General features: G+C 42.1%; 1 protein-coding gene across 5 annotated transcripts; it reads left to right on the top strand.

The window, feature by feature from the left end:
* Nucleotides 1–29472: 29472 nt before the first annotated feature.
* On the top strand, nucleotides 29473–67664 carry SLC35G2 (solute carrier family 35 member G2). 5 transcript variants are annotated; one of them, XM_033212563.1, is made up of 2 exons: nucleotides 29473–30095; nucleotides 66222–67660. In XM_033212563.1, exon 2 carries the CDS (start codon nucleotides 66240–66242, stop codon nucleotides 67476–67478), a length of 1239 nt encoding a protein of 412 aa, XP_033068454.1. In that variant the 5' UTR covers nucleotides 29473–30095; nucleotides 66222–66239; the 3' UTR covers nucleotides 67479–67660. The 5 variants fall into 5 exon arrangements, with proteins under 5 accessions (XP_033068454.1, XP_033068456.1, XP_033068455.1 ...); XM_033212565.1 differs by having other exon boundaries at nucleotides 29481–29681; nucleotides 66222–67664; XM_033212564.1 differs by having other exon boundaries at nucleotides 29481–29830; nucleotides 66222–67664.
* Nucleotides 67665–67927: the final 263 nt, after the last annotated feature.

Below are 67927 nucleotides of genomic sequence, written 5' to 3'. Positions count from 1 at the left end.
CTCCAAAGATCCAGTCATTTAGAGGCGGAAAGGCTGAAGAGGGGAAGCATCAGCTGGAAGTTCTTGCCAAGAATGAGGAACCAAGAGAGCATGGGAATCGGAAACCTGGAAATTTTGGAAACACTCCTAAGGGTTATTAGAATCAACCTTCTGGCTCAGTGCGGTGGCTCATGCCTGTAATCCCAGCACTTCAGGAGGCTGAGGTGGGCATATCATGAGGTCAAGAAATCGAGACCATGGTAAAACCCCATCTCTAGGTCTCTATCTCTGTGGAGATAGCACAGACTGTGTGCCCACCTGCCACAGGAAACCCCCTATAAAATCTACCTCCTGTGTCTCTTCATAAATGGGCTCTGTGGCTGGGAGCAGTGGCTCACATCTGTAGTCTCAGCACTTTGGGAGGCCAAGCCGGGTGGATCATGAGGTCGGGAGTTCAAGACCAGCCTGGTCAAGATGGTGAAACCCCATTTCTACTAAAATAAATAAATAAATAAAAAAGCCAGACGTGTTGACAGCTGCCTGTAATCCCAGTTACTTGGAAGGCTAAGGCAGAGAATTGCTTGAACCTGGGAGGCAGAGGTTGCAGTGAGCCAAGATCGTGCCACTGCACTCCAGCCTGGGTGATGGAGCAAGACTGTCTCCAAAAAAATAAAATAAATAAAGAGAAAGAAAAAAGAAATGGGCTGTGTTTCCTGTATAAGACATCTCAAATACAACTGGTATAGAATAGAATGAGCTCTTAAAACAGCTCTACATGGTTTTGCTTACAGTAGGTTGAAACAATTCCACCAAAATGATATATAAATGGAATGAGGAATTAAAGAGCAGTGCCATTTTCTGGATTATTTTCCTGAGTCAGTTCTAATATTGCCTACTCTGCAATATATTTTCCTCTTCCCCTCCCCTATCACTAAACACTGTCATTCCTACCAACGAAATATCCCTGGGACCTCTGCATTCATTCCCAGGGCCTCTGCTTTGGTTCAAGCAGGTTGGCCCGCCCACAGTTCCCCAGTGTCTCTGATCATCTCCTCACAGCTGTCAGGGCAAAGGTTCTAAACACAAACCAGCGCATCTTACTTTCCAGCTTAAAATCTCTCAGGGGTTCTCACTGCTTCCAAAGTAAAAGCTACGTTTCCTCACTTGATGCCAGAGTCCTGCTGACACTTGGCCCTGCTCCCTCTCCAGCCTCATCTTGTCCTCATACTCCCATCACATACAATTACCCATAGAGCCTCAAAAGGTCCCTTATGTTTTCTGCCTCTCAATTTTGGCTCTTGCTATTTCTCTGTACCTGGAATCCACTTTTCCCCCTTGTGAAACTCCCCTCAGCAAACTCCTACTCATCCTTCAAGACCCTATCCAAGTGATTCCAGATCAATGAAGACTCCTCTGTCTACCCTGCAAGGGAATAGCACGGGGCAGAATGACTACATGCCAGTTCCTTGTAGGCTGAGTACCAAAAAGAGATGGGGCTCTGGCCGTGGGTAGGGATCAAAGGAATAGATCAGAAGTTGCAAACTCAGAACTTGTCCAGTCCTTATTCTGTCTCCAGAAGTGTTTTCTTTGTCAGGCATGAGTTTCAATTTTTTAATTTTGAGCAGCTGTTCTTCAGATCTCAATTTATGTTACATGGTTGGTCCTGGAAGGCCTCTGGGTAAATGGGTGAAGGGGTTGTGGGAGGGGAACTGTTAAGAAGGGATATATAGGGCCATACGTGGTGGCTCATGCCTGTAATCCCAGCACTTTAGGAGCCCGAGGTGGGCGGATTATGAGATCAGGAGTTCGAGACCAGCCTGACTAACATGGTGAAACCCCGTCTCTACTGAAAATACAAAAAATTAGCCTGGCGTGGTGGTGTGTGCCTATAATCCCAGCTACTTGGGAGGCTGAGGCAGGAGAATTGCTTGAACACAGAAGGCGGAGGCTGCAGTGAGCTGAGATCATGACACTGCACTCCAGCCTGGGCAACAGAGCGAGACTCCGTCTCAAAAAAAAAAACAGAAGGGCTATATAAGTATTTGCTATTTTCGGTTTTTGGTCAGTAACATCCCTCCGATACACAAGGAAGAGTGTGGTGCTCTACTACTTGGTATGTGTATGGCTCCAACCATAAGACTTCTTATAAGTTCAGTTAGAGGCACCCATGAGAGTAGCCGTGCTCAAAGCTAATGGTACAAACAGAGCCTCCTCAACAAGATCTGCCCCTTGCTGCCTGGGTATGTAGCTGGAAGGGCTAGGGCTGAGTGCTCACAAACTGGCAATCAGTGGTTCAAGCCTGGCCACCATCAAGCCCTGTTCTACCTCTCTGTCATCTTTGCGTCACAAGCTGAAATTGGAGTGCCATGTTTACTTAATTGAGAAAGAAAGAAGGCAATTTGATTTTCATCCTGCTGGTAGAGTCCTGTATCTTTTACTGTATCCCAATAAGTCAGAACCAAGGTAGAAGCTTGCAAAAAGCTTCCCAGGGAGCTCAAATACTCTCATGCTGCTTCCCCCTCCCCTCATTGCTTGGCCCCTTCCGTTCTTTGTATGTGCTTCTGTCATAGCACGTGGCACACTAGTATATCAAATGTTTTCCATTCCAAAACGCTATAGATTGTAAGACATCTTTTAATCTATTAATTTACTAATAGAGAATTTAATAATAGATATTTGTGTCAGGGGAATTCAAAAGATTAAATGAACTCATCTATTCATGCATCTGACTTTGGAAGCTTTAAAATGTTTTTTAAAAAGCATCTTTAAATTGAGGAACTAAGTCAATGATTTTTTACACCGTTTCTCTTCAACAGAATGTGAACTTGGTAAAGTCAGGGACAGCATATTTTTGTCCCTCTTCTCCCCAACTCCCCACCTCCAGGCCATGCCTGTTGATATCCTGAATGAATGTTTCATTTGGAAATTTTTCTAGAGGCTCCCTTGGTTACTATGGTAACCCAAAATTTGTTTCAAAGCCCTGTGTACCAAGGGAAGCCCTGCTGAGGATGGCTGCCTGCTGACCTGGACTCTGAACCAGGCTGCATATGCTGACCTCCCTTCCTGGGCAAACAGAAAAATGATGGAAAAAACCACTTTCGATAAAAACTGCAGAGATGGCAGCTTTGCTAATATAAAAAATTTTTAAAAAATAATTCTGTTGACATTTTTCGAACTTTTTTACCAATGCAAAAAAAAAAAAAATCTGACCTCTCAAAGTCTTTTCTCTGTGACCCCCTAGACAATTTGAACAAAGGACCCTTAGTGGAGAGTTGGAAAATCTGTTCTTATGGTTCAGTAATTTGTTGAACTTCTGTTGAATCCATTTATTCTCTGAAAATATAAAGATTCCAGCTAAGAAAGACTGCATATAAATACAATAATAGCACCATTTCCCAGGTGCCTATTCATGCTCCAGGTACTTCACATAGACTTCCTTGACAAACACTGGTATATCATTTACTGTGTACTAAGCCCCTTTCTATATTCCTTACACATATTAATTAATTTGATTCTTATAACAAGCTTATGAAGCAGCTTATATTGTTATTAACATTTTAGAGATCAGAAAATTGAGGCATAGAATTGAGGCATAGAGGTTAAGTAACTTGCTCAAGGTCACATAGCTAGTAAGCTCTAGAGACCAAATTAAATCCCAGGGTGCCTGGCTCCAGAATCTGTGCTCCTCACCAAGTTGCTACACTGCCTCTTTCAATCTTTTCAATAATCCAATAAAATAGTGACATCTATTTCATTGAATTGTACCAATTGAACAGATTTGATACCCAAGCTCAGTCAGGTAACATGTCTCCATAGCTTCTCTGCATTTGACCATATTCTGCCCTGGGAAAATTCTGGAAACACTCCCAAGGGTTATTAGAATCAACCTTCTGGCTGGGCGTGGTGGCTCACACCTGTAATCTCAGCACTTTGGGAGGCTGAGGTGGGCAGATCACGAGGTCAAGAAATTGAGACCATCCTGGCCAACATGGTAAAACCCCATCTCTATTAAAAATACAAAAATTGGCCGGGCACGGTGGCTCAAGCCTGTAATCCCAGCACTTTGGGAGGCCGAGACGGGTGGATCACGAGGTCAGGACATCGAGACCATCCTGGCTAACACGGTGAAACCCCGTCTCTACTAAAAATACAAAAAACTAGCTGGGCGAAGTGGCGGGCACCTGTAGTCCCAGCTACCCGGGAGGCTGAGGCAGGAGAATGGCGTGAACCTGGGAGGCGGAGCTTGCAGTGAGCTGAGATCTGGCCACTGCACTCCAGCCCGGGCGACAGAGCAAGACTCCGCCTCCAAAAAAAAAAAAAAAAAACAAAAATTAGCTAGGCACGGTGGCGCACGCCTATAGTCCCAGCTACTCAGGAGGCTGAGTCAGGAGAATCACTTGAACCTGGGAGGTGGAGGTTGCAGTGAGCTGAGATCACACCACTGGACTCCAGCGTAGCAACAGAGCAAGACTCTGTATCAAAACCAAAAGAAAAAAAGAAAAGAAAAAAAATCAACCTTCCATCTCCCACTTCCCCAAACACATACATTCATAGGAAATGCATAATGTTTCTCTCAAAGTTATTTTTAGGAGTCTAGGCACCCCAAATGCACAGAGACAAATTATTTTGAAGTGATGCTCTAAGGCATGCACTGGCAGGAATTGAATATGCAAACATAATGAGTTCAATTAATTAGAAGAGAGTGTTTCTTTTAAGACCACAAAATAACTGCTGTTTGAAGTGTGAGCTCATAATCAGGAATCCTGTAACTTAAATGCCTAAAGTGTTTGAACTGTATTAGCCTAAGAAAATGCTCTTGGGATATGGAAGAGCATTGTCTTCCACAGACCTGTCAGCTGGGAGAAGATATAATACCCTAAGGCTGGTTCCATTCCCCCAGGTGAAATTTTGAGTCGCTTCAACATACAATAGTAGGGTAACCAGCCATCCTGATTGGCCTGGGACTATCCAGGTTTTAGCACAGAAAGTCCCTCATACCAATGAAACCCCTTAGTCCTGGAAAAATTGGGATGGTTAGTCACCCTCAATTAAGAACCAGTTATGGTCCGGCAAGGTGGTTCATGCCTGTGATCCCAGCACTTTGGGAGGCTGAAGAGAGTGGATCACCTGAAGTCAGGAGTTCGAGACCAGGCTGGCCAACCTGGTGAAACCCTGTCTCTACTAAAAATACAAAAAATCAGTCTGGCATGGTGGTGCACACCTGTAATCCCAGCTACTCGGGAAGCTGAGGCAGGAGAATCACTTGAACCCAGGAGGCGGAGGTTGCAGTGAGCCGAGATCGTGTCACTGCACTCCAGCCTGGGCAACAGAGTGAGACTCAGTCTCAAAACAAACAAGCAAAGAAACAAACAAAACAGTTATGAGTGACAATTTCTGGTAGAAATTCCCTTTTGGCTGGAGAAGAGGAACTGAGGGTAGTGAGAGGTAAAGTTCATGCCAGGCAGAGAGATCAGCTTGAGCAAAGGCCCAGAGGTGTGAAATGTTAGGGGGGTTTTGGGAAGTTGCAAGCCTCCCTCATGGCTCTAGTTTAGAGTTGAGGAGGAATGCAGAGCAGAAAGTGAGGGGAAAGGGAGGTGACTGGCCAGATATTAAACTAATGGAATTTGAAATTCCTGGGTAGAGCTTTATGAGCCTGGTTCAATATTAAGGAGCTGTCACCAGGACCAAGAGCACTTTTCTGGTGATGATGGTCTTTTTGAGTCTTGGTTAAATTAAAAACAAAAGAAAACACAACAAAATGGGCTTGGGGCCAGGAGCAGTGGCTCATGCTTATAATCCTAGCACTTTGGGAGGCCAAGGCAGGCATGTCGCTTGAGCTCAGGAGTTCGAGACCAGCCTGAGCAACATAGGAAACCCTGTCTCTACAAAAAACACAAAAATTAGCCAGGTCTGGTGGTGCATTCCTGTAGTACCAGTTACTTGGGAGGCTGAGGCAAGAGAACCACTTTAACCTGGGAAGCAGAGGTTGCAGTGAGCTGAAGTCACACTGCTGCACTCCAGTCTGGGTGACAGAGTGAGACCCTGTCTCAAAAAAAGAAAACAAAAAAAGTAAAACAACAAAAAAAGGGCTTGGCTTATAGAACCTTAAATCAGTGGTCATCAAACATTTTGACTTACATATTCCCTAAAATAATTTGAAAATTATGTATCTCCTTATATATTTTTAAGTTGACATTTAACATTTTTATCATAAATTTAATCATTGCAAACTATATAGCTTCTGACACTTTAAAAACATAGACATTTAAAAATAAGTCATTATATAACTTTAAAATAAATCCAGTGGAATCTAAATAATAAAGCAATTTAATATTTGATATCCTCCCCATCAACATTATTATTATTATTACTATTTATTTATTTATTTTTTGGAGACAGAGTCTCACTCTGTGGCCCAGGCTGGAGTGCAATGGTGTGATCTTGGGTCACTGCAACCTCTGCCTCCTGGGTTCCAGTGATTCTCCTGCCTCAGCCTACCCAGTAGCTGGGATTACCAGGTGCCCACCACCATGCCGGCTATTTTTTGCATTTTTAGTAGAGATGGGGTGTTGCAGGAAGTCAGGGACCCCAAACAGAGGGACTAGCTGGAGCCATGGCAGAGAAATATGAATTGTGAAGATTTCATGGACATTTATCACTTCCCTAATAATACTCTTATAATTTCTTATGCCTGTCTTACTTTAATCTCTTAATCCTGCTTTCTTTGTAAGCTGAGGATGTACGTCACCTCAGGACCCTGTGATGATTGTGTTAACTGTACAAATTGATTGTAAAACTTGTGTATTTGAACAATATGAAATCAGTGCACCTTGAAAAAGAACAGAATAACAGCGATTTTCAGGGAAACAAGGGAAGACAACCATAAGGTCTGACTGCCTGCAGGGTTGGGCAGAATAGAGCCATATTTTTCTTCTTGCAGAGAGCCTCTAAATGGACGTGCAAGTAGGAGAGATATCACTAAACTCTTTTCCTAGCAAGGAATATAATTTTAAGACCCTAGGAAAAGAATTGCATTCCTGGGGAGAGGTCTATAAATGGCGCCACTCTGGGAGTGTCTGTTGTCCTTGTCCTGTTTCCTCAGAAGCATGTGATCTTTGTTCTCTTTTTGCCCTTTGAAGCATGTGATCTTTGTGACCTACTCCCTGTTCATACACTCCCTCCCCTTTTGAAGTCCTTAATAAAAATCTGCTGGTTTTGTGGCTCAGGTGGGCATCACGGACCTACTTATACGTGATGTCTCCCCCAGTGGCCCAGCTGTAAAATTCCTCTCTTTGTACCCCCTCTCTTTATTTCTCAGACTGGCTGATGCTTAGGGAAGGTAGAAAGAACCTATGTTCAAATATTGGGGGTGTGTTCCCCCGATAATAGTGTTTCACCATGTTGGCCAGGTTGGTCTGAAACTCCTGACCTCAGGTGATCCACCCATCTTGGCCTCCCAAAGTGCTGGGATTACAGGCATGAGCCACCATGCCCAGCCAACACTCTTTTTTTTTTTTTTTTTTTTTTTGAGACTGAGTCTTGCTCTGTCACCCAGGCTGAAGTGCAGTGGCAAAATCTTGGCTCACTGTAACTTCCACCTCCTGGGTTCAAGTGATTCTCCTGCCTCAGCCTCCCAAGTAGCTGGGATTACAGGCATATGCCACCATGCCTGGCTAATTTTTATATTTTTAGTAGAGATGGGATTTCACCATGTTGGCCAGGCTGGTCTTGAACTCCTGACCTCAGGTGATCAGTCCACTTGGGCCACCCAAAGTGCTGGGATTACAGGTGTGATCCATCACGCCTCCCAAAATGCTGGTGACAGAGTGAGACTCTGTCTCAAAAACAAAACAAGGCCGGGCGCGGTGGCTCAAGCCTGTAATCCCAGTACTTTGGGAGGCTGAGGCAGGCGGATCACGAGGTCAGGGGATCGAGACCATCCTGGCTAACCCGGTGAATACCCATCTCCACTAAAAAATACAAAAAACTAGCTGGGCGAGGTGGTGGGCGCCTGTAGTCCCAGCTGCTCGGGAGGCTGAGGCAGGAGAATGGCGTGAACCTGGGAGGCGGAGCTTGCAGTGAGCTGAGATCCAGCCACTGCACTCCAGCCTGGGCGACAGAGTGAGACTCTGTCTCAAAAACAAAACAAAACAAAACAAAACATGAACAACCTCTTTTTCAGCAGAAAATTTTACATTCGTCTTTTTTTCTCCTTGAACTTATATTTCCATTCCACTTTCTCCACAGATTTTTTTTTTTGAGACAGAATTTCATGCCTATTGCCCAGGCTGAATTGCAATGGCACAATCTCGGCTTACTGCAACCTCCACCTCCCAGGTTCAAGCGATTCTCCTGCCTCAGCCTCCCAAGTAGCTGGGATTACAGGTGCCTACCACCATGCCCAGCTAATTTTTGTATAGTAGAGATGGGGTTTCACCACATTGGCCAGGCCGGTCTTGAACTCCTGACCTCGTGATCTGCCCACCTTGGCCTCCCAAAGTGCTAGGATTACAGGCATGAGCCATTGCACCCAGCCCACAGAATTTTTTTATACTTGAAAGTCTTTTATTGATCACACCATCATACTTCTTGGCAACAAAAATTATGCATGTAAATTAAAATGGAATTAATTAGAAATAAGTTTATTAATGAGATGGAAGGCTATTTTAAAAAAATGTTTCATGAATGCATGGGTGAAAATTCTTTATTGCTGAAATGAGATTGCATTTAGAATCATTCATATTTCTTTTTTGTTTATGTTTGTATATATATACGCATTATATATGACTCTGAGAAATCTTTATATAAATAAGATGATGGGAATAGAAGAATGGAAGACATTTTGTTATAACCAAATGTCACTCAAGCTTCAAACTCCTCCTAAGTTATATGCCAAAAAAGGATATATAATAAAAAATTATTTTTGTTGAACTATCAGCTGACAACTTGATTAGATCCTCCTTTGATTTTGTTGAAATTAAAGAATAGGAAACACTAGGCTTACAAATAATCTTGTTATCCAATGATTCACTTTCTCAACACTAAGATCAAAATATCAAACCTCCCCCAACACACATGGATGCATGCATGCACACGCATGCACACACACACACTACACACACCACAGACACACACCACCCACACACCCTTTCACTCTTTCTTGGTGCACTAGAGTGAGATACAGGATGGCTGGGAGCTGTGTGCTTTCTTTAGTACAGTGGGGGAAGGATAACTGTAAAAATGGTATATAGGAAATGAGAACCTGAGAGAAAAATCAGTACCAAATATTTAGAAAAAAAGAAACAAGGAAGTTGAGGCTCTGAAATTTGATTTTCTTTTCTTCTATTCTTTCTTTCTCTATTTTTTTTGAGATGGAGCCTCGCTCTGTTGCCAGGGTGGAGTGCAGTGGCGCGATCTCGGCTCACTGCAGCCTCTGCCTCCCGAGTTTAAGCAATTCTCCTGCCTCAGCCTCCCCAGTAGCTGGGACTACAGGCATACACCACTATGCCGGGCTGATTTTTGTATTTTTAGTAGAGATGGGGTTTCATCACGTTGGCCTAGAACTTCTGACCTCAAATGATCTGTCTGCCTTGTCCTCCCAAAATCCTGGGATTATAGGCATGAGTGGCTGCATCTGGCCTGAAGTTTGGTTTTCTTAGAACTATCTTGCACTTGAATCCTTTGGAAAGTCTTCACATGCTTCTAAGGCTACACACATTCCTCAGGTGGAGGATCATTGTATTAGAAGATATTATTGCTGTCCTGTGTGGGAGCAAGAGTGGGAATGTCTACCTCTCAGGTCCAGAATAAACTTTCTAAACAAGAATTTTCTAAGAAAAGGAAATCCCCTTCTTGTATCTTGCCATATTGGCCTTGCCTTAACCTTGAAATGCTTGTCTTGGGGGTATTCCTTCTGCATCTTGAGTTTTTCTCTCTGTACATGATCCTTTTTCAGGTTCGTTTCTTAGCCTTGGGTCCTTCCTTGGTGGTGTCCTCATAGATGAAAAATACTAGGGGATGTCTTTTCTGTCTCTATCCTGATTCACAGGGATTGACCCCAGGAAAAGATTCTAAGAGAGTCATTATCTTTGGTGGAGGAGGGAGGATATGAGAATGGATCCGTAAGTCTGATCCAGTAAGTCTTCAAGCTGGGTTCATGACACAAATTTCCCCAATTCTGACTATCCACACGCCTCTAAATGCTCCCTCCACACCAACTCTCCCAGAAACCTGGAAATGTTTTAAATAGCAGAGAATCTATTTGGCAGAAGCGTGGAAAAATGTATTGAAAGAGTCAAGACTAAAAGCAGTGAGATCATTTAGGATGACTTTGGGACCACCTAAAAGACCTTAATGGTCTGTGCAAGAGATTATGATGGCCTAAATTCAGGCAGGAGCAGTGGGGATGGAAGGAATGTGTTAACTTGGGAGATGTTAAAGAAGTGGAAAGAACTTACTCAACTTAATGACTGATTGGATGAAGGTAATGACAGAGGGTATGGTTTAGGATGAGTTCCATTTTTCTTATATGGGCAACTAGATAAATTGTAGTACAGGTATGGTTTGGATCTGTGTCTCCATCCAAACCTCATGTTGAATTGTAATCCCCAGTATTGAAGGTGGAAGGTGATTGGATCACGGGGGTAGTTTCTCATGGTTTAACATCATCCCCCTTGGTGCTGTCATGGCAATAGTGAGTTGTCATGAGATCTGGTTGTTTAAAAGTGTCTTGCTCCTGCTCCAGCCATGTAAGAGAAGCCTGCATCCCCTTCGCCTTCTGCCATGATTGTTAAGTTTCCTGAGGCCTTCCCAGAAGCCAAGGAGGTGGCCAGCATCATGTCTCCTGTACAGCCTGCAGAACTGTGAGCCAATTAAACATCTTTTCTTTATAAATTACCCAGTCTTAGGTATTCCTTTATAGTAGTGTGAGAAGGGACTAATACAAGTACCATTCACCCATTAGCACAAAGAAAAAATGAATTTGAGGAGAAGATGGCAAGTTCAATTTTTGCATGATTAATTTGAGGGAGCTGCTGGATAGACAGGAATACTTATAAAGTAGGTGGTTCAATACATGGGTCTGGAGCCCAGGAAAGGGCTCTGAGTTAAAGATACAAATTTAGGAATCAGTAGTGTATAGGTGCAAATTCAAACCATGAGAGAGGATTAAATTACCCAGAGAGAGGGTATAGAAAGGGATGAGAAGAGTGCTAAGTGCAGAATGCTTAGAAAAACAAACATAAGTCTGGGTAAAGAAGAGACATCAGCCAAAGAGGTGTTTAAAACAGAAGAGAGGGAGGAGAGCTTCCAGGAACACATACATTGTCCTAGAGTCATATGTCTCAAAATATGAGTGGATTTTTCTTTCTTTTTCTTTCTCTCTCTCTCTCTTTTTTTTTTCTCTCTTTTTCTGAGACGGAGTCTCACTCTGTCCCCCAGGCTGGAGTGCAGTGGCATGATCTTGGCTCACTGCAACCTCCGCCTCCTGGGTTCAAGTGATTCTCCTGCCTCAGCCTCCCAAGTAGCTGGGATTAGAGGTGCCCGCCACCACGGCCAGCTAATTTTTGTATTTTTAGTAGAGATGGGGTTTCACCATGTTGGCCAGGTTGATCTGGAACTCCTGACCTTAGGTGATCCACCCACCTTAGCCTCCCAAAGTGTTGGGATACAGGCATGAGCCACCACGCCTGGCCTCTTTTTTTTTTTTGAGATGGAGTTTCTCTCTGTCACCTAGGCTGAAGTGCAATGGTGCAATCTCAGCTCACTGCAACCTCCGCCTCCTGGGTTCAAGTGATTCTCCTGCCTCAGCCTCCTAAGTAGCTGGGATTACAGGTGTGTGCCACCATGCCCGGCTAAGTTTTGTATTTTTAGTAGAGACGGGGATTCACCATGTTGGTCAGGTTGATTTCAAACTCCTGACCTCGTGATCTGCCCGCCTCAGACTCCCAAAGTGCTGGGATTACAAGCATGAGTCACCACGCCCAGCCAAGTGGATCTTTCCTAGACAAATGCAAATAAAATTAAAACTTTATTCAATCCTATTGCCCCATTAGTGATTCCCCCTTTTCTTTCTTTCGTCTACATGCTAAACTTCTTGAAAGAATTGTTTTCTGTTTCTGTCTCCAATTCCTCATCTCCAACTCTTCTCTTAGAATCCAGCCGTGTAGTTTCTGCCTTTTCCATTCTACTGATCTTGACCTCTCGAGGATCTTCAGAATATATTATCAATGGCTTTTTCTCATCCCAGACTTTTGGAGATGATGCAAAGAAGCACAAGTAGGAGTGTAGGGAAATGAGAAAAAAAAGAGAAGGGAGATAATAAATGGTGTATTTTCAAGTCAGTTACCACTGTGGGTAACTGGAACTTAATTCTGCTGGGGAACTCTCAGAGTCAGTGTATAGCATAGGCTCAGAGTTATTCTAAGGGGTGAGGAATCTGGTGTACCAACTCTAGTCAGTCCTTGATTGAGGGTTACTGCACTGGGGTGAGGATGAGGAAGCATTAATTCCCCTATACTTCTGGCTTGACAGTGCTGAGGCAGAATAGGATCCAGCAACTAAAGGTCCTAAGACATTAGGAGTCAGGAGTCCTGCCCTATGCAATAAGACCTGAGAAGATATGGACAGGACACTAAATGGGTCTGCCACATCCCTTCTTGGTCTCCCCAACATATTTTACTCTGCCATACACTCTTTTTTGAAGTATTCTCTTTCTTTGATTCCTGTCCTGGTACCCTAACCTGGTTCCTATTCCCATCTTTGCCCTCTCTTCACCTTGAATAGTTACTTTTTTCTTTCTTCTACCTCTTGAACAGGAGCAAACTGGAAGATAGAACTCCAGTTGTCAGTCTTCTGTTCTTTGTTTCTTTATAGGCTCACTTGATTATTTTTTTAAATTCACTACCTCAACTCTTGCTTTTATGCAGATTACTCCCAGTGTGTTGTATATAATTATGTTCAATGACTTAGCTGTTGAGATCAAGATTTATTTGAAGGTCTTCAGAAAAAAAAAAAAAAAAGACTTTGGCTATCTTTTATAACTCAACAGACTGAAAAATCTATAAATGTCTGCTGGGAGTCATTCAAGAATCACACTTCCAGCTGACAGTGTGAGAAGCAGGCTCAATAAATGACTCAGCTTGCAATCAATAGAGCATTATGCTTCAAGGAAATGGGAAAGTCTCATACCAATTTAGAATTTGTCACTAAATTTAGTCTGACTCTTTGTCCAGAAAGAAGTGCAGCTCTCTACTGTCAAAAGCTGAGCTCTTGGGATTTTTTTGCCTATTTCCTGGGCAGAGCCATAATTAACAATGTTTGCTCTCAAGAAAAGCAGCATGACGCATGTCCTTAAATCAAGCCTGTGTGAGTGAGTGAGTGTGCGTGTGTCTGTGTGTGTGTGTGTGTGGGTGGGTGGGTGTGGGTGTGAGAGGGAGGGAGAGAGAGAGAGAGAGAGAGAGACAAGGAGATGATCATGTGGTGATCAGGGAAAGGTAGAGTGAAGGAATTGGAGCCTAAGGGAAGAATAAAGGGCCGGCTTCTGGCTCCATCCATCTCACTGGCTTCTAGGAAGTAGCGTGGAAAGGAGGGCATTTTAGATTTTTAGACTGTGCTCAATCTTTTTTCATGATCATTTACAAATTTCTTTGGGCCTCTGTCTGATACATAAGAGGGGAACACTGAAAATTTTACTGGAAGCTCTGGGCACATAGGAGGGGCTTGGTAAGAAACCCAAGAATTCTGATTCCTGATTTTTTACTGTGGCCAATTTTAAGCATTTTGGGGGTTTTGTTTGTTTTCTTTCTAGATCTTGAAGATCTATTTGTCCCCAAGGTTCTGAAATTTCACGAAGCTATGCTCTGGTGTGGGCAGACTTTAGAGTGCTATACTGGCACTCCATAGGCCCTTTCAATCTGCAAACTCTAGGATATTGTCCTGAATTATTTTGAGGATTATTTCCTTCCCTCTTTTTTCTCTTCGCTTTTTCTAGACTCTGTATTTGGATGTTGGACTTCCTGACAGGTCTTCTAATTTTCTTACCTTTTCTGTCCTTTATTTCATCATTTTGTCCTTTTGTCCTATGTTATAGGAGACTCTCTTTCAACCCATTTACTGTGTATTTGTTTTTTAAATTTTTACTGTCTAACTTTAAATTTTCAAGGCTTTCTTCATGTTCTCTGGGTATTCCTTTTCGTAAACACACCATTTTCCTCTTTCATTGATATAATATTCATCTCTCTGAAGATTTTTGGTGATTTATTTTCTGTTTTCTTTCTTTCTTTTTTTTTTTTAGAGACAGGGTCTTGCTCTGTCACCCAGGCTAGAGTACAGTGGCATGATCATAGCTCACTGTAACCCTGAACTACTGGGCTCAAGTAATCTCCTCAGCCTCTGAAGTACCTGGGATTACAGGTATGCACTACCACACTTGGCTAATTTAAAAAAATAAAAATAAAAAATAAACTTTTTGTAGAGATAGAGTCTTGCTATGCTGCCTATGCTGGTCTCAAACTCTTGGCTGCATTCAACACACCTGCCTTGGCCTTCCAAAGTGGTGGGATCACAGACATGAACCACTGTGCCTGGACTAATTCATTCTTTCTATTTGTCATCTTAATTTAGGTGTCCTGAGACAAAACTTTGGATGGTCCACCCTACTTAGGGCACTCTTCTAGGAAACACAGGTAGTGAGGGAAAGGTGTGAGTCCCTGGAGGTGCCCCTGAAGAAGGGAATTCTGTGAACCTAGAAAATGTGGTCTTTCCCCCAGACCAAAAAGAGTGGGGATTCCTGCAGTTCAGTCCATATTGCCTCCTGGGGTATCTGCTGAGGTTCGCTGGAGATTCTGTAGGGGGGGGTCAGGACTGACAAAGATTATTTGCTTGGTCAAACTTTAGCCAAGCTCCTAACACTTCTCTTAGGCCCATTTGTACACTACTTTGTAATATCCAATTTTAGCAAAGAACCTGTTAAGTTGGTTTACCAAGACCCTCCCGCACTTGATATGTGATCACCCTCAAGATCTGACTAGGTTCTACATCCTCCACCATCCGCTAGGTGATGTCTGATCACCCTGGCCTATCTTCAGCAAGAATCTTGTTAGGTTGGTTTAGCCAGAATATCCCCCTTGTCCCTGATGTTTACTCTTTTTATTTATTTATTTATTTAGATTTCCTTCCTTCCTTCCTTCCTTCCTTCCTTTCTTTCTTTTTTTTTTTTTGATGGAGTCTTGCTCTGTCGCCCAGGTTGGAGTGCAGTGTCGTGATCTCGGCTCACTGCAACCTCCACCTCCCGGGTTCAGATGATTCTGCTGCCTAAGTCTCCCAAGCAGCTGGGATTACAGGTGCACACCACCACACTCAGCTAATTTTTATATTTTTAGTAGAGACAGGGTTTTTCCATATCTCTGAGGAACTTGTAGGTCCGGAGGGGTTAATTGGTTTGCTCAAGGTCACACAGCTACTGAGCAGCAGAGCTAACAATAGAACTCAAACCTTCCATCCCTCCTCAGGAGCCTGTGCCTAACACCACCTGCTGTGTGGGCAGGCTGCCAGCCTTCATGTCCGCATCTCCTTAAAGATCATTAACGTGGTTCATAAACCACCTTACCGCTGAAGAATATTTCACTCTAATTTTATCACATTTGTTATTATTACATATAACATTAAATACCCACAGTGAGCAGTCACATCTTTTATTTAATTAATTAATTAATTTATTTATTTATTTTTGAGACAGAGTCTTGCTCTGTTTCACAGGCTGGAGTGCAGCGTCGCGATCTTGGCTCACTGCAAGCTCCGCCTCCCGGGTTCACGCCATTCTCCTGCCTCAGCCTCCCGAGTAGCTGGGACTAGAGGCTCCCACCACCACGCCCGGCTAATTTTTTGTATTTTTTGTAGAGACGGGGTTTCACCATGTTAGCCAGGATGGTCTCTTATTTCCTGACTTCGTGATCCGGCCGCCTAGGCCTCCCAAAGTGCTGGGATTACAGGCATGAGCCACTGTGCCCGGCCCCAAGCAGTCACATCTTGAGTTTTAAAATGAAAGACTCTTTCTGGATTAATGGACAGAGAAGTTACTCTGCATTTAGGAAATTTGGTGGCAGGCTGATTGTTCTTCACCATTAGGCCCCCAATACTTCCAGTGGGCTTAGCTCTGATGATTCCTCAGGGCAGATTCCCTCCCCACTGCCTTGCCTTTTGTTTGTATTTTCACAGTTAAATCTGAGCAGAGGACTCCTAGGTAGTAGATTTTAGTGTATCAGGTGCAACTACTGGATATTATTTAAACATTTTTTTTTTTCTAGAGCACAGATCAGGAGTCAGAAAGGATCTTGATGCGGAAGTACTGACCACAAGAAAGAGTTGCCAAGATTAAGTTGTTTCTGTTTTGCATTTATTTTTTATTTTAAATTTTTTTTAGTATTCTGTCCAATAAATGCTTGTTGAGCAGTAAGTCAAATCAGATTTGGTAGATATCGGAGGTGGTGAATATTTGCTGTTCTGAGCCACTCAACACAAATTTCCTCTTTTCTTGGAACTGGTATCTAATATTTATTCCCAGGGTCCAAGTACCTCAGGGAAATCTGATGCTACTCCTCTTCTGCTTTAGAAATGGGATATTGATATGGGATATGAAGCTATCTTAAGCTAATAAACACCACCCTTATAACCACAGTGATTGGACAGGGAAGAGAAAGTCCAACCAGACTCAACTCTGGACTTCGGTTCATCACTGGGAGTGGAGAAGTGCTCATCTTCCTTTCATGTGAACAAAGAAGCCTGTGGATCCAGGAGCCTTTGATAATCATCTTAGAACGACAGTGAGAGAAGCCTGCCAAGAATGAAACCAACAATGAAGAAGTAGAATTGAGAAACAGAGACAAACTGGGTCTTGATCTTGTCATTTTAGGAGCTAAATAAAGCCTGGCCTGGAGCTCTGGACTGTTCAATTACATGAACACTTATATTCCCCTATTGCTCAAAACAGCCTGTTTTACTTAATTTAAAAGAATATATCAAGGTCAGGCTCATGCCTGTAATCCCTTTGGGAGGCCGAGGTGGGCAGATCACGTGAAGTCAGGAGTTCAAGACCGCCCTGACCAACATGGCAAAACATACAAAATACAAAAAATACAAAAAATTACCCCGATGTGGTGGCAGATGCTGTAATCCCAGCTACTCAGGAGGCTGAGTCAGGAGAATCGCTTGAACCTGGGAGGCGGAGGTTGCAGTGAGCCAAGATAATGCCACTGCACTCCAGCCTGTGTGACAGAACATGACTCTGTCTAAAAAAAAAAAAAGTATGTATTCTTCTCTTTTCCATTTCCGTGTATGTGACCTTCTCTATAGTCAGACAAAAGTATCTACCAACCACTGGGGATGGGAGTGGAGATTAGTACTCCTAAAAAAATAGAATTAATTTAGGAAAAAGAAGAGTCAAAGTTCAGCTTTTTACTTGGGTGCAGAAAGGATAAAAGGGGGAGATAGTGGAGTAAGTATCCAGACCCTTGTATCACAATTTTAACCTTCAGGCGGAAATTCCATGAACGCTATTAAATTGACTGTGAAGAAAGCTGAAAGTAGAGGGTCTTGGATTCCACTCCCTGTTTGGAAATACGACAGGAGAAAGCCTCACAGGGTGGCTCTGCACCAATACAGGATGGCTAAAGCAGAGTGAAAGGGCACATGGCACAGACAAACAGAGTGAGGCCTGAGTTGACAGTCCTTATTCTATTCAGGCTTTAGCATAGTATGGAAGGGACTCAGAGGTTGCACTGTTAGGTACTTAGAAAGTAGCTGATGGTGCTAGCTAGTCTGGCAGAAGGTTATCCTGGTGGCAACAAAGTGACCTTGTAGCCAAACCTACAGGCAAATTACCTGGGTTGGGAATTCTCTGGGAGTCACAGGCAGACATCAGGGGGATCAACATTGCCAGTGTCAACCAAGCAGGGACAGAGATAATCTGCCCTGTTGCATTGACTTGAGTTTCCCTATCAATGATTCCTCATGTCATTTAAAATGTTTTAAATGTACTCATGTTTTTCTCTGAGAGTACCATGTACTATGGGTGGTGACACACTTGACATTTGTATTTGCATTTTTCAGTCAAAAAAAATTTTTTTTTAAAGACAAGGTTTTGGTCTGTGGTCCAGTCTGGAATGCACTGGCATGATCCTAGCTCATTGCATCCTTGAACTCCTGTGCTCAAGTGATCCTTCCACTTCAACCTCCTAAGTAGCTAGGACTACAGGTGTGTGCCATTGCACACCTGACTGTTTTTAACTGTTTTATTTTTTGTAGTGATCAGGTCTTGCTATGTTGCCCAGGCCAGTCTTGAATTTCTGGTCTCAAGTGATCCTTCTGCCTCCCAAAGTGCTCGGATTACAGGTGTGAGTCACCGCACCTGGCCCAAGTTAACATTTTTTTATTGTGGTGAAATACGCATAACATAAATTTATGACATAAAATTTACCATTTTCACCATTTAAAAATTTGTAAACTTCATTTTATTATTTAATTTGTAAGACTAATAAAAATACCGTGAAAAGCAATTAAAATCATAAAGATAGTATTGTGGGTTTTTTTTTTTTTAGATGATGTCTTGCTCTGTTGCCCAGGCTGGAGTGCAATGGCATGGTCTCGGCTTATTGCAACCTCTGCCTGCCGGTTCAAGTGATTCTCCTGCATCAGCCTCCCAAGTAGCTGGGACTATAGGTGTGTGCCACCACACCTGGCTAATTTTTGTATTTCTAGTAGAGACGGGGTTTCATTATGTTGGTGAAGGAGATTCAAACTCCTGACCTTGTGATCCACCTGCCTTGACCTCCCAAAGTGCTGGGATTATAGGTGTGAGCCACAGCACCCGGCCTGTATTGGTTTTTTCTATGTAGACTTTGGAATTCTTTGATTATTGTATTATAAACCATTAATCCGAGTAATTAAGGAAACATCACTAGAGAATTTTCTTTCACTAAATGTTTAAAAGAATTTCTTTTCTTTTAATTTAGATGCTAGTTAAAAGAGATGGAGAAAGAGCAGGTCCTTTTTTTTTTTTTTTTTCCCTTTGAGACAGTTTCGCTCTTGTTGCCCAGGCTGGAGTGCAATGGCGCGATCTCGGCTCACTGCAACCTCTGCCTCCTGGATTCAAGCGATTACCCCGCCTCAGCCTTCTGAATAGCTGAGATTACAGGCTCCCACCACCATGGCTGGCTAATTTTGGTATTTTTAGTAGAGACAGGATTTCACCACGTTGGCCAGGCCAGCCTTGAACTCCTGACCTCAGGTGATTCACCTGCCTCGGCCTCTCAAAGTGCTGGGATTACAGGCAGGAGCCACTGTACCTGGTGAGCAGGTCCTTCTTAGATTTCTGATTGAAACTGCAGTGTAGACCCTTTTGTTTTCTTTTCATAATCTTCAAATTTCTCATACTAAGCGACAGAGAATTGATTCTTCCAGTCTGCAGAAATATCCTTTCTTATGAAGGGAGACAGAATGGTCCATCTGATTATTTTCCATAGTGGTATAATTTCCACTAGGATTCTGCTTTATCACATCAGAAGAGCTATACTAGAAGTTTTTCCCATAGTTTCTTCTGGCATTTCTTTCTCTATTTAACAGCTTCTGAATTCCACACTTTGAATTCTCTTCCATGTCTTCATAAAAATAGGTAAAAGATACAAAACCCTTTCCTCTTCTCCCAGCAGTTTCATACCATAAAGGATACATCATAAAAGATACATCAAAAAAGATACAAAACTCTTTTCCTCTTCTCCCAGCAGTATAGTCATACCAGAAACCAAAGCACACCTTTACAGCCATGAATTTATCCAGGAACTCCTCCCAGCTTCCAGGCTCTGGGTGCATTTTTGCCACCTGGTAGAAATAATAAGACACAGCCACATCTTTGGCATTCCATGCCATGTAGATTATCCTGTAGTCATTCTTCTGAAATAAAGAATGGAGAAGTTGAATGTGTAGGTATGTTTTCACCAATCAAGGAGATTGCATGTTTTTATTTCATTTATTTTTATTTTTTATATATTTTTTGAGATGGAATCTCACTCTGTCACCCAGCCTGGAGTGCAGTGGCACAATCTCGGCTCACTGCAAGCTCTGCCTCCCAGGTTCACGCCATTCTCTTGCCTCAGCCTCCCAAGTAGCTGGGACTACAGGCGCCCGCCACCACGCCTGGCTAATTTTTAAATATTTTTTTTAGTACAGACAGGGTTTCACCATGTTAGCCAGGATGGTCTCCATCTCCTGACCTCGTGATCCACCCGCCTCGGCCTCCCAAAGTGCTGGGATTACAGGCATGAGCTACTGCGCCCGACCAGCGATTGCATGTTTTTCAACTGCTCAATACCACTTGTGAGTCTGGGAATTATAAATTCCATGAAAGGCACTTGGTTTGTATATTGCAACCCATTTAAATTTCTCTGCGTCCCCATTGTTACAGACCAAATCCAGTGTTTCACAGATCCGGTTTTGGGATAGGTGGATGTCAGAAGGTCATTTGGTTGCACCTCAAGCAACCCCACCTGGGACCACTCCTTAGCAATGCTCCAGAGGAAGAGAATACTCTGAACATTCACTCATTCTCTCCTGAAGCTATTCTGCTTCTTGTCAATTTGAGGAGATTTTTCTGAAGTGCAATTTTTTATCTTCCTTTGTTTCAAGCTTTTTCAACTCCACCCCTTCCTTATCTCATTCAAATTGATTGATTGATTGATTGATTGATTTAGATGGAGTCTCACTCTGTTGTCCAGGCTGGAGTGCAATGGCATGATCTTGGCTCACTGCAACCTCTGCCTCCCAGGCTCAAGTGATTCTCCCGCGTCCGGCCTCATTCAAGTATTTTTTATTTAAAAAGATTACAGGGTGGGCTCAGTGGCTCATGCCTGTAATCTCAGGACTTCGGGAGGGCAAGGCAGGTGGATCACTTGAGGGCAGGAGTTTGAGACCAGCCTGGCCAACATGGTGAAACCCCCATCTCCACTAAAAATACAAAAAAGTAGCTGGGCATGGTGGCACAGGCCTGTACTCCCAGCTACTCAAAGAACCTCTTGAACCTGGAGGTTGCAGTGAGCTGAGATCAAGTCACTGCACTCTAGTCTGGGTTACAGAGTGACTCTGTCTCAAAAAAAAAAGAAAAAGACAAGACAAGGAAAGGAAAGGGAGGGGAGGGAAGGGGAGGGGAGGGGAGGAGAGGGGAGGGGAGAGAAAGGAAAGGAAAGGAAAGGAAAGGAAAGGAAAGGAAAGGAAAGGAAGGAAAGGAAAGGAAAGAAAGGAAAGGAAAAGAAAAAAGATTATGGTTATGGCTCAAACTATTTGGCAAAAGACAACGACAAAATTATAGGCTGTGCATGGTGGCTCACACCTGTAATCTCAGCACTTTGAGAGGCCAAGGCAGGCCTCCCAATCACTGATCACCTGAGGTCAGGAGTTTGAGACCAGCCTGACCAACATGGTGAAACTCCGTCTCTACTAAAAATACAAAAATTAGCCAGGCATAGTAGCAGGCGCTTGTAACCCAAGCTACTTAGGAGGCTGAAGCACAAGAATCACTTGAACCCAGGAGGTAGAGGCTGCAGTGAGCCGAGATAGCACCACTGCACTCCAGCCTGGGCAATAGAGTAAGACTCTTTCTCAAAAAAAAAAAAAGTTATAATAAATTTAGCTTAAATACTTCAGTTGGCTTTATTTGTGATTCTAGAATCAAGACAACACTTTATTCCTTAAAATAGAGTAAGTGTTCCCCCATTTTTATTATTTTTAAGTGAACAGTTCTATGGCATTAAACACATTCACATTGTTGTTCAACCATCACCACCACCCATCTGCAGAACTCTTCTGTCTTTCCCAATGGAAACTTTGTACCATTAAACACTAAGTCCCCATTCTCCACCCCAGCCTCAGTACCACCATTCTACTTTCTGTCTGTATGAATTTGACTACTCTAGGTACCTCATATAAATGGAATCATAAAGTATTTGTCCTTTTGGCCTGTTTTACTTAGTATAATATTATTAAGGTTCATGCATGTAATAGCATGTGTCAGAATGTCCTTCCTTTTCAAGGCTGAATTATATTTCATTGTCTGTGTATACCATACTTTTTAAATTCATTCATCCATTGACAAACACTTGAGTTACTTCCACATTTTAGCTATCGTGATTAATGCTGCTATGAACACGGGTATACAAATATCTGTTCAAGTCTCTGGTTTCACTTCTTTTGTTTGTGTATCATAAGTAAAATGACTGGATCAGGCTGGGCACAGTGGCTCATGCCTGTAATCCCAGCACTTTGGGAGGCTAAGGTGGGCAGATCATCTGAGGTCAGGAGTTCGATACCAGGCTGGCCAACATGCTGAAACTCCATCTCTACAAAAATTAGCTGGCATGGTGGCACACGCCTGTGGTCCTAACTACTCTGGAGGCTGAGGTGGGAAGATCACTTGAACCTGGGAGGCGGAGATTGTAGTGAGCTAAGATCATGCCACTGCACTCCAGCCTAGATGACAGAGTGAGACTCTGTCTCAAATTAAGAAAAAAGAAAAAAAGAAAAGGAAGTAAAATTACTGGATCATATGTTAAATCTGTTTTTAATTTTTTGAGGAATCATTACACCAGTTTCCCAGTGGCTATGATGCACGATTTTTTACTCCTTAGTTCAGTTAAAATCCAGAGTATTGTCTCAGGACCAGGAAAAATTAGGCATGCAGACACATTGAAGGGTAAGGAGGGCAGATTTATTGTGTGAAAAGAAAACTCAGCAAAGAAAGAGGGGGTCCTGCCAACAGGATCTCACCTCACAGATTGAATACCAGGCCACCACACATGTGCTGAAGAGGCCAGGCTCCTCCCCTTGCATAAGGTGTGAATTCCCGGTGGCTCCACCCCACTCTCTCAGGGCACAGGCATTGCAGGCATGCCCAGGGAAGACTCTGGGCAGGTTCCCTCATCTGCACAAAGGCATCTGATATTTGGGATGGTGAGAGATTCTCTGGGAACCCTTGCTTATCTGCCTCCTGTATCTATCAGCTATAGCATTTTACAGTTCCCATCAGCAATGCAACAATGCCAATTTCTCCACATATCCTTGCCAAGAATTGTTAATTTTTGGTGTTTTGATAATACTTTTCCTCATGAATATGAAGGGGTATCTCATTGTGGTTTTTAATTTGCATTTCCCTAATAATTAGTGATGTTGAGCATCTTTTCATCTTTTCATGTGCTTATGTGCTTATCAGCCATTTGTATATATATCTATCTTTTTTTTTTTTTTTTTTTTTTTTTTTTTGAGACAGAGCCTCCCTCTGTCACCCAGGCTGGAGTGCAGTGGCATGATCTTGGCTCACTGCAACCTCTGCTTCCTGGGTTCAAGGGATTCTCCTGCCTGTAGTCCCTCCCTAGTAGCTGGGACTACAGGCGCATGCCACCACGCCTGGCTAATTTTTTGTATTTTTAGTAGACATGGGGTTTCACTGTGTTAGTTAGGATGGTCTCGATCTCCCAACCTTGTGATCTGCCTGCCTTGGCCTGCCAAAGTGCTGGGATTACAGGCGTGAGCCACCTCGCCTGGCCAATTTTTTTGTTGTTGTTTTTTTTTTGAGACGGAGTCTTGCTCTGTCACCCAGGCTGGAGTGCAGTAGCATGATCTCAGCTCACTGCAACCTCTGCCTCCTGGGTTCAAGTGACTCTCCTGCCTCAGCCTCCCAAGTAGCTGGGATTATAGGCACCTGTCACCATGGCTGGCTAATTTTTGTATTTTTAGTAGAGACAGTGTTTCACCATGTTGGCCAAGCTGGTCTCAAACTCCGACCTTAAGTGATCCGCCCGCTTCAGCCTCCCAAAGTGCTGGGATTACAGGCGTGAGCCACCACACTCAGCCCATTTATATATCTTCTTTAGAGAAATGTCTATGCAAATCCTTTGCCTGCCCTTCCTCTCCGGCTTTTTTTTTTTTTTTGAGACAGGGTCTCACTCTGTTGCCCAGGCTGGAGTGTACTGGCTCTATCTTGTCTCACTGCAACCTCCTATTTCTGGATTCAAGTGATCCTCCCACCTTAGCATCCCAAGTAGCTGGGAACTACAGGGACATCCAGCTAATTTTTTTTATTTTGTGGGGTAGAGATGCCCAGCTAATTTTGCATCTTTAGTAGAGACAGGGTTTCACCATGTTGGTCAGGCTTGTCTCAAACTCCTGATCTCAGGTGATCCACCCGCTTAGGCCTCCCAAAGTGCTGGTATTACAGGTGTGGGCCACTGCACCCAGCCTATCCTATGTTTTCTTCTAAGAGTTTTATAGTTTATACTCTTATATTCGGGTCTTTGATCCATTTTGAAACTCCACACAGTCAATAATCCACATATAACTTTTGACTCCCCCAAACTTAACTATTAATAGCCTACTGTTGACTGAAAGTCTTACTGATAACAGAAACAGTTGATTATCACACATTTTATATGTTATATGTATTTGGTATGTATTCTTACCATAAAGTCAGTTAGAGAAAAGAAAATGTTAGTAAGAAAGGTAATCCACCTGCCTTGGCCTCCCCAAGTGCTGATATTACAGGCATGAGCCACTGTGCCTGGCCGCAGTTATGATTTAATACTGCATCTTCATGTTTGTTTATATTTCTCTCAACTGCTAATGGTGCTATATACAGTCTGCATATGCGTAAGTTTTGATACGTTTTTTTTTTTTTTTTTTGAGATGGAGTTCTGCTGTTTCACCCAGGCTGGAGTGCAGTGGTGTGATCTTGGCTTACTGCAACCTCTGTCTTCCAGTTTCAAGCGATTCTCCTGCCACAGCCTCCCGAGTAGTTGGGATTACAGCCACTTGCCACCACGCCTGGCAAATTTTTATATTTTTAGTAGAGACGGGGTTTCACCATGTTGACCAGGCTGGTCTCAAACTCCTGATCTTGTGATCTGCCCGCCTCGGTCTCCCAAAGTGCTGGGATTACAGGTGTGAGCCATGGTGCCCGGCCCAATTTTGATAAATTTTGACTTTTTTTTGAGAGAGAGTCTCACTCTGTCACACAAGCTGGAGTGCAGTGGCGCAATCTGGGCTCACTGCAACCTCCACCTCCTGGGTTCAAGTGATTCTCCTGCCTCAACCTCCTGAGTAGCTGAGATTACAGATGTGCATCACCAAGCCCAGCTAATTTTTATATTTTTAGTAGAGATAGGGTTTCACCATGTTGGCCAGGTTGGTCTCGAGTAATCCACCCACCTCAGCCTCCCAAAGTGCTGGGATTACAGGTGTGAGCCACCACAACTGGCCTGATAAATTTTAATGTTTTATAATAGATCTGTATATATTTTATGATAGTAAATGATAGAATGGACTAGTATCTACATATATTTTATACATTCATGACGTACCTAACTTTTTCTTATTTTTTTTTCTATATTTCTAGGCTATATGGTTTCCAAATTTTTTCAAATGGTCACAAATCTTCAAAAACTTTTCCAATGTATTTACTGAAAAAAAAGGCCCACATGTAAGTGGATCTGTCTAGTTCAAACCGATATTGTTCAAGAGTCAACTGTATTGAGCTTTGTATCTGATTATAAGAGTGAAGTCAATGATGCTGATAAGAGGAAATAAGTATCTCCAGAATGGTAATGAGGAACTCTGGTAACTTATTCAGGGCTTTGAGGATTCTAGTTCTTTTCTGGGATCAGAAAAGGGGACTTTTTACTTAAATAAAAATTGTGAGTATATGAAAACTCAGACTAAAATACATTTTAAGAATATTTTCTGGTATCTCTTGGTATAGGAACAGCAAGACATTTCACTTTATTTTTTGTTTTGTTTTTTATTTGTTTGTTTTTTTTTTTTTTTTAGACAGAGTCTTGCTGCAATGCCCAGGCTGGAATGCAATGGTGTGATCTCAGCTCACTGCAACCTCTGCTTCCTGGGTTCAAGCGATTCTCCTGCCTCAGCCTCCCGAATAGCTGGGATTACAGGCACATGCCACCACGCCCAGCTAATTTTTGTATTTTTACTACAGACGGGGTTTCACCATATTGGCCAGGCTGGTCTCGAACTCCTGACCTCAAGTGATCTGCCCACCTTGGCCTCCCAAAGTGCTGGGATTACAGGCATGAACCACTGTGCCGGCCGACATTTCACTTTATTTTTTAAGTTAAAGAAACATTTCAGCTGCCTTGCTGTCATTTTCAAAAGAAACACTAGTTTGGTGTCCACAAAAAATACTGGAAAGCAATATATATCTTAACCGAAGTTGTTTTGAGAGGTACCTGTAGTGGATATTTTCTTTTTTCACCTGCCCATCACTATATGGTTTCTTCTGCTAAAACGAATCTTGATTTTCTTTTGGAGGATGTGCTCTCCCCTATTCTCTGTCTCTAGATTTTTTTTTTTTTTTTGAAATGGAGTTTTGCTCTTGTTGCCCAGGCTGGAGTGCAATGGCACGATCTGGGCTCACAGCAACCTCCACCTCCTGGGTTCAAGCGATTCTCATGCCTCCACCTCCTGAGTAGCTGGGATTACAGGGATGTGGCACCATGCCTGGCTAATTTCTTTCTTTCTTTTTTTTTGAGACAGAGTCTTGCTCTGTCGTCCAGGCTAGAGTGTAGTGGCACGATCTTGGCTCACTGCAAGCTCCACCTTCTGGGGTCACGCCATTCTTCTGCCTCAGTCTCCCGAGTACCTGGGACTACAGGCGCCTGCCACCATGCCTGGCTAATTTTGTTTTGTATTTTTTAGTAGAGACAGGGTTTCACCGTGTTAGCCAGGATGGTCTCCATCTCCTGACCTCATGATCCACCCGCCGAGGCCTCCGAAAGTGCTAGGATTACAGGCGTGAGCCACAGCGCACGGCCCTAATGAGACGGGGTTTCTTCATGTTAGTCAGGCTGGTCTTGAACTCCTGACCTCAGCTGATCCACCTGCCTTGGCCTCCCAAAGTGCTGGGATTACAGTCATGAGCTACTAAGCCCGGCCCTGTCTCTAGATTAAGGTATATGAATTTGCCAATGAGACATAAGCTTAAGATTTTATTGGAACTACTGGGAAATAAGTGCTCTGCTTATTTTGGAATGGTTAGCTATAAAGATGATATAAGTTGAACACTGGGGAAAGGTGGGGAGGTGGCAAGAAATCACTATGTGAGAACAAACTCTTTGAAGTCAACAAAGAGGAAAGGAGAGATCATGTCCTGATGTCAATGTTTGCATTCACGAATCTAGTTATATCTGAAGTTTACCTATCTATGGATTTTTCAGTTATTAAGCCAAATATACTCCTTTTTAAAAATCAGTCTAAGTTTTTGACACTTGTAAGGAAAAGCCCTATGTATCATAGCACAAAATAATTTCATTTATTAAACATCACAAAAAGTCTAAAAATCCTCTTTCATATCTTTCTATACATTGGTGTCACTCAGAATGTCAGCTGTGCTAAATCCCTAGTCTCACTCTCTCAAAACTCCCAGAAACCATCTCTCCTAAAGTCAGCTCATTCTAGGTCTTTTTTTCTTACGCCCTTACTCAAACTTTGCTGGTCGTCTTCCTTATCCCCACCCCATCCCACCTTCTCCAAAACAAAAAATCTTACTGAGCCTTGCAGATCAGCCTAGCCTTCTGAAGCTCCTTTTGCTTCTTTACCTCTATTCCTTATTGAAATCAGCACAATTAATGCCTGTCTGAACAACAAATGATCCTTTCTCTTTGGAAGGGTGAAAGTATGGAAATATTTACATGTTAAATATGTTCTGTTCTGGTCTCATTTGTATTCAGTACAAATAGTGTGTTCGCTTGGACATTAATTTTATTTGCAAATAGCTACAGCTGGGGGTCCCTCTGGGTAAGTCTTGCTAAGATACTGCATTGGTGGGTTTTTTGTTTGTCTGATCATTTTGTTTTTGTTTTGTTTTTTAAGGGGATGGGGAAGGAATCAAAGTAGTCAAATCAGTTTGGTTGTTTTTACAAGCCTGAGAAATGGTCAAATTCTGGATTCAGACCAAGCACACCATAGTGTGCTAGAGGCAATTTAATGACTTCCTGCCGTCTTGCCTTTTTCCCCCTCTTTGGGAACATTCTTGGATTTTCTACAGAAACAGCCAGAGGCTCTCAATTGACAATTGCCTCACTCAGCAGTTTCTTGTTAAGCACATTTATCAGCCACTGTTCCCAGGACTCTCTTAAGTGTCCTAAGAATATTGACTCATTCAAAAGCAGCCCAGTTGTAGTTGGGAGAGCACCAGCACTTGCTCTATAAAGATCTAGATTGTCTCTCTACCTCAAGAGGAATCCAAAATCCTATTATGCTGGACTCTCAAATGATCCCCAGCCCTTTGGTGATCACACTGTTTATGAGCAGTCTGAATTCCATTCTTGGGTCTACCTAAACCGGCACCCTCGGGCTATGGGGCCCAGTGGGGAGACCACCTAACATGCTGGCTGCCTGGAGCCCAGGGAACTGTCAAGATGGCTCTGGAAGACTTCTCACCTTTTAAAAGCCTCATATTTCTTTTACATATCTTTTTGTCCTCATGAATTTTGCCAACCACAATGGACTAAAATCTATTATAGTGTCCTGGAAAGGTGGGGAAAAGATGGGATAGTTGAGTAGAGTTTAATGAAGGGACTATTTAAAAAGGTGTGGATGGGGTTAAAGGAAACCTCTGGGCGTCATTACCCACCCCAGGCCTGAAGGGGCAAGGGTAGTTAGTGGTGACCAGAACTTGGAGAAAACTGCAGGAGAGGGCCACAGGATGGGAGTGATGGCTTTCAGATGAAGAACATAGCCACTGCTAACAGGGTGGCCCGCTGGGGATGCAGGGGAGGTCCTGAATCACATTCTGCCTTCAGATCTGCTGGTGCCTCCCACTTGCCCAAACCAATTGAAAGCCAGATTATAGTTGACGTAGCCCATAAAGGTCAGTCCTGAGTCACAGAGCGGAGTGGACAGTGGGTCTGAAGGGACAGAGGAAAAAGCAACAGGCAGCTCCTGTTTTTGCCCACAGTCAGCACCTTGGTTCAGCCCTCACCCTTTCTTGCCTGTTCCCTGGACCCATCAAATCCACTGCTTTTGATGACCAGTCTGTTTCCAAGAGGCTATATTCATTCCACTTGGGACTGGGGCATATGGACCTGGGTAGAAGAATCAGGTGTGCAGTGTCAAGACCCTTCCTTCAGAGACCTCATCAGTAAAATGTCAGGTGGACTCGGGATGCCCGAAGACTTTTCCGGACCACGATTTTCCGATGCTGGACACATATTTAAACATCAAGGAATCGACTTGCGACTTTTAAGCGCAAACAATGGGTGGAAATGGACAGAAACTGCCTCCCTGCCCACTTGCAGCGGACTACATAGCCCTGGCAGGCAATTGCTTCAAACAGGCGCCCTCCAAGGGCGTAAGCTCTATAGAGGGGCCCGGGCGGGCGCTTTCCCGTACTTTGACCCTCCCACCTCGTGGGTAGAGGGAGTCCTTCAGTTCAGTCACAACCCGGGGCGCCCCCAGCAGTCTCCGACTCCGGCGCCAGTCAGGTTGTGGGGCGGGCGGCGGGGGTGGCGGCGGAGAGCGCAGGCGCAGAGTCTGCGCCGGCGGCGCCCCTCTCTCTCCGCACCCCTCCGGGCAGCGCCCGCCTTGATTTTCCCAGGCGAGTGCACGCTCGCCTCAGTCGCCTCTGGGGGCACCTTCCTCGCCGCGACACGCAGGTAACTGGGCCCCGGGAGCCGGTCGGCGGCGGCGGACTGGGACCTTGACCCTGCCTGCCTGGCCGCGCCACAGGGGAGTGAAAGCGGACCCCGAACTCCACACACCCGCGTTTAGCCGCCACACCTAAGGGGCAGAACAGTCTTTTTGGGTAAGGGCTGGGTTGGGGGCGACGCGCCCCGCCCGCTTTGCAGACCTCGGGGTGCTCTGCACGACGCCTGAAAGGCCGCGGGGCCGGCATTTCTCTGTGCTCACCTCCTGGAGAATCGGGACACGGGGACGGCAGGGCCAGCATCGGCTACGGCCCGGTTTCCCGTTTCTTTCCGCTGTCGCGTGTCTGGGCCCTCCTGCAGCGTCCATGATGAAAGCCAGGGGCTGTTGCTTTCCTCTCGCCCAGTAGCCCACCCAAGCAAGGGGTGAGTCCCTGTGGCGTCATGGAATCAGTTTCAAATACAAGTTTTAAAAAAGGCTGGGTGATTTTAGAAATATGGTCAAGAATTTGTATTTTCCATTACTCTCTTGTCTCATGTCCATGACTGTTGAGCGCCAGTCTATGGGCGCTGAGATTTTCGTGGTACATCGACGGTTTGTAGAAATATTTTCCCAAGGGAAGACGAGGGCAAGGGTTAGTGGAGGAAGGGCCTGGTCACGGCCGAGAGTGGCGGAGGAGGCTCAGGGAAAGTCAGCTCAGCCTCCAGCAGCCACGGGGAGGAAAAGGCGAATCTTTCCTGACGATGCTCTGGGCGCTGTAGAATTTCTACGCCACGTGCACCCATTTGGCCTCATTTGAGAGAAGGAGAGGGAAAAAGGGTCGCGCAGACCGGCAGGAAGTCGTGTTGCGGCGTATGAGGGCTCAGCGCGGACCTACATCTCGGGCCAGGTTTTCTCCCGGCTCCGCGAGGAGCGAGGCGGAAAGCTCGCGGCCGAGTGACGATCGAGGGCCCAGAGATAGTAACGCCCAGGGTCCAGAGGGCTGGGGGCAGCTCCCGAGGAACGATCTTCCTCGGCGGGAAAGGACTTGGATCAGGCTTGCCTGTGTCCGTGGTGCTGAAGTGCCTCGCGCGCCCTCGTCGACTGACTTCCTGGGCCGCCGCCTGCGTTGCCCTTCTACTCTGCACCTTTGCCAAAAATAGCCCATCTCCACGGCAGGTGGCCAGAGTGGAGCAGGCCCAACACTGAAACCCTTTTCAGACAAGTTGAGGCTGGTTTCCTGAACATAACATGAAAGCAAATGTGGCTTGCCTTGGAGGTACAGATAAGCATATGCATAACAGATTTTATTACCTATGAGAAAGTACACACCATGAGCATAAACAGGAATTCTCACATATACTTATGAAAGATACAGGGATGTGTATTTACACACAAACCTAACACACATGCAAATACACTCATCCCTTTTGAAAAACATCTTATACTACAAGCCACACATTTTTTAGAGCTTTTGTAATCCATCTTTATTTTTTGGCACTTCTAGTAAATGTGAACTCTGCAGCACCATTTATTTTCATAATCATCTGTTCCAAAGGCACAGAGCCTGTGGATTGAAGTGTTTAGTATTTGGCTGAGCGATTAAGTATTTACACTCATTTAAGTTCCAGAACAAAGTCTAGGAAGATGTAAAATTGATATTGATAGCAAAAAAATTCCTTAAAGCTTAAGGAAAATGAATAAATGTAAATTTTAATAAGAACAACGTATAAATAATCTTATAGAAATTTATAATCTGAAGAACATATGACTAAAATGTATCATAATGCAGACAATCTAAAATATATTGGTGGTATGTGGTTTGTAAAGTTCTTAAAGTTTACATTTGTATTTTTCAAAAACATTGGTATTGTTTTTTCCTCAAAAAAATATATGCTTATTGGAAGAAATTTAGGTAATAGAGAAATGCATAAACATAGAAAACCATTGTAAACAGATTTTCATTTGGATGAACATACATACATTTTAAATGGACCAATCCTCTATTGGTTGCATTTTTGCTATATAATTTATAATTAATGTCTTTCAAACCAATACATATAAAACTAGGTCATCATTAACAGTTGCATAATATTGATCTGTGTGGACAGAATGTAAGTAATTTAAACAATCCCATAATAATGAACATTTATGTCCAATTTTTTGGACTTTAAAACAATTATTGTGGAAAGAATATGTAACATGAGATCTGTCCTCTGAACAAAAAAATTTTTTCTTTTTTTTGAGACATTGTCTTACTTGTTGCCCAGGCTGGAGTACAGTGGCGTGATCTCCACTCATTGCAACCTCTGCCTCCCGGTTTCAAGGGATTCTCCTGCCTCAGCCTCTTGAGTAGCTGGCCACCACACCCAGCTAGTTTTTGTATTTTTAGTAGAGAGAGGGTTTTACCATGTTGGCCAGGCTGGCCTTGAACTCCTGTCCTCAGGTGATCTGCCTGCCTCGGCCTCCCAAAGTGCCAGGATTACAGGCGTGTGCCACTGCACCTGGGCCTATCTTTTTAATAAAATTTTAAGTGTATAATACATCATTGTTGATATATATTGTTGATAGATGCAATGCTGTATAGCAGATCTTTAGAGCTTATGCGTCTTGCTTAACTGAGTCTTTATGCCTGTTGATTAGTTAACTCCTGATTTTCCCCTGCCCTCCAGTCCCTGGAAACCACCATTCTACTCCTTGATTCTATGACTTGTGACTACTTCCTTTTTATTTTTATTTATTTTAATTTTTAATTTTTGTGGGTACATAGGTATATATATTTATGGGGTACATGAGATATATAGGGATGCAACATGTTTAATAATCACATCATGGTAAATGGGTATCCATCCATCCCCTCGAGCATGTATCCTTTGTTTTTATAAACAATCCAACTATAATGATTTTAAAATGTACAATTAAATTATTATTGACTATAGTCATCCTGTTGTGCTATCAAATACTAGGTCTTATTCATCCTTTCTACTTTTTGTATCCATTAACCATCCCCAGTTTTACCCACACCGCCAACTCTCTCCCACTACCCTTGCCAGCTGTGGTAACCACCATCCTTCTACTCTTTTTTCTGTTTTTTTTTTTTGAAATTGAGTCTTGCTCTTGTTACCCAGGCTGGAAGCTGGAGTGCAGTGGCATGATCTCGGCTCACTGCAACCTCTGCCTTACGGGTTCAAGTGATTCTTGGCCGGGCGCGGTGGCTCAAGCCTGTAATCCCAGCACTTTGGGAGGCCGAGACGGGCGGATCACGAGGTCAGGAGATCGAGACCATCCTGGCTAACACAGTGAAACCCCGTCTCTACTAAAAAAATACAAAAAATTAGCCGGGCGAGATGGCGGGCGCCTGTAGTCCCAGCTACTCGGGAGGCTGAGGCGAGAGAATGGCGTAAACCCGGGAGGCGGAGCTTGCAGTGAGCTGAGATCCGGCCACTGCACTCCAGCCTGGGCGACAGAGCGAGACTCCGTCTCAAAAAAAAAAAAAAAAAAAAAAAGTGATTCTCCTGCCTTAGCCTCCCAAGTAGCGGGGCTTACAGGCACCTGCCACCACACCTGGCTAATTTTTGTATTTTTAGTAGAGATGGGGTTTTACCATGTTGGCCAGACTGGTCTTGAACTCCTGACCTCAGGTGATTCGGCTGCCTCGGCCTCCCAAAGTGCTGGGATTACAGGTGTGAGCCACTGCACCCAGCCTACTCTCTATCTCCATGAGTTCAATTGTTTTGATTTTTAGATCCCACAGATAAGTGAAAACACATGAAATTTGTCTTTCTGTGCCTGGCTTATTTCACTTAACATGATGACCTTCGGTTCCATCCATGTTGTTGCACATAACAGGATCTCATTCTTTTTTATGCCTAAATAATACTCCATTGTATATAAGTATTTGTTGATGAACACTCAGGTTGCTTCCAAATCTTGGCTATTGTGAACAGTACTGCAACAAACATGGGAATGCAGATAACTCTTCGATATACTGATTTCCTTTCTTTTGGTTATGTATCCAGCAGTGGGATTGCTGGATTGTATGGTTGCTCTATTTTTAGTTTTTTGAGGCACCTCCAAACTGTTCTTCATAGTAGTTGTACTAATTAGTATTCTCACCAACAATGTGTGAGAGTTCCCTTTCTCCACATCCTTGCCAGCATTTATTATTGCCTGGATTTTGGATAAAAGCCATTTTTACTGGAGTGAAATGATATCTCATTGTAGTTTTGATTTGCATTTCTCTGATGATCAGCGATGTTGAGCACCTTTTCATATACCTGTTTGCTATTTGTATGTCTTCTTTTGAGAAATGTCTATTCAGATCTTTTGCCACCTAAAAATTGGATTATTAGATTTGTTCTGATAGTTATTTGCCATTCCTTATATATTCCGGTTATTAATCCCTTGTCAGATGGGTAGTTTGCAAATATTTTCTCCCATTCTGTGGGTTGTCTTTTCCCTTTGTTGACTGTTTCCTTTGCTGTGCAGAAGCTTTTAAACTTGATGTGACCCCATTTATTCATTTTTGCTTTGGTTGGCTGTGCTGGTGGGGCATTACTCAAGGAATTTTTGCCCAGAACAATGTCCTGGAGAGTTTTCTCAAGTTTTCTTGTAGTAGTTTTATAGTTTGAAGACTTATATTTAAGTCATTATTCCATTTTTATTTGATTTTTCTTTTTCTTTTTTCTTTTTTTTCTTTGAGATGGAGTCTCCCTGTGTCGCCCAGGCTGGAGTGCAATGAGTGCCGTGGCTCAATCTCTGCTCACTGCAACTGCCGCCTCCTCAAGCAATTCTCCTTCCTCAGCCTCCTAAGTAGCTGGGGTTACAGGCATGTGCCACCACGCCCAGCTAATTTTTTTTTGTATTTTTAGTAGAGATGGGGTTTCAGCATGTTGGTCAGGCTGGTCTCGAACTCCTGACCTTGTGATCCACCTGCCTCGGCCTCCAAAAGTGCTGGGATTACAGGTTGATTTGGTTTTTCTATGTGGTGAGTGATAGGGGTCTAATTTCATTATTCTGCATATGGTTATTGTTTTCCCAGTATCATTTATTGAAGAGACTGTCCTTTCTCCAGTGTATGTCCCCAGCACCTTTGTGGAAAATGAGTTTACTGTAGCTGTATGGATTTGTTTCTGGGTTCTCTACTCTGTTTCATGGGTCTATGTATCTGTTTTTATGCCAGTACCATGCAGTTTTGGTTACTATAGCTCTGTAGTATAATTTGAAGTCAGGTAATGTGATTCTTCCAGTTTTGTTCTTTTTGTTCAGGATAACTTTGGCTATTCTGGGTCTTTTGTGGTTCCATATAAATTTTAAGATTTTTTTTTTCTATTTCTGTGAAGAATGTCATTGCTATTTTAACAGGAATTTCATTGAATCTATAGATTGCTTTGGGTAGTATAGACAGTTTAACAATATTGATTCTTCCAATCCATGAACATGAAATATTTTTCCATTTTTTGGTGTCCTTTTAAATTTCTTTCACGAATGTTTTATAGTTTTCTTTGTAGAGATCTTTCACGTCTTTGGTTAATTCTTAGGTGTTTAAGTTGATTTGTGGGTATTGTAAATGGGTTACTTTTTTGATTTCCTTTTCAGATTGTTCACTTTTGGCATATAGAAATGCTTTTGTATGTTGATTTTGTATCCTGCAACTTTACTGAATTTGTTTATCTGTAAATAATAGTTTACTAATAAATTCTAAAGTTCTAACAGTTTTTTGGCGGAGTCTTTAGGTCTTTCCAAATATAAGATCACATCATTTGTAAACAAGGATGATTTGTCATCTTTTCCAGTTTAGATGTCCTTTATTTCTTGCTTTTTTTTTTTATTATTATACTTTATGTTCTAGGGTACATATGCACAGCGTGCAGGTTTGTTACATAGGTATGCATATGCCAGGTTTGTTTGCTGCACCCACCAACTCGTCATTCACATTAGGTATTTCTCCTAATGTTATCCCTCCCCCAGCCCCTGACCCCCCACAGACAGGTGTGTGATGTTCCCCCCCACCCCGTGTCCATGTGTTCTCATTGTTCAACTCCCACCTATGAGTGAAAACACGTGGTGTTTGGTTTTCTGTCCTTGTGGTGGTTTGCTTAGAATGATGGTTTCCAGCTTCATCCATGTCTCTGCAAAGGTGGATGTCCTTTATTTCTTTATGTTATCTGATTGCTGTAGCTAGGACTTCCAGTGCTGTCTTGAGTAACAGTGGTGAAAGTGGCCATCCTTTTTCTAGATCTTACAGGAAAGGCTTTCAGTTTTTCCCCATTCAATACAATACTAGCTGTGGGTCTATCGTATGACTTTTTTTTTTTTTTTTTTTTTGAGACAGAGTCTTGCTCTATTGTTCGGGCTGGAGTGCACTTGGCTCACAGTAACCTCTACCCCCAAGTTCAAGCAATTCTCATGCTTCAGCTTCCCAAGCAGCTGGGACTACAGGCATGCACCACCATGCCAGGCTAATTTTTTGTATTTTAGTAGAGACAAGGTTCTGCCGTGTTGGCCAGGCTGGTCTCAAACTCCTGGCCTCAAGTGATCCGCCCCCTCAGTCACCCAAAGTGCTGGGATTACAGGCATGAGCCACCATGCCCAGCCACATATGGCTTTTATTATGTTGGGATATGTTCCTTCTATGCCCAGTTTTTTGAGGATTTTTATCATGAAGGGATGATGAATTTTATCAAGTGCTTTTCCAGCGTTAATTGAAATGATTATATGGTTTTTGTTCTTCATTCTGTTGATATAATTTATCACATTGATTGCTTCACACATGTTGAACCATCCTTGCATCCCTGGGATAAATCCCACTAGGTCATGATGAATGACTGTTTTAATGTATTGTTGAATTTGCTTTACTAGTATTTTGTTGATGATTTTTGCATCAATATTCATTAGAGATATTGGCCTGTAGTTTTCTTTCTTTGATGTGTCTTTGTCTAGTTTTGGTATCAGAGTAACACTGGCCTCATAGAGTGAGTTCGGAAGTATTCTCTCCTCCTCTATTTTTGGGAACAGTTTGAGCAGGATTAGTATTAATGCTTCCTTAAATGTTTGGTAGAATTCAGCCATCAGGTCCTGGGCTTTTCTTTTCTTTTCTTTTTTCTTTTTTTTTGAGACGGAGTCTCGCAGTGTCACCCAGCCTGGAGTGCAGTGGCGCAATCTCTGCTCACTTCAAGCTCCACCTCCTGGGTTCATGCCATTCTCCTGCCTCAGTCTCCCAAGTAGCTGGGACTACAGACGCCCGCCACAATGCCTGGCTAATTTTTTGTATTTTTAGTAGATATGGGGTTTCACCACGTTAGTCAGGATGGTCTCGATCTCCTGACCTTGTGATCCACCCGTCTCAGCCTTCCAAAGTGCTGGGATTACTGGCGTGAGCCATCGCGAGGTCCTGGGCTTTTCTTTATGGGGAGGAAAAGAACTTTAGGATTCAGTAAAGTTGCAGGATACAAAATCAACATACAAAAATCAGTAGCATTTTATTATAACTTTGATCTGGTTACTTGTTATTGATCTGTCTAGGTTTCAAATTTCTTCATGGTTCAATCTTGGTAGGTTATATATGTCTAGGAATTTATCCATTTCCTCTAGATTTTCCAATTTACTGGCATATAGTTGCTCATAGTAGCCACAAATGATCCTTTGAATTTCTGTGGTATCAGTTGTAATGTCTCCTTTTTCATCTCTAATTTTATTTTATTTTTTAGAGATATGGTCTGTCACCCAGGCTGGAGTGCAGTGGTGCAAGCTTGGCTCACTGCAACCTCTGCCTCCCCTGGCTCAAACAATCCTCTCACCTCAGCCTCCCAAGTAGCTGGGACTACAGGCATGCACCACCACACCTGGCTAATTTTTTATATTTTTGGTAGAGATGAGGTTTCACCATGTTGCCCAGGCTGGTCTCAAACTCCTGAGCTCAAGTGCCTACCTCACCCTCCCAAAGTGCTAGGATTATAGGCATGAGCCACCTTGTCCAGCTGCCTCTGATTTTATTTATTTGGGTCTTCTCTCTTTTTCTTAGTCTAACTAAAGGTTTGTCAATTGTGTGTATCTTTTTAAAAAACCAACTGTTTGTTTCAGTGACCTTTTGTATCGTTTTCCTCATTTCACTTTCATTTATTTTTGCTGTAATCTTTATTATTTATTTTCTTCTACTAAGTTTTTTCTTTTGAACAGAGTCTTGCTCTGTCATGCAGGCCAAAGCTCAGGGGCATGATTATAGCTCACCATAGCCTCAACCTACTGGTGCCCAAGTGATCCTCCTACCTCAGACTCCCGAGTAGCTGGGACTATAGGTTTGCACCACCACGCCCAGCTAATTTTTGTATTTTTTGTAAGGATGGGGTTTTGCAATGTTGCCCAGGCTGGTCTCAAATTCCTGGGCTCAAGCAATCTGCTGGCCTCAGCCTCTCAAATTGCTGGCCTCTTCTGCTAACTTTGGGTTTGGTTTGCTCTTGCTTTTCTAATTCTTTAAGATGTGTTATTAGGTTACGTATTTGAAGTTTTTCCTCCTTTTCTGATGTAGGCACTTACAGCCATAAGTTTCCATCTTATTACTGCTCTCACTGTATCTCATAGCTTTTGGTATGTTGTGTTTCCATTATCATTTGTTTCACGAAATGTCTCAATTTCCTTAATTTCTTCATTGACCTCTTGGTCATTCAGGAGCATATTGCTTAATTTCCATGTTTAATTTCCATTGCTTAATTTCCAATTTTTTTTTTTTTTTGAGACAGGGTCTTGCTCTGTCTCCCAGTCTGGAGTGGAGTAGCAAGATCTTGGCTCACTGCAACCTCCACCTCCTGGGTTCAAGCGATTCTCCTGCCTCAGCCTCCCGAGTAGCTGGGATTACAGGTGCGCACCACCATGCCCATCTAATTTTTACATTTTCAGTAAAGACGGGGTTTTGCTGTGTTTGCCAGGCTGATCTCGAACTCCTGACCTCAGGTGATCTGCCCACCTCAGCCTCCCAAAGGGTTGGGATTACAGGCGTGAGCCACCGCACCTGGCCTTTTTAATGTTTTAAGACTTGTTTTGTGACCTAACATGTATTCTATTCTTGAGAATGATCCATGTGATGAGGAGAATATGTATTCTACAGTAGTTGGATGAAATGTTCTGTAAATATCTATTAGGTCCATTTGTTCTATATTACAGATTAAGTTCAACGTTTCTTTGTTTATTTTCTGTCTGGATGATCTGTCCAATGCTGAAAGTGGGGTGTTGAAGTCTCCAGTTATTATTGTATTGAGGTCTCTCTCTTTCGCTCTAATGTTTAATTTATATATCTGGGTGCTTCAACACTGGGTACATATTTATTTATAGTTGTTATAGCCTCTTGAAGAATTGACCCTTGTATTATTATATAATGACCTTCTTTGTCTCTTCTTAGGGTTTTTGTCTTGAAATCTATCTTGTCTGATATTAGTATAGCTACTCTTGTCCTTTTTTGGTTTTCATTGGCATGGAATATCTTTTTCCATCCCTTTATTTTCAGTCTATGTGTATCTTTATAGGTGAAGTGTGTTTCTTGTAGGAAACAGATTCACTGGGTCTGGCTTTTTAATGCATTCAGCCAGTCTATGTCTTTTGATTGGAGAATGTAGTCTGTTTACATTCAATGTTATCAATAAGTAAGGACTTCTGCCATTTTGTTATTTGTTTTCTGGTTGTTTTGTGGTCTTCTCTTCCTTTTTACCTTCCTTCTTGTCTTTTAGTGAAGGTGATTTTCTCTTGTGACATGATTTAATTTCTTGCTTTGTGTGTATCTGTTGTATGTTTTTTGACTTGAGGTTACCATGAGGCTTGCAAATACTGTCTTTTAACTCATTATTTTAAACTGATGACAACAAAGATTGCATAAACATGCAAAAAGAAAACTAATAAAAACTCTACACTTTAAATTTATCCTTCTGCTTTTTAACTTTTTGTTGTTTCTCTTTACATCTGTTGTACTATGTCTTGAAGTTATTTTTGATTGGTTTATCATTTAGTCTTTCTACATAAGAGTAGTTTACACACCACAATTATAGTGTTATAATGTTCTATGTTTTTCTGTGTGCTTACTATTACTAGTGAGTTTTGTACCTTTAGATGACTTTTTTTTTTTTTTTTAGATGGAGTCTCGCTGTGTCACCAGGCTGGAGTGCAGTGGTGCCATCTCGGCTAACTGCAACCTCTGCCTCCTGGGTTCAGGTGATTCTCCTGCCTCAGCCTCCTGAGTAGCTGGGACTATAGGCGGCCACCACTATGCCTGGCTAATTTTTGTATTTTTAGTAGAGATGGGGTTTCACTATATTGGTCAGGCTGATCTTGAACTCCTGACCTTGTGATCCGCCCGCCTCAACCTCCCAAAGTGCTGGTGTGAGCCACTGTGCCTGGCCTCCTTTAGATTATTTTTTATTGCTGATTAATGTTCTTTTCTTTCAGATTGAAGAGCTCCCTCTAGCATTTTTTGTAGAAAAGGTCTGGTGTTGATGAAATCCCTCAACTTTTATTTGTCCAGGAAACTATTTCTCCTTCATGCTTGAAGGATATTTTCACCAGCTATACTACTCTAGGGTAAATTTTTTTTCCCCCTTGGCACTTTAAGTATGTCATGCCACTATCTCCTGGCTTGTAAGGTTTCCATTGAAAAGTCTACTGGCACACATATGGGAGCTTCATTATATGTTGTTTCTCTTCTCTTGCTGCTTTTAGGATCCTTTCTTTATCCTTGATCTTTGGGAGTTTGATTATTAAGTGCCTTGAGGTAGTCTTCTTTGGGTTAAACCTGTTTGGTGTTCTATAGCTTTCTTGTACTTGAATGTTGATCTCTTTCTCTAGGTTTGGGAAGTTCTCATATTATTTCTTTGAATAAACTTTCTGTCTCTATCTCTTTCTCCATCTCCTCTTTAAGGCCAATAACTCTTGAGATTTGCCCTTTTGAGGCTGTTTTCTAGATTTGTAGACATACAGTATTTCTTTTTTTTCTTTTTCTTTTTTTTTTTTTGACAGAGTCTCACTCTGTCGCCAGGCTGGGGTGCAGTAGCCCGATCTCAGCTCACTGCAACCTTTGCCTCCTGGGTTCAAGCGATTCTCCTGCCTCAGCCTCCTAAGTAGCTGGGATTACAGGCATGCACCACCACGTCCAGCTTTTTGTTTTTTTTTTTTTTTTTGAGACAGAGTCTTGCTCTGTCGCCCAGGCTGAAGTGCAGTGGCGCAATCTTGGCTCACTGCAAGCTCCGCCTCCCGGGTTCACACCATTCTCCTGCCTCAGTCTCCCGAGTAGCTGGGACTATAGGCACCCGCCACCATGCCCAGCTAATGTTTTTGTATTTTTAGTAGAGATGGGGTTTCACTGTGTTAGCCAGGATGGTCTCGATCTCCTGACCTTGTGATCCGCCCGCCTCGGCCTCCCAAAGTGCTGGGATTACAGGCGTGAGCCACCGTGCCTGGCCTACTTTCTGTATTTTTAGTGGAGACTGGGTTTCACCACGCTGGCCAGGATGGTCTCGGTCTCCTGACCTGCTGATCCGCCCACGTCAGCCTCCCAAAGTGCTGGGATTACAGGCATGAGCCACCGTACCCAGCCCACATCATTTCTTTTTATTTTTTTTCTTTTCGCTCTTCTGACAGTGTATGTTCAAATAGCCTGTCTTTAATCTCATTAATTTTTTCTTCTATTTTAAGAGTTCTGCTGTTAAGAGACTCTCATGCATTCTTCAGTATGTCAATTGCATTTTTCAACTTAACACTATTTTATAGTTATAACTATATATGAACTCAATCCACATGCCTGCCATCTTTACTAAAGTGTGTTTAATCATTTTCTAACTGTATAAAATCACTTGCTTTGTATCTCTCTTTTATTTAGGACTCCAAAGTATCAGCAGCTTTACTGAACTCTTTTACTTTAGGAACTCAATGAAGGAAAGGAGAAATATTAGTTGATCTCATTTCCCATTTATTTTGCCTCTGGTTTCTGTGTAACTCTGGCTGGCCACTGTTGTAAATGGGAGTGAAGACCCTGACAAATGAATGAGGCTGCTGAAGAGGATGGTGGACAACAGCCAGATACTCACATTGCTTATTGGATTCCCTCACTTCAGAGTTAGGAGATATAAGACAGAGTTAGGTTGCACAATTGTGACAATCAAAGCTCTGCACTACAACTAATTAGATCCAGAATTAGAGGTGCTTGGTTAAGAAGGTGACTTTCTCCAAAGCATATCAGCTAAGCCAGAGGACTCATTCATTCTCCCAGCATTTGTTGAGTCTTACACTGAGCTAGGAGTTGGAGATACTAAGAAGAAAGATAAAGACATAATGCCTTTTCTTGGAGCGGTAACACTTTATCAGGGGATACTGGTATATAGGCACCTCACAATGACACAGTATGTCAAGGATGAATGTAGAGCCCTGTAGAAAGTGTTCTAGAATCCAGAGAATGAACAGATTGTTCAGTGAGGGGTTTTACAAGTAGGTCACCAGGAAAGTTTTAGACACGTGGGTGGGAATTTGCCGGAGATTGCTTTGTTGGGCATTAAGTAGCTGATAATCTCAAGTTGTAAGAGTGGCCTGGAAGGTGACAGCCTGGGTTTGAAGCCTGACTGCACTATTTAGCACCTTGGTAAGCTTGGGCAAGTCACCAAACCTTGCTGAGCTTCATTTAAGTTTTTTTTTAAAAAAAGAGTAATATTAGTACCCACCTTGTTGAACTTGTGGGTTTAAGTGAGATAATACATGTAAAGTGCTTGAGTCTAGTCTTTTCTTTTTTTTTTTTTTGTCTATTTAAAGAATTGCATGTAAATCACTCTGCACAAATAATTATTATTCCTGTTGTCAGAGCTCTCAAGGGTTAAAACACTGTATAAACTCTTTGTGTCTTCTGCATTTGTGTGATCATTCTTTTAATCTAGAAGTTTTTCTTTTAGTGTAGTTTAAATCTCAAACTGCTCCTTTTTACCAATTCTCATGCTATCCCAAAACAAATTAGTTCTAGGCTGAAACTGTCATTACTTTTGCTTTGTTCTCCCATATTCTGATGTTAAAGCAAATCTATAGTTAATTGTATAATTTCCTTCCTTTAATGTGCATAGTACTTGTTGTGTCTGTTTTGTGGCACTTATTACCATACATCTTTTCTCACCCATTAACATGTATGTTCCTTAAGAGAAAGCTTATGTCTTCTTGGTCTTGTCTCTTATAATGTCTTAGCATGGTGCCTTCCACATCACAGGCACTCATAAATACTGACTGAAGGAATAATCATGAATGCATGAGATTGCAGGATAGCTGATGTGATCTCAGACTGCCTTCATAGAAACAAAATCCCCCTGAACAGGACAAAGTATAGAAACTGAGGAGAGTGGTTAAGATGGTGAGAGGACTGGCCGGGCGCGGTGGCTCAAGCCTGTAATCCCAGCACTTTGGGAGGCCGAGACGGGCGGATCACGAGGTCAGGAGATCGAGACCATCCTGGCTAACACGGTGAAACCCCGTCTCTACTAAAAAAATACAAAAACTAGCCGGGCGCAGTGGCGGGCGCCTGTAGTCCCAGCTACACGGGAGGCTGAGGCAGGAGAATGGCTTGAACCTGGGAGGCGGAGCTTGCAGTGAGTGGAGATCGCGCCACTGCACTCCAGCCTGGGTGACAGAGCGAGACTCTGTCTCAAAAAAAAAAAAAAAAAAAAAAAAAAAAAGATGGTGAGAGGACTGAAAGCCATGATTATACATGGAATAATTGAAAACCCGGGGGATATTCAGTTTGGAGAAGAGGAAACTTACAGTGGGAGAACTTAGTTGAGGAGGGTAGGGAATAGTAGTTTCTGTTATCGAAATGTCATGTGGAAGAGGGAATCAATTTGTGACCTCAGAAGACATATATAGTAGCAGCCTCTGGAAATTACATGGAGAAAGATTTTGACTCACTGTTAAAAAGTAACTTTCTAACAATCAGGAATGACTTCCAATTGGCTGTTCTGAAGGGGAGTGTTTCCTGTCATTGTAGGTGGTCAATCAGAAACTACTATTTGATGGGGATGCTATAGAGCAGTGATCCCCAACCTTTTTGACACCAGGGACTGGTTTCATGGAAGATAGTTTTTCCATGGAAGGAGTCAGCGGGGTGGGGGGTGTGCTCACTAATGGTTTCAGAATGAAATGGTTCCACCTCAGATCATCAGGCATTAGTCTCATAAGGAACATGCAACCTAGATCCTTCACATGCACAGTTCACAATAGGGTTTGTGCTCCTATGAGAATATAATGCCACTGCTGATCTGATAGGAGGCGGAACTCCGGCGGTAATGCTCACTTGCTCTCCACTCACCTCCTGTTGTGTGTCCTAGTTCCTAACAGGCCACGGACCAGTACTAGTTCATGCCCTGAGAGTTGGGACCCCTGCTGTAGAGAGAGGTACAGTTACTCTCACAGGAATTGGAGTAGATGATCCCCAAAGTCTTTTAAACTCTCATGGTCTTTAATTCTATGTTTTGTAATATATATTAACATACATATTTAATAAAGGTTAATAATATACAATGCTATTGTATTGTATATAGTATTGTATAGTTACCATATACAATAGTATTGTATATGATTTACCTTTATTAAATATGTTAATATATGTATATATTTATGTATTGCATATTCTCATTATCACCATATTCCCTAAATTAATGAAAGGTGAAAATAGATTTTTAAAATTTGATCTTGGATTATTTAAAAAATATTACTAACATGTCTTTTGCTTGGGGACACTAGTATATAAAACATTATATGAACAGTGTTTAAATTGCAATAAACAAATTTACATTGTTGTTAGCATGTCAAATGCAAGTAAATACTATTTTAATTTCTTTGTTAAATCTAAAAGGAGAAAAGTGAGCCAGAGTCAACTCATCCCAATTCAGATGAATTGTGTGTTTATTGTTTATTTATTTTTGAGACGGAGTTTCACTCTTGTGACTGAGGCTGCAGTGCGATGGCATGATCTCTGCTCACTGCAACCTTGGCCTCCCGGATTCAAGCGATTCTCATGCCTCAGCCTCCTGAGTAGCTGGGATTACAGGCACCTGCCACCACAGCCAACTGATTTTTGTATTTTTAGTAGAGACAGGGTTTCACCATGTTGGCCAGGCTGGTCTTGAACTCCTGACCTCAGGTGATCAGATTGCCTTGGCCTCCCAAAGTTTGGGATTACAGGTATGAGCCACTGCGCCTGGCCAAATTGTGTGTTTAAAATTCAGGACTTCACCACCACCACCACCACCACCACCACCACCACTGGCTATCACCATCATTGCTAACATATATCTAGCATTTATTATGTGTCTAGCTCTCTTATAAACATACCACAAATATTAATTCATGTACTTTTCTCCAAAATCGAAAGAATTAAATACTGTTATTGCCATTTTCTTAACTTTTTATTTTGAAATAATTTCAAATGTACGTAAAAGTTGCAAATATAGTACAACAAACTCCTGAGTAAAAGATAACTCTTTTATTATTCTTCACCCAAGTTCTCCAATTGTAAACATTTTACATTTGTTTTGCCATTCATTCTCTTTTTCTGAACCAATTGAAGTAAGTTGCAGAGGTGATATTCAATTATCCCTAACTACTTAAGTGTTTTCCTTTAAGACAAGGACCCTCTCCTGCATAACCACAGTATTATCACCAAAATCGGAAATTTAACATTGATATAATTCCTCTAAACACAGACCACATTCAAAATTTGTCATTTGGCGTAACAGTTTCCTCTTTGAAGAAATATTTCTTACTTTTGGTCTAGAATCAAAGTCAGGATTATGAATTGCATTTAGTTGTTATGTCTCTTTAATCTTTCATTTGTGACATTTCCTCAATCCTTCCTTGTTTTTAGTGATCTTGACATTTTTGAGTTCAGGCCTTTTTCTTTTTTTCCCTCCCTCCCTCCCTCCTTCCTTCCTTCTTCCTTCCTTCCTTCCTTTCTTTCTTTTCTTTTCTTTTCTTTTCTTTTCTTTTCTTTTCTTTTCTTTTCTTTTCTTTCTTTTCTTTCTTTCTCTCTCTCTCTCTCTCTCTCTCTCTTTCTTTTCTTTTCTTTCTTTTTTTTGTAGAGTTCCTCATTTTAGGTTTGTGTGATGTTTCTTCATGATTAGATTCAGGTGATACATTTTTTGGCAGGAATGTGATAGAAGTGAAATTGTATTCTTCCAAGTGTATCCTATTAAAAGGCACATAATATTGACTTGTCTTTTTGCTGGTGATGTTAACTTTGATGGCTTAAGGTGATAATTTCTCCACTGTTAAGTTATTCTCTTTCCCTTTGAATTAATAAGTATTTTGTAGGAGGACACTTTAAGGCTATGTAAACATCCGGTTTCTTAAACTTTCACTTGCTTATTTTATGATTCTTGCATAAATTGTTACTAGGATGATTGCCAAATTGTAGTTTTTCCAATTACAACATTTGTTTTCCATTTACTAGTTGGGATTATATTGTACAGAAGTTTTTTCCTCTCCATTCTTATTTGCTTATTTCCATCAGCATGGACTTGTGGATTTCTATTTTACCCAATAGATTATAAGCCATTATTATCACCATTGGTTTTGATGCTGAAAATGCTCCAGTTCCAGCCATTGGGATACCCTTCAAACCAGTTCCTGTGTCCTTTTGACATCTCTATATCATTCTGAGAGTACTTTCTTTGGGATGCAAGACATTTCAGGCTCTTCTGGTATTTTTTCTGCCACAATCATTGCAGTTATTTCATCAGCTGTTTCTCCACCGAGCTCTGGTTCCTTTTACTTGAGAATGCATTTTTAGAACCAAGATCTGGATGCTAGGTGTGGTCATTGCTACTGGTGTGTTACTGTTTTTAGGTTATTTTAGCAGAGCTAGGAAATTCACACACACACACACACCCCCACACACCCCTATATCTATTTATATATCTGTCTATTTATATTAAAACTCATGAATTTACTCCAATATCTCTAGCTCTACTCCAACACTACAGGGTTCATTCTAGTCTTCACCCTTATTGTATTTGTAACTTCCTTCTCTCTTGGTAAAAAAAAATCTGACTTCCATTATCCTCGATATATTTAACTATTTACTCATTCTTCTTTTATGTAACCAATCTCCTGACCTCACAGGCCAACTCCTTAATTGTTCCTCAGACTCAGGCCTGCTTATCCCACCAGTCTCTTCCCAACATAAATCAAACAACTAGAAAATTGTGGAGCAGAAATTCAAACCTCAGTGCTGTAATTACTTGATAGAGAGCCTTTTATTAGGTCTTCAACACCAATGGAGTTGATTTGTGAAACAGCTTCTATGAAAATGCTCATGGAAAAAAAGGCCCTTGGGCTAATGAGAAGATTTATCCAGGCAGAATGTCAGCCCCAGAGATGTGCCTTCCATAAGAAGCTTGGGAGCATCAAGCCAAATGCTACTACCTGCCAAGAACCACAGCAAGGGGATTCTCCAAAATTGGTGAGGTTCAGGGACCAGATAGCCAGCACTACCAGTGCCATAAATATCCCACTGTGTTTTATCATATCAAGAGTACATTTCATTAAGATGTAAATATATTACTTTGCTATATTTCTATAGAGGGAAATATTGCTTTTATTACAGATTCTTAGATTAAAATTCTAGGAGATGGATGATGGTGTCTCCTGTTTTAGTGCTGACTTCATTTCCTGGTCCAGAAGATCAGAAATCTGTTCATGTTTTAGAGAACAGCATGAAGTCCATCTGTTCAGGTCAGATTTTTCCACATTAACATAAAGATTTATGGGGTGGTAACTTATGTAAGAAAAGCCAAAGGTAATTATATTCTTTGCTGCCATTTGGAACCTACATTATGTTTTTGGTTAGTAATGAAAATATACTAGTATATATCTACACACACACACACACACACACATATACAGAATTATTTCAAACACTATGATAAAGTCATCCTCTTCAGTTTGTATAATATTTCACCTCTGTTTTGGTTTAGGCACCAGACAGCATTCATTCAAATTTTCTCTGTAATATAGTCTGTTTATGTACAGTTTTCCTTCCAACAGAAGGCACAGAAATAAAAGAGCTACAATTGGCTTCTTGGGTGACTATTTTAGTGTGACTGAAATACAGAGTAATGATTTTTTTCCTCTGATGAACATAGCTTGATTTTTTTTTCAGATTTTAAAGGAAATATATACTTATATGAAAAATAAACAGAAAAGAGAGAAAATACCATATAATTGAATTTCCACCATTTGCAAGGATAAATAGAATCACATCATGAATACTCATTGACATCTTTCTTTTTACTCAGCAATATGATATGAGGGTTTTCTTATATCAATATATATACATATAAATTACCCTTTTAGATGGCTGCATATTACATTAATGATTTTCTTTAACCAGCATCCCATTAATGAGCAGTTCATTTCCAATTTTTCATTGTATAAAGAAAGCCATGATGAATATTCTTGCATGCACATCTTTATATACTTTACTGGTGATGATCTTAAGATATATCCCTGAAAATAGCATTGCTGGGTCAAAGAGTTCACATAATTTTACATTTTGACACATGTTCCTGGTAAAATTAACTTTTTTTTTTTTTTTGAGACAAAGTCTTGCTCTGTCACCCAGGCCAGAGTGCAGTGGTACAATTTTGGCTCACTGCAACCTCTGTTCAAGGCTCAAGCCTGAACTGGCTCAAGCAATTCTCCAGCCTCAGCCTCCCATGTAGCTGGGACTACAGGTGGGAGTCATCATGCCTAGATCATTTTTGTGTTTTTTTGTAGAGTTGGGTTTTTGCCATGTTGCCCAGGCTGGTCTCAATCTCCTGAGCTCAAAGTGATCTGCCTCCCAAAGTGTTAGGATTACAGGCATGAGCCACTGTGCCCGGCCATAAAATTAACTCTTGATGAGGTGAATTACAGTATGTATAGTCTTATATATAATGTCCCTGTCAATGACAGAACTTGGTAAAGTCTCTTTTTAACTTTGCAGTAGTATTTATATATACATATATATATAATGCACACACACGTGTGTGCTTGTGCATGCATGTTCTCCTATAGACATTAAAGGAGTGCAGTGGTTTTAATAAATCTAGGTGTGCTACTTAACCAATCAGGTATTGTTAGGTTTATTCAAAATTTGACCTATGGTTTGGTCTGAAACGATGGCATCTGGTAACCATTTCTTATCTTTACGTTGATTTTAATGAAATATGGTATATGGGAAGAGGTGACCGAGTTGTAATTTTAGTGAGTGGTATCTATGGTGTGAAGAATCAATGGTGTCAATTGTATGAAGAATCAGTTATGATTAAGCCAAACCAAATTTGTAAACTTTTGAATTGATTCATGTGGTATATTTTAAAGTTTTCACCACAAGGAGGAGTTCAGGGTTGGCTTTTTTGTGGATAAATAGTAGCAAAAACAAGACAAATGTGAGCATGTGGCGCATGTGTTTGAAGGATTTGATAGTAGCTTCTGTTGATCCTGGGGTGTTCTTTTTTAGTTCAGGAACTGATGCGTATCCTGGGCAGTTGGAAGACTTCTTTGAACTCAGCTGGGCTGCCCTGATGATCTCTCAAGAGTTAGGTAAATTACAAACAACCAAGAAGTACAACTTTAACATGCATATTGGAACAGCCCAGTAATTTTACATTTAATTAGCATCTAACCTAAATGGGTATTTAACTATTTAAATAGAAACATAAAAATTCATGGAAATAGAAAAGGATCATTTTATTCCTGCTTCTCCCCCTTCTAGTGATGGCTCCTTCCTACCCTTAACAGCTTCACCCAGTACAGCTGAATTTAAAGCTGCTGACTCACAGCAAGGTGATTCTGCTTTTTTTTTTTTTTTTAAACAGAAGGAAAGTTAAGTGGTAGATGATAAATATGTGTTTATTGAGGATGGCATATTTTATGCAAATTGATAAGTCCATTGATTCGAAGATTAGAAAGGCTCTTTCCTGGAAAGGGAAGTGTCGATTATAAATGCTGAAAGACTTGCATACTTGCATTCTAGCAAGTTCTTAGCTGCCAGTCGACACATTCATCACCATGTGCCAAAATGGATTTTAAAATGTCACAACACAAATTGCTCTGCTCCAAATCAAGCACCATCACAGTCACACAAGCCAAACCAACCTGCTTGTTTAAAAGTGCCACATAAAGCTTTTTTTTCAATCTCAGTTAACCTTTTCCTTTCCTGGTATGCATGGTTCATTACAGTCTCCTAAAGTCATGAACCATGACTGAGTAAAGCGAGGCCAGGCTTCTCCCTTTGACTTTGCCTATACAGCAACTAACTGGTCCAGGTGCTTTCAAACTAATGATAAGACTAAATATTTAGCCCAGCTCTAACCAGCCTGATAACTCTCACCCCTACTTTTTGCCTCATACCTTCTGCTCTCATTTATTTCTTTTGTTTTTCTCAATCTTTTCCCTCCCAGAGCCAGCTGTTGATTTCTAGAAGCTACTGCATAGCCCAATAGCCCCTGACTATTCCTTCCCTAATTTTCTGCTTTAGAACTGTCAGTGGAGTATCCAGCTCAAACCTGGGCTAGCCCACCTGTTTGATGCTTCTCTTTCCAGCCCCTACCTCAATACCATCACATCTGTTTTCTTACCTTCCCTCATCTCCAAGTCCCTTAGCTGTAATTTCCACCCCCTCCTATAACCCAGACTGACACAGCTCGGCAAAATCCTCAGGTCTGTCTACCATTCTCCTACAGTCTAGCTCAGCCCAAAATTTCTTAGTCCCCTTAGATCACATTCTACCGTGCTCCTCCCAACATGGCCCACTCTGGAATCCAGTATCCACTACTTTTCCCAGTCCAACTAAGCAGCCTTCATCCCCAGCCTAATTGGTTGGGGGGACTGCCACACCTTCAGCTTCAGTGTATCCTCCCTCTTGGGAAGCTTCTGCTTTTCAACCCAAAATAAGGGTTCTCTTGTACCCAGGTAGCCCTCTTTTAAGCTGATTTTGGCTAGCATGCCAAGGAGCTTATCATTCAGCCTAGTGTGCCCAGAATTTTTTCTAGGCTGAAATGAGTAAGCTGCCATCCAGTTCTGGCACTCTTGTGCCTCCGTTAGTACTGCAGGGAGTCATCCTCAAAGAGGATATCACCACTGACCTGTCACCAGAAAGGCACAGTGATGATGAAAATTTGGACTGATTCATTCATATTCTTCCCCTGGTTGTTGCCCTTCTTTTCTTTCTTCCTCCTCCTCCTCCCCTCCTTCCCTCCCTCTCTCTCTCTCTCTCTCTCTCCCTCCCTTCCTTCCTTCTCCTCCTTTTTTTCTCTCTTTCTCTTTTCTTTCTGTCTCCCTCTCCCTCTCTCTCTTTTTTCTTTCTTTTCTTTTGGCAGAGTCTCACTCTGTCATCCAGGCTGGAGTACAGTGCGTGATTTCGGCTCACTGCGACCTCTGCCTCCCTGGTTCAAGCGATTCTCCTGCCTCAGCCTCCCTGGTAGCTGGGACTATAAGCGCATTCCACCATGCCTGGCTAATTTTTTTATTTTTAGTAGAAATGGGGTTTCACCATGTTGGCCAGGCTGGTCTCGAACTCCTGACCTCAGGTGGTCTGCCCGTCTCAGCCTCCCAAAGTGCTGGGATTACAGATGTGAGCCACTGTGCCTGGCCTTTTTTTCTTTTCTTTTCTTTTTTTTTTTTTTTTGAGATAGGGTCTCAGTCTGTTGCCTAGGCTGTAGTATAGTGGTGTGATTTTTTTTTTTTTTTTTTGAGGTGGAGTCTCGCTCTGTTGCCCGGGCTGAAGTGCAGTGGCCGGATCTCAGCTCACTGCAAGCTCCGCCTCCTGGATTTACACCATTCTCCTGCCTCAGCCTCCAGAGTAGCTGGGACTACAGGCGCCCGCCACCTCGCCCGGCTAGTTTTTTTTATTTTTATTTTTAGTAGAGACGAGGTTTCACCGTGTTAGCCAGGATGGTCTCGATCTCCTGATCTCATGATCCGCCCGTCTCGGCCTCCCAAAGTGCTGGGATTACAGGCTTGAGCCACCGCGCCCGGCCTTTTTTTTTTTTTTAAGAGACAGTTTCACCATTTTGCCCAGGTTGGTCTCGAACTCCTGAGCTCAAAGTGATCTGCCTGCTTCAGCCTCCCAAAGTGCTGAGATTGCAGGCATAAGCCACCATACCCCACCCCTCCCCTGGTTCTTCTAAGCAAGAGGATGCATTTGCAAGATGGTTGGCAGGGTCAGGAGTGCAGTCAGTGGCTATGGAAACAAAAGTTAGTTGTTGCTATGGTAATACAGAGCTGCACTCTATCTAAAGGATGGACACAGCACCAAAACTAGATTCCAGAATGTAACAAACTTATCATTCCTCAGACTCTCAAACTAAATTTTTTTCTCAAGAACAACGAGCTCATGGAGAGAATGAAAGACTTCATATCCTACTAATTTTTGAGTCAGGTATCAGTTCCCTACTGGCCAATAATGTGAATATAAATATCAGAGTTGATCCCCAAAAGAACATTTTTAGCATAAATACCTAAGAGTCACCATCAGACACTCATGTCCACAAATTGTGTGGAAAAACCCCAGTTTGTAGTCAAAGTCTAAAATTATATCCTTTTTACTCTGAAAAATCTAAAATGTAGAAGAGAATCAATTCTGACTAGTATAAACAAAAAGTAATAAGCAATCATTTTAATATAGGATTTAATAAGTTGTCTTAATATTTCCGATAAATATTCAGATGACTACTTTGAAGTATTTTGAAATAAAGATACTTTTCATATGTCATAAAGCTACTTTTAATATATTAACATTTATTGCTCTTGAGTTCAAAGTATATCTTATTCTAGCCACCAAAACATTTAGAAAATAGAAAAAAAGGTAAAAACTAATTTTTTTGTTTCTTACATTCCAGACACTTAATACCCTTACCCCATTCACTGAATGCAATTCATTGCTATTTCCTTGTTTTGTCCTTTTGAGTGGTTCGGGATCTGCTTCAAATGACTAAGAGATGTGAGTAATAGGGTTCAATGTCTTTCTTATTTTCAGATTTAAAGCTCTTCAATGATGTAGCTCAAAATGAAAGTTCTTTCAATCCAACAACTTTGCAGAGCTGCTGATCCCTCTCCCAGATGAATCCTGGCCAGGCCTTTCTGACAATCCTGGGATACCCTGGGGCCAGTATAGAGTTCAAGGGCAGACCAGACTGGCAGAGGGGTTCCTGAGGGACCTGGAACCAGCGTCACCAGCATGGTCAGAATTGTAACCTAGTGGCAAAGATAACTGTGAGAACAATCTCAAAGGTGGGGCCAGGACAGAAATGGTAGAATAAATAGCAGAGCTTGTGATGGCTATTATAGGATGGGACAAAGCTCAAGGAGCAGTTGTAGAATGCAGTTCAGGACCAAGTCATTATTTTTGTTTAATCAACTTTTATTAAATGTGCTCTGTGTGCCAGGAACGCAAATATGAATGAGAGCTCTCTTGCCATCATGGAATTCACAAAGGAGACTGTGACTTGGCATGCCCCCTTTAGACGGCACCTGGATTTGTTGGAGGAGTGGACATGGCAGCTTAAATGAGCCATCTTGGGCTGTGCACAACCCAGAAATTTCGAAGTGTGCCAATGTGTCTGTCTAGTATCATTGTGGGAGGATGTAGAGTCATTCTATGATTGTTTCTGATGTCTCTGTGGCTCTGAGTCTTTTTAGAAGGAGTACTTTAAAAATCAGGGTTCTGGGTCGGGCGCGGTGGCTCAGGTGTGTAATCCCAGCACTTAGGGAGGTTGAGGCGGGCGGTTCACTTGAGGCCAGGAGTTCGAGACCAGCTTGGCCAATGTGGCAGAACCCTGTCTCTACTAAAAAAAAAATACAAAAATTAGCCGGGCGTGGTGGCACACACCTATAATCCCAGCTGCGTGGGAGGTTGAGGCAGGAGAATCCCTTGAGCCCAGTAGGTAGAGGTTGCAGTGAGCTGAAATTGCTCCACTGCACTCCAGCCTGGGCGACAGAGTGAGATCCCATCTTAGAAAGGCCAGGCGCAGTGGCTTAAGGTTGTAATCCCAGCACTTTGGGAGGCCGAGGCGGGCGGATCACCTGAGGTCAGAAGTTCGAGACCAGCTTGGCCAACATGGTGAAACCCTCTCTCTACTTAAAAATACAAAAATTAGCTGGGCATGGTGGTGCATGCCTGTAGTCCCCGCTACTGAGGAAGCTGAGGCAGGAGAATCCCTTGAACCCAAGAGGTGGAGGTTGAGGTGAGCTGAGATTGCCCCACTGCACTCTAACCTGGGTGGCAGAGTGGGACTCTGTCTCAAAACAAAACAAAAAAATCAGAGTTCTGAGTGAATTTTACTATGTACACGTTGACACTTACCTTTGCCCTGAGCCTAGCTGAGCCTAGATGAAGGTTTGAATAGAAGTTATTGGGAGGTGGATAGGACGTGCAAGTTATAAGAAAACAAATTTGCTGGCCGGGCACGGAGAGAATCAAGGAGAATTGCTTGAACCCGGGAGGCAGAGGTTGCAGTGAGCCGAGATTTTGCCACTGCACTCCAGCCTGGCGATAGAGTGAGACTCCGTCTCGAAAAAAGAAGAAAAAGAAAACAGCCGGGCGCGGTGGCTCTTGCTGAAAATACAAAAAACTAGTCGGGTATGGCGGCAGGCGCCTGTAGTCCCAGCTACTTGGGAGGCTGAGGCAGGAGAATTGCTTGAACCTGGGAGGTGGAGGTTGCAGTGAGCCAAGATTGCGCCACTGCACTCCAGCCTGGGAGACAGAGCGGGACTCCGTCTCAAAAAAAAAAGAAAACAAATTTGTTGACTGGGCGTGGTGGCTCACACATGTAATCCCAGCACTTTGGGAGGCCCAGGCTGACTGATCGCATGAGGCCGGGAGTTTGAGACCAGCCTGGCCAACATGGCAAAAATCCTGTCTCTACAAAAAATGGCTCACACGAAGTAGTAGTCCCAGCTACTCCTGAGGCTGAGGCACGAGAATTGCTTGAACCTGGGAGGTGGAAGTTGCAGTGAGCAGAGATTGGGCCACTGCATTCCAGCCTGGGTGACAAAGCAAGACTCCATCTCAAAAAAAATAAAAAAAAGAAAAGGAAAAAACAAGACAAAACATTCCTTCATGTAATGGAAAAACTTCAAAATTGTGATCTGTTTATTTTCACATATGTGGCATTTCCTGTTATTGCTATGAATCTAGCCCTGCATAAGGGTAGTTTGTCATCCCATTTGCCTTTCAGCTTTAGGAGGGCTGAAGTTTATATGTTCAAAGCCCTTCTTGGCTCCATATTAACTAGCCATTAAAAGTGATATTATGTAATTTTTAATGACACGGAAAATGTTTACAATGCATTGTAAAATGGGGAAGTTATAAAATAGGATATTACGTTTGATACCATTTTTGCAAGAAAAATCTTTCTAGAAGGGTCTGTAGTTGTCTCTGGTAGGATTATGAGTGATTTTTATTTTCTTTGCTTTCCCACATTTCTAAATGTTCTATAGTAAACACATATTGCTTTTGTAATGGGAATAAACAAAATGTTATTTATTTAGATATCTGATGGTGGTAAATAGAATAAGCTCTCCGGTGAGAAGCTTATTCTGAACAAGCTCAGATATGGAACCACTGGGAAGCTCCTGATGTGGAATCACTGTGGATTTGCTGGTGCTGGAACTCACTTGACTGGGCCAAAATATGAGGCATACACTGGGAAACTATCAGGAAACTAGCAGTTGAAACTCAGCCTGAAGATGCTGAAACACATGTATTTCCAGCACCCTTTAGAATAGACTGAGAATAGTTTAATTCTCTAGTGGTTTAAAGCAGATACAAATTACTTAAGGAACAGCTGCAGTTATGCCCTAAAAATTTAATTCTTTTTTTTTTTTTTTCCGATGCGGAGTCTTGCTCTTTTGCCAGGCTGGAGTCAGTGGCATGATCTTGGGTCACTGTAATCTCCACCTCCCAGGTTCAGGCAATTATCCTGCCTCAGCCTCTCGAGTAGCTGAGACTACAGGTGCGCGCCATCATGCCCAACTAATTTTTGTATTTTTAGTAGAGACTGGGTTTCACCATGCTGGCCAAGATGGTCTCGATCTCTTGACCTTGTGATCCGCCCGCCTCAGCCTCCCAAAGTGCTGGGATTACAGGCGTGAGCCACCGTGCCTGGTCCCTAAAAATTTAATATTAAAGGAAATTTGGGAGACCTAGCAGCAGAAATAGTGCCAGAGGTAGAGAATCTGAATACACAAATTCTCTTAATAGCCAAACTGTATACTGTGATGTTTTATTCTTGAAATATTAGGAACTTTAAAGTGTTTTAATGGTTAAGGCTTCCTATTTGAGTTGCTAGCCATTTAAATCCATTTATTTATATTATTTATATTTGGTTGGTACTAAATGTTGCTTCATTAAAAAAATGGTTATTCTTCATTTGACACTTACTGAATTCTCATCTCATGCTGAGTACTATATTAGATGTGGTCTCTGTAATTGAGACCATCACAGGTTCAGTGGAAGAGAAAGACAAACATTTGTAATTCAATAAGGTAAATTCTGTGACTAAAGGTATAATGAAAGTTATATCCCCCACTCGGGTGCAGGTATCTAACTCAGATTGGATTGGGAGGTAGGCCTAGGGAAGTTTTTGAGAGAAGGTGATATTTAATCTGGGCCTTGAATAATGAGCAGGTATTAACCAGGTGAAAAAGCAGGAAAAGAATATTCCATAAAGAAGGAACAGCATATTAGACAACCTAGAGACATGAAAGCATGATGTGTTCAAAGAATTCCCAGTAGTTGGGAATAGTCAGAAGCTTTGTGCATATGGGAGACAAGCAGGAGATAAGACTGATGGTTACTTTTCTTTTTTTTCTTTAAAACAATCTTTTTTTGTTGCTTTTTAATGTTTTCTTTTTTTTTTTTTTTTGGTCTTCTATTATTTTGAGACAGAGTCTTGCTCTGTCACCCAGGCTGTAGTGCAGTGGTGCCATCTGCCTGCTCTGCAACCTCTGCCTCCTGGGTTCCACCGATTCTCCTGCCTCAGCCTCCTGAGTAGCTAGGATTATAGGTATGTGCTGCGACGTCCGGCTAATTTTTATATTTTTACTAGAGATGGGTTTTGCCATGTTGGCCAGGCTGGTCTCGAACTCCTGGTCTTGTATGAGCCGCCGCCACACCTGGCCTCTTTAAAAAAAAAAAAAAATTCTATGGTTACTTTTATATGTCAACTTGGCTGGTCAAACATTATTCTGGATGTTTCTGTGAGAGTTTTTGGATGAGATTTACATTTGAAAGGGTGGACTTTGGGGAAAGCAAATTGCCTTCCATAATGTGGGTGGGCATCGTCCAATCAGTTGAAAGCCTGAAGAGCACAAAAGACTGACCTCCCCAAGCAAGAGGGAATTCTTTAGCCGACAGACTTTGGACTTAAACTGCAATCTTGGCACTTCTCTGGACTGGCCTGCTACCCACTCTGCAAATTTTGGACATGCCGACGTGCCAGCCTCCATAATTGTGTATTACTTTTCTCAACCATAGGAATGAGGTGGTCTCAGGCCTCATATTCTGAGATCTAGCTTGGAAAACAGTTCCTCTTTTGGATAAAAAATATTGGTTTTAAGCTCGCCACACTGAATGTGCCCATTGTTCAAGCAGACACCAAACTGCATACTTTTAATCCATTTGTATCCAGTATTTTTGGTGGAAACATTTGTAGCTAAGCAGACTAGACTTCTGGTTCTATTTCATATTCCCTCTAATTAGCTGAGTTGCTCTGCACTGCTGAAGTAGAAACGTCTTTGGGAGGCCGAGACGGGCGGATCACGAGGTCAGGACATCGAGACCATCCTGGCTAACACGGTGAAACCCCGTCTCTACTAAAAAATACAAAAAAACTAGCCGGGCGAGGTGGCGGGCGCCTGTAGTCCCAGCTACTCGGGAGGCTGAGGCAGGAGAATGGCGTGAACCCGGGAGGCGGAGCTTGTAGTGAGCTGAGATCCGGCCACTGCACTCCAGCCTGGGCGACAGAGCGAGACTCCGTCTCAAAAAAAAAAAAAAAAAAAAAAAAAGAAACGTCTGCCTTAGTGGTCACTTTCCCCATGTGAATCCTTGTCAGAGGAACTAAAGCCATGATACTGGTTTAGAGCACTTGTCTCTGAGGAAGGAGGAAAAGTTGAGTTGGCACTTTGATCAGAACAATTTAGAGTAGATTGCAGAAAGTTACAGTGGCTAAAGTACATAGTGGTCTTGCATTGGGAGAAATATCAAAACACTAGAAGTATGAAGTCATTAAAAAGACAAACTGATTGTGAAGACATGTCAAAGATTCCAACAGTTATCATCCAAAACACTTTCTCTTAAGACAGACAATACTACTCTTGTTGGTGGCCAAACCAGAACTCAAAATTTCTGAGTCTTAAATTTCTTATCTCTAAAATAAAATTTCTGGCTGGGCATGGTAGCTCACACCTGTAATCCCAGTACTTTGGGAGGCTAAGGCGGGTGGATCACCTGAGGTCAGGAGTTTGAGACCAGCCTAGCCAGCATGGTGAAACCCCATCTCTACTAAAAATACAAAAACTAGCTGGGCGTGGTGGTGCATGCCTGTAATCCCAGTTACTCTGGAGGCTGAGGGAGGCTGAGGCAGGAGAATCACTTGAACTTGGGAGGTGGAGGTTGCAGTGAGCTAAGATCATGCCACTACATTCTAGCCTGGGTGACAGAGTGAGACTCTGTCAATAAATAAATAAATAAATAAAATTTCCTAGTTTCCTGGGGCCAAGTGAATACTGTTGGTTCCTGCCAAGGACAGCTGCCTACTAGGCAAGAAGACCAAACAGCAAAAATCTGTGGACTCTAAGTCTCAAAATGTAAGGCTCTCCCACATCAGGGATTTGTGTACTGAGGAGGCCCTCTAGAATTTACCTGAGATAAGCTACATTTGGATACTTGCAACCAAGAGAATATTGGTGGCCTATTGGAGTTAGCAGAAGACAACAAGCAAGGAGAGAATTCTAACGTATATCAGAGTTAGGAGTTAATTTGAAACACAGAACCAGTAGGGAATTTATTATAAAGGATTGGCTTCATTGCACTCCAGCCTGGGCTACAAGAGCGAAACTCCATCGCAAAAAAAAAAAAAAAAAAATGGCTTATGTTCTTATGGGGGCTGGATAAGCAAGTCTGAAGTCTGTAGGCAGTCATTCAGGAAGGGGAGATTAAGGGCCAGTTAGGGCTGGGACCAGTGGCTCATGCCTGTAATCCCAGCACTTTGGAAGGCCGAGGCAGATGGATCACTTGAGGTCAGGAGTTCGAGACCAGCCTGGCTAACAGGGCGAAACCCCACCTCTACTAAAATACAAAAATTAGCTGGATGTAGTGGTGGCGGCGGTGGGTACCTGTAATCCCAGGTACTCAGGAGGCTGAGGCAGGAGAATCGCTTGAACCTGGAAGGCAGAGGTTGCAGTGAGCCGGGATTGTATCCCTACACTCTAGTCTGGGTGACAAAGCAGGACTCTGTCTCAAAACAAAGGAGAAAAAACTGGTTAGAAACCCATGAGCACAGGATGCTTGTGGTCCACAGGCAGTAAAGAAAAAATCATGAACAGGCTGGAACCCCAAGGGCATAAGCTGTTTGGAAACTCTGAATTTAAGGAAGGCCTAAGCCCCCACCTTTAAAGGGCTCCCCTTATTAAGTCAGGCCTACCCAGGATAAAGTCAACAGATTAGGGGCTATTTATTTATCAACATATTTACAACAAACAAAAGGGACTTTTATTACATCTGTAAAATCTCTTCACAACAGCAACTTAGATAGATTAGTGTTTGATTAAATAAATTGGAAAGTGTAGTTCAGCATAGTCAAGTTTACACACCAAGAAGCCATCAGAGGCTGGGTGTGGTGGCTCATGCTTATAATCCCAGCACTTTGGGAGGCTGAGGTTGGTGGATCACTTGAGCCCAGGAGTTTGAGACCAGCCTGGGCAACGTGGCGAAAACCCATCTCTACAAAAAATACAAAAATTATTAGGTGGGCGTGATGGCAGGCGTCTGACGCCCCAGCTACTTAGGAGACTGAGGTGGGAGGATCACTTGAGCCAGCCATATTCACTGGGTGACAAAGTGAATCTGGAGTGACAAAAAGCTATCATAGTCATAAAAAAAGAATGAAATTATGTCCTTTGCAGCAACATGGATAGAGCCAGAGGCTATTATCCTAAGTGAAATAACTCAGAAACATAAAATCAAATACAGCATGTTCTGTATTATAAGCTCTTATTAAGTGGGAGTTAAACAATGGATACACATGAAGATGGAAATAATAGACACTGGAGACTCCAAAATGGGGTAGAGCAGGTGGGAAGAGAGGGTTAAAAAATTACCTATTGGGTACAGTGCTATTTGGGTGATGGATACACCAGAATCCTAAATCTTACCATTACATAATATATACATGTAACGGACCAGACGTGGTGGCTTATGCCTGTAATCCCAGCACTTTGGGAGGCCGAGGCAGGCAGATCACCTGAGGTAGGGAGTTCAAGACTAGCCTGACCAACATGGAGAAACCCCATCTCTACTAAAAATACAAAATTAGCTGGGCGTGGTGGCACATGCCTGTAATCCCAGCAACTCGGGAGGCTGAGGCAGAAGAATCGCTTGAACCCGGGAGGGGGAGGTTGTAGTGAGCCAAGATCGTGCCATTGCACTCCAGCCTGGGCAATAAGAGCGAAACTCTGCCTCAAAAAAAAAAAAAAAAAAAATATATATATATATATGTGTGTGTGTGTGTGTGTGTGTGTGTAACGAATCTGCACATGTACTCCCTGAACCTAAAAAAAATTATGTATTATAGTACCTAATTTTTATTGTGTGCTAAATACACCACAAGTTATGCCATTTAATTTACATATATTTTATCATTATACTTTGTAATAATCATAGGTAATAAGTATTATTATCTCTTTTATACATGTAGAAACTAAAGTTTATGAAAACAAAATCACGTACCCAAAGTCATGATTAATAAGGGGTAAAGTTGAACCCAACTTTTTTTTTTTTACTTTAAATCCTGTGCTTTTATTTATTTTTATTTTTTATTTTTGACACAAGTTCTCACTGTGTCTCCCAGGCTGAAGTGCAGTGGTGCGATCTTGGCTCACTGCAACCTCTGCCTCCTGGGTTCAAGTTAATCTGGTGTCTCAGCCTCCCAAGTAGCTGGGACTACAGGCATGTGGCACCACACCCAGCTAATTTTCTGTATTTTTAGTAGAGATGAGGTTTCACCATGTTGGTTAGGCTGGTCTCAAACCCCTGACCTCAAGTGATCTGCCCGCCTCAGCCTCCCAAAAGTGCTGGAAAATGATATTGATGGACCCAAGGGACACAGTTTGTGCCAGCATATTGAGAGATTGGATCCTTCTAAATTCTTCGTTCTGCTCATGACCAGTTGCCATACACCGCAGAATGTCAACTGCCTACAAGGTAAATTTCACATTGGTCGACTCACCCTTCCTATCACTCCTGATAATGCACTCATGGTTTATGGGTTGTTTTAGTAGTATGTGGTGAACTATAAGCTGTTACAATGGGAGAAGTTTTTTTTTAAACCTCTTAAAAGTTGATGTATATATATATCCTTACCACTAAGCATAACTTTTGAATTAGGCATGTGGCAATTCCTTTCTTGATGTGTTTAGGGAAAATGAGCCAAATAATATTTTAAAAAATGTATAAGCCAGGCTAGTTTCTATCCTTTCTTCTATTAAACTCAGGATCACACAAGTAGGCATGAGTGTGCACAAATGTTTATGCCTTGCATTGTTCTGAGAATTAGTAAAAGAATATCTGAAAGCATGATATAACTTTGTATTTGTGTCCAATAATATAACACACAAAGTTGTTGAATTAAAAAATAATAATAATGCCGTGGGGCATGGTAGCTCACGCCTGTAATTCCAGCATTTTGAGAGGCCGAGGTGTGCTTATTGCTTGAACTCAGGAGTTTGAGATCATCGTGGGCAACATGGCAAAACCCTGTCTCTATAGAAAGTGTAAAAAATAGCCAGGAGGGATGGTGTGCAAATGTCTCAGCTGAGGCTGAGGTGGGAGGATTGCTTGAGCCCTGGAGGTTGAAGCTGCAGTGAGCAGTGATCACACCACTGCACTCCAGCCTGGGCAACAGAGTGAGACCCTGTCTCAAAATAATTATTATTTGACATATCAAATTTGAGCACAGTTGACTAGAAACAAAATTCCACTGAGTTGAGACAGCTAGATCACAAAATTATTAGATTACAAAATATTAGGTTAGAAGTACTACTGCAGATGTTTAAACAAGGAAGAAAAACATACAAGTGGCTAGAGGTCAGGAAAGGCTTGTTTCTAAAAGATAGAATTTGTACTGGGCCTTTAAAGATGAACAGTGTTGGCTGGGCATGGTGGCTCACACCTGTAATCCCAGCACTTTGGGAGGCTGAGGCGGGCGGATCACGAGGTCAGGAGATCGAGACCATCTTGGCTAACACGGTGAAACCCCGTCTCCACTAAAAATACAAAAAATTAGCCGGAGGCCGGGCGCGGTGGCTCAAGCCTGTAATCCCAGCACTTTGGGAGGCCGAGACGGGCGGATCACGAGGTCAGGAGATCGAGACCATCTGGCTAACACGGTGAAACCCCGTCTCTACTAAAAAAAGACAAAAAAAAACTAGCCGGGCATGGTGGCGGGCGCCTGTAGTCCCAGCTACTCGGGAGGCTGAGGCAGGAGAATGGCGTAAACCTGGGAGGCGGAGCTTGCAGTGAGCTGAGATCCGGCCACTGCACTCCAGCCCGGGCGACGGAGCGAGACTCCGTCTCAAAAAAAAAAAAAAAAAAAAAAAAAAAAAAAAAATTAGCCGGGCGCGGTGGGCGCCTGTAGTCCCAGCTACTCGGGAGGCTGAGGCAGGAGAATGGCGTGAACCCGGGAGGTGGAGCTTGCAGTGAGCCGAGATCGCACTACTGCACTCCAGCCTGGATGAAGAGTGAGACTCCGTCGCAAAGGGAGATGAACAGTGTTTACAAAGTTGGAGCAGAAGGGAAACTAGTGAGAATAAAAGCTTAGGGTACATATGGAGAATGAGGACGGGGAAGACACTGGACTGACTGCTCAGAGCAAAGTCGGCATGTTGAAGAGCTAAGTACTGATAGGAGCTAGATTAGCCAGGGTATTGAGAGCCTGGCAGAGTAGCTGAAATTTGATAAGGTAGAGATTAGCAAATCACTGTAGGTTCTTGAATGGGGAAAGCTTGAGAAAAGTTGTTTTTTTTTGTTTTGTTTTGAGTCTTTTAAAGGCAGATCAATGTGACAGTGGGATAATATAGATAAATTTTAGAGAAGGACTGGGATTCAAGGGAGGCTAGTTAGGATGCTGTTGCAATATTCTAGATAGGAATTCCCAATAACCCAAACCACAATTATAAAAGTTACATAGAATTGGAGGAGAAAGGGAAAAACAGGAATATTTCAAAGACAAAAACACTAAGATTAGTGACCAAATGCAAGTAAGATGGCAGAAAAGATAATTCACAGTATTCCCTAATCTCTAGCTTGGGGAACTGGAGAAATTGTGGTATCACAAACATAAATGAGGACATTAGGAAAAAAATCTATTTGGGAGAACAAGACTATTCAGTTTGGGATTATTGAAGCTGAAGCTATGATGTGACATGTCCTGGCAAAAGTTGGAAATAAAGAACAATCAGATTAGCCTGATAGTGGTGTGCAGGAAGAAGGACTGCAAATGGGACATCCAGGCTAGGAAACAGAAGGGTTTGGAGGCACAGGTGATACTTTTTTCATGACTTCTTCCAGCTGAAGGTGGTGCCTTTTCAAAAAGAAAGGAGTAAATAGGAATACAACAGTTGGCTCCCTAGATGGTGTCAAAGAACAAAATGAGATTTTATTTCTGGGCCATTGTTTAAGATCTTGGAACAGATGAGTTTTTGGCAAGAAATTGGGGAGTCACGAGGAAGAAAAAAAATATTTTCTTTCTTTTTTTTTTGAGATGGAGTCTTGCTCTGTTGCTGACGCTGGAGTGCAGTGGCACAATCTCGGCTCACTGCAACCTCCGTCTCTTGGGTTCAGGCAATTATCCTACCTCAGTCTCCTGAGTAGCTGGGATTACAGGTGCGCGCCAGCACACCCAGCTAGTTTTTGTATTTCTAGTAGAGATGAGGTTTTACCATGTTGGCCAGGCAGGTCTCGAACTCCTGACCTCAGGCGATCCGCCTACCTCGGCCTCCCAAAATGCTCGGATTACAGGCATGAGCCAGAGTGCTTGGCCTCTTTTTTGTTTTTTAAGTGGGAGGAGAGGAATCATTGGGAAAGAAATAGGAAATTGCTGAAAGAAAGAACCAAGTGAAAAAATAAAGGTCTAAAAGAAATAATAATATTGTAGAAGATACCCAGTGTTTCATAAAGTTGTTATAGGTAAAAGGAAGCCACATTTATTGCTAACATTTATTGAGTTTACTATATGCCAGCACTGTGGCAGATTGTTTATGTGCATTATTTTATTTAACTCTTACAGTAAGTTCAACTTTTTTTTTCCCACTTGACATTATATAGTGGACATTGTGTTTTTTTTTTTCTTTTTTGAGACAGAGTCTCTGTCACCCAGGCTGGAGTGCAGTAGCACAATCTTGGCTCACTGCAACCTCTGCTTCCTGGATTCATGTGATTCTCATGCCTCAGTCTCCTGAGTAGCTGGGATTACAGACACATACCACCAGGCCTGGCTAAATTTTGTATTTTTAGTAGAGATGGTGTTTCACCATGTTGGCCAGGCTGGCCAACTCCTCTCAAACTCCTGGCCTCAAGTGATTCGCCCGCCTCAGCCTCCCAAAGTACTGGGACTACAGGCATGAGCCACCGTGCCTACATTGTCATTTTTTTTTTTTTTTTTTTTGAGACGGAGTCTCACTCCACCGCCCAGGCTGGAGTGCTGTGGCCGGATCTCAGCTCACTGCAAGCTCCGTCTCCCAGGTTTACGCCATTCTCCTGTCTCAGCCTCCCGAGCAGCTGGGACTACAGGCGCCCGCCACCTCGCCCGGCTAATTTTTTTGTATTTTTTTAGTAGAGACGGGGTTTCACCGTGTTAGCCAGGATGGTCTCGATCTCCTGACCTCGTGATCCGCCCGTCTCGGCCTCCCAAAGTGCTGGGATTACAGGCTTGAGCCACCGCGCCCGGCCTACATTGTCATTTTTAATAGATAGATACCATAGTATTCCATTGTATGAACATTCATTATAGTAAGCTACAATGAACTCTCCTGTATGTATATTTTTGCCACATTTTTTGGTATATTCTTTTTCTTAAGTAACAGATAAACATTTTAATTCTATTTTTTTTGGATAATATCACAATTCAAAAATAAAAATGTAAAAAAAAGTAACAAAAAGGTTTTCTTCCATTTGTGTTCCTCCTGTCACCTGAACCACTATTAGTTTTCTTGGTATCTTTATATAATTTGTTATGTAAGCAAATATAAATATGTATTATTATTCCCCCCCTTTTTTTATTCAGAATGTAAAAAGCATATTGTGATCATCTCTTTAGCATAAAATCTTTTTTTTTTTTTTTTTTTTTGAGACGGAGTCTCGCTCTGTTGCCCGGCTGGAGTGCAGTGGCCGGTTCTCAGCTCACTGCAAGCTCCGCCTCCCGGGTTTACGCCATTCTCCTGCCTCAGCCTCCCGAGTAGCTGGGACTACAGGCGCCCGCCACCTCGCCCGGCTAGTTTTTTTTTTTTTTTTTTTTGTATTTTTAGTAGAGACGGGGTTTCACCGTGTTAGCCAGGATGGTCTCGATCTCCTGACCTCGTGATCCGCCCGTCTCGGCCTCCCAAAGTGCTGGGATTACAGGCTTGAGCCACCGCGCCCGGCCTAGCATAAAATCTTAAAAGTGGTATTGCTGAGTAGAGGGTAGTTAAAATCTTAATACATATGGCCCAGTTGCTCATGAGAGAGGTTGTACAATTTAACCTTTCTACCAACAATGCGTGAGTGTTACTAAATTCATGTTATTTATGTTCTAATTTCAGTGTATTTTTATATCTCAAAACTTATGGGGAGTCCAGAATAAATATTTAAAAATCACTATAATTTATAAGGTGATTCTGGTATTATACAGAATTGATTATACAAAATACTTTGGACTTATAATTTATAACAGACAAATGGACCCAATGAGAAGGAAAGGTTTGACCTAAATTATTATTTATCTTTCTGTGTTTTGCTTGTTGGATAGGTAAACAGGTAGGAAAGATGGAAAAATCCATTTGTAGTATAAAGATAGAAAATAGAGCTGAATGAAACAAGTAAGCAAAGAGAAATGGGGACAGACTTCAGATGAGAGTGAAAAAAGGGTAAACAATTCCAGTAGGTACCATAATCTGATAAGGCATATTGCCAGATCATCTTTTTTTTTTTTTTTTCTGGACTACTGTTACAGCCTCTACTTTCTATCATTGAATTGGTGCATATGATTATAATAGGAATTAAATTTTCAATGAAATGAATGTCTTTTTGTCATTTTTTTTTCTTTAAATAGAATTGATTATCTGAAGAAATGGATACTTCTCCCTCCAAAAAATATCCAGTTAAAAAACGGGTGAAAATACACCCCAACACAGTGATGGTGAAATATACTTCTCATTATCCCCAGCCTGGGGATGACGGATATGAAGAAATCAATGAAGACTATGGAAATTTTATGGAAGAAAATCCAAAGAAAGGTCTGCTGAGTGAAATGAAAAAAAAAGGAAGAACTTTCTTTGGAACCATGGATACCCTACCTCCACCAACAGAAGACCCAATGATCAATGAGATTGGACAATTCCAGAGCTTTGCAGAAAAAAACATTTTTCAGTCCCGAAAAATGTGGATAGTGCTGTTTGGATCTGCTTTGGCTCATGGATGTGTAGCTCTTATCACTAGGCTTGTTTCTGACCGGTCTAAAGTTCCATCTCTAGAACTGATTTTTATCCGTTCTGTTTTGCAGGTCTTATCTGTGTTAGTTGTGTGTTACTATCAGGAGGCCCCCTTTGGACCCAGTGGATACAGATTACGACTCTTCTTTTATGGTGTATGCAATGTCATTTCTATCACTTGTGCTTATACATCATTTTCAATAGTCCCTCCCAGCAATGGGACCACTATGTGGAGAGCCACAACTACAGTCTTCAGTGCCATTTTGGCTTTTTTACTCGTAGATGAGAAAATGGCTTATGTTGACATGGCTACAGTTGTTTGCAGCATCTTAGGTGTTTGTCTTGTCATGATCCCCAACATTGTTGATGAAGATAATTCTTTGTTAAATGCCTGGAAAGAAGCCTTTGGGTACACCATGACTGTGATGGCTGGACTGACCACTGCTCTTTCAATGATAGTATATAGATCCATCAAGGAGAAGATCAGCATGTGGACTGCACTGTTTACCTTTGGTTGGACAGGGACAATTTGGGGAATATCTACTATGTTCATTCTTCAAGAACCCATCATCCCATTAGATGGAGAAACCTGGAGTTATCTCATTGCTATATGTGTCTGTTCTACTGCAGCATTCTTAGGAGTTTATTATGCCTTGGACAAATTCCATCCAGCTTTGGTTAGCACAGTACAACATTTGGAGATTGTGGTAGCTATGGTCTTGCAGCTTCTCGTGCTGCACATATTTCCTAGTATCTATGATGTTTTTGGAGGGGTAATCATTATGATTAGTGTTTTTGTCCTTGCTGGCTATAAACTTTACTGGAGGAATTTAAGAAGGCAGGACTACCAGGAAATACTAGACTCTCCCATTAAATGAATACCTGATTATGATTATCTCCTTAATGTTCAATTATTAATACGTATACTGCCATTTTAATGTTTACCTATGAATGTCTTTTGTGTTATATAATTGACAGAGTGCTATATAATATATATACAAATGCAGAAAATTTAGTCTAATATATTCAAATACAAATATTAAATATATAAAATACGTTATGAATCTGGTATCTTTATTGGTATTTATCGGTGTCTTTCCAGGTAAATTGTAGTAGAAGGAGAATGTTAACTGCTATTACTAAATAATAGAAGACTCAAAGAAATGACTCCTTTCAGATGGAACTGAAGTTCAGAAATTAGAAATTTGTTAATGTTCAACAAAACTCCTTCATTTGTGAAAAATACACTTTAAGGTGAAATGTTGAACACCAAACCCTGTTTTGTCATCTACTTGCATTAGAAAACTAGAAGTCATAGGGCTGGGTA

The sequence above is a fragment of the Trachypithecus francoisi genome, unplaced genomic scaffold (genome assembly GCF_009764315.1).
Source record: "Trachypithecus francoisi isolate TF-2019V2 unplaced genomic scaffold, Tfra_2.0 Lachesis_group0, whole genome shotgun sequence".
NCBI classification, from domain to species: Eukaryota; Metazoa; Chordata; class Mammalia; order Primates; family Cercopithecidae; genus Trachypithecus; species Trachypithecus francoisi.
This window is presented reverse-complemented; position numbering and strand designations above follow the sequence as displayed.

Excerpts from the sequence above, each read along its gene's own strand:
- SLC35G2 (XM_033212565.1), top strand. The coding sequence starts at position 66,240 with ATGGATACTTCTCCCTCCAAAAAATATCCAGTTAAAAAACGGGTGAAA.